We start from the raw sequence: 72089 nt of genomic DNA on the forward strand, positions 1-72089 counted from the left end.
TACGGATGATGGTGTTACCAGAAGTGACTTCAGCAGCTGTCACAGGAAATAATGCTACTGGGCATGATGTTATGGCCTAACTTCTTGCCCTTCTGGGGTTTGGTCTAACCCTTCCTGTGTCCTGTGCCCGCTGCCTTTATTGCCCACAGGAGCAAGATATCAGCTAAAATCACCACCGCCTGTGGAAAATAGGGCCTGTGGTCAGTGCCATTTGCCTGCACTCATACTCAAGGAAATAGGGTCTGAAATCTTATTGTTTTGTGAAAACAAACAATTCCCCCTTATTATTCCCCGCCCCCCATCCTGGCCCCTCCAGACACACCCCAGCTGGGCCATATTCCCCAAGGCTGAGTTGGAGAGCAGTGCTATGCACAGGTGCTCCAAAGCTGTCTTGTTTAAAATTTTAGGGGAGCAAGGGGAGGGAGTTCTGAAATGTAATGTTGACTTTCCATTGTGACTGTACGTACAATCATACCTCTGTGTACTTAAGCTGTAGCTGCTGCCATTGTAGTCTCAGTGCTAACTTTAACTAAATCCACCCAAAATATTTTAATTGAAAGGAAGCCTGACAAAGACCTTCCTAGACCTACAGCTAGATGCCAGTAGTATTTAATATGGGACACAGAATCCTAAACTAATGACTTGCATGTAGTGCCACCACTAGGAATGATAAACACTGTAGCTAAACTAGAGAAAAGCTAAACTGTAAAGAGAGAGAACATTTACCCACATGCCTAGTTAGACAGAGGCCTAGTCAAACCCCTTTTAGCTCCACAAGAGCATCTTTACTTAGGGAAGGAAATTGAAATATGGCCCACAACTCCTAAATCAAAGACTGAACAGCAGTATGACCCCCTAGAGATGACAGCTAAAAGCACGCCCCCCCTCCCAAAAAAATAAAGCTAAAATGTAAAAAGAGAGTTCTTTCAAAATACGTGCAAAATGACTTGTAAAGGGGGAAAAAATAAGATGACTGTAAATCTAAATGTTAACTAAAATGTGCCAATGACTTTTCTCATATGAATAATCGAAGACCTCGGTACTTATGATACCTTATCTGTGATATGGTATGTATTTTTAGTACATGTGTTATTAGGAAGCAAATACTAAACTTTTTTGTTGAAGATAAACTGAATTCTGGGGGGAAAAATCATGGATAAACCAGGTAACAAATGAAAAAGTATAGGAGATGACTGGAACTCAGCAAATGTTAGCCTGATATCCTATGAAAAGAAGGAGTTGATTTGCAGGGCACATTTTAAGCGGGGCGATGTCAGTGGATGATGCATGTTTATGGGCACTGAAAGGGAAAATTGATGACAGAAGAACACGAGGCAGAAGAAATGCCTGGATGGATAATGTGGTGTCCAGGGTGTATTGAAAGCACTATTCAGTCACAAAGAGATTAGCAGAGGATTATGCAGAGTGGGTGTGACATTCCCCAGGGTACAATTTGGACAGCTGAACAGCTGTGTTCCCGCAGCTATCCAATTGGGGTGCCTTTTACATAACTTCTCAGTGAAAACAATGACTCCTGGCCTGTTCACACACAGCCTCAAGCATGCAAAATCACTCCCAGCTGAATAATACGAGTGCTCTAGCCAGTCACTCCTGAATTATATTGCAGAGTGCCACCAGCAAATTCTCAGTCCCAGACTTGTCCCCTGAAATAGTGTGTCCTGTACTGTCCAGCACCCTCATGGACAGTACAAGTTCAGAGAAAGTCTATCATTTCATTAATAGAAAATGATATGCACAAACCCTGTTATCTCAAATGAAGTTTCCCAAACACTTCAATCCAAATGCATACTAGTTTGATAAAACAATAAAACAAGTTTATTAACTACAGAAAGATAGACCTTAAGTGATTACAAATAATGAGACATAAAAGTCAGAATAGGTTACAAAGAAATACCTAACGTATGAAGCTAAGTGAACTTAAAGCAAAAAGGTTTCTCTCACCATATGTTTATAGCAGTCTAGCTAGATCTTTCAGCTAGGACCACTCCCCCAGTTCAGTGATGCTTCTTTTGTCTTTCATACGTTGTTGAGGCCATGAGAAGAGATAAGGGGAGAGAGGTGATTTGTGTCCTCTGTTCCTCATTATTATATTTTTTCCTCCTCTTTAGAATCATCTCCAGCTGGGGTTCAAACGACAGCCAGTTTGGTAACACGGGAACCTCCAGATAAGATGCAAATTTCTCACTCACACCCTTCTTCCTGGCAAAGAATGGTTGCTTAACCAGATGGTAGTTTGTTTGATTTGGTTACAGGTTTCAAAGTGGTAGCTGTGTTAGTCTGTATCAGCAAAAAGAACGAGGAGTACTTGTGGCACCTTAGAGACTAACAAATTTATTTGGGCATAAGCTTTCGTGGGCTAAAATCCATTTAATCGGATGCATGCAGTGGAAAATACAGTAGTAAGATATATATACACAGAGAACATGAAAAAAATGGGTGTTGCCATATCAACTCTAACGAGACTAATCAATTAAGGTGGGCTATTATCAGCAGGAGAATAAAAAACATTTGTAGTGATAATCAGGATGGCCAATTTCAAATAGTTGACAAGAAGGTGTGAGTAAAAGCACAAAGTAAAAGCTATTTCCCCATGTTATTTTTCCCCTTCTGTTACTCACACCTTCTTGTCAACTGTTTGAAATGGGCCATCCTGATTATCACTACAAAAGTTTTTTTTTTCTCCTGCTGATAATATCCCACCTTAATTGATTAGTCTTGTTAGAATCGGTATGGCAACGCCTATTTTTTCATGTTCTTTGTGTATATTGTGATGGACTCAGGCCAGAAGGATATCAGAGAGTAGTCAAAGGCAGGTATGTCAGCCTCAGAATGAGCAGGTCCCTGTTCCCTGGATAGCCAAACAAAGGCTACTCCAGGCCAATCAAGACACCTGACACCAATTAACCAGTTACGGTCATTAGGCTAATGCCGGCACCTGAGCTCAATTAACTGGCAAAGGGTCAGTTAAGGCCGTTAGGTTAATGGAGACAGCTGGAACTAATTAAGGTCCCACTCATACTGCTTAAAAGCTCTCCTTTCCTGTTCTCTTAAAAAAAGCCCAGGTAAAAGGACCTGGAGGAGAGGAAGCATTGCTGAATCCTGAGGTAAGGGTGAAGCTTGGAAAAAGGGGACCACGGGGAAGTAGCCCAGGGAATCAGAGCAGCATCAGTGGTGAAGGGAAAATCGCCAACAGCTGCTACCACTAGGGTCCCTGGGCTGGAACCCAGAGTAGAAGGCGGGCCTGGGTTCCCCCCCTTTTCCCCATGCTCTATAGAAATGCCCTTGAGAGGGGAAGCAGACTTTGGTCCAGTCAGGAGACCAAACTGCGCCTACTGAGCTCTAAGGAGCAACAGAGACTGTGGTTATTCCACCTTCCCACCTCCCATACTGGCCTGTGATGATAGTAGCTCAATAAGCTATGACCTTTACCTCTGTACTGGGAAAGGGAGGTCATATTGAGGGTCTTAGCGAGCTTCTGAGGCCACTGTATCTGCCAGAAGCATAGGACCCACCAATTACAGGCTCAGAGCTTTGTCACAATATGTATCTTCCTACTGTATTTTCCACTGCATGTATCCGATGAAGTGGGTTTTAGCCCACAAAAGCTTATGCCCAAATAAATGTGTTAGTCTCTAATGTGCCACAAGTACTCCTCATTCTTCTTTTTTTTTTATTTGGTTGACATCTGACTGAAGTGTCAGTTTGCCTTTATCTCTGAGGAACTGGTTTGGGCTGCTTCCCCAGTTTTGGAATATGCCACAGCGATGTCATACAGTAGAATCTTATAACTTTACAAACAATGTTGCCACAGATATTTTACCAGGACAATAATGATTAGTGAATTATGAGTTTTCAAATGATATCTCACAAGGCATACTTTGTACAAAATTGATCATAGTTTTTTTTTAAGTGTTGAACCTAAGGATACAGTCTGTCACAGTGGGTACCATGGTTGCAAACCTCTGGTAATGGAGATGCCACATAAGAAGAAACAAAATGGTTGATAACCTTATATATTAAAAGAGAGAGAGCATTTTTGAAAAATAAGGGAATACAGTAGAACTGAGGCATAATAGGTTATGAATCCAGTAGGCATTCATTTTTTTTTTTGTAATAGTTGTGTCAATTTAAGAAGAAAATTCAGTACCATCCCATTTGGCCTACATTTCCCCAAGTAGCTCAATTGTTCATCTAATATAGGCAATAAGTAACTCCATTTCTCTTACTGCTTTTATTCTGGTTATGTAGAAGGGGTGTGTGTGCGTGTATTAGCTTTTTTTTTTTGGCAACTAAAGTGATAAAATACATTTATTGGGTTCAATCTAAACTGATGCCCCACTTTATTTAACTTCAGACACATTGGGATATGTTTCTAGCACTGCAACCTCAGGAACCTGAGGGATCTGGCCCCTGAAATAACTCTTGAATCATTTTTAGTTATTCTTTACTTTTAAACCAAAAAGAAAATGTTTGTATTATCAAAATAGATGTGCTTTTAAATAGTCATGATAAACCCAAGTAAAAATGAATGGTGGAATTGTCACCAATTGTGGCTGCAAGCTCTTTTTTTCTTTCTTTCTTGCCATTTCCCTATTCAGGGTCTTTCAAAACTCATGATTGTACATGAGGCTGTTGTGCAGATTGGTCTCTCTGGGTTCTGCTGATATCTGATCCAGATCTTGAGACTTTGGTCTCCCCCTTGATTGTCTCCTATCCAGTAATTGCAAAAAATATCCTACCGATTATAGCTCTTCAGTCTCCACTAGATATGCCCATATCCATTTATCCTCACCTCCATCAACTTGTCTTCAATTGGAGCAACCCACATTAGGCCCCTCACAACCTCCTTTCATTTCCTATTATGGAGTGTTCAGCCATTTGACCACCTCAACATATTCATTTTCATGGTGGAGAGCATATACTGATTTCCTTTCTTGTGGCTGGCCAAGTCTCTGTTCTGTACATCAGGATGGGTTGAATTATAGTTTTGTACACTCTACCTTTTAACTTTATTGGCATTTTTTATCATAGAGAACTGGAGTTAGCTCCTTCCACTTCCACCAAGCAGCTTAGCTATGATGCTGGGCATTTCTCAGGATCATACCACCATCAGTAGCCATTGATCTTAGGTATTTAAATTATTTCACTCTTCTAAGCTCTCTCCCTGTGATTTCCTTTATGGTAAGTCCTCCTCCCTCAGTAATCATAGCCTATGTCTTACCAACATTCATTGTAAGTCCCCCCTTCTCCAAACTATGTTGCTACTGTGAAAAGCTGGCTTACAGGATCTCACAGGTTTCTGCACATATCATTAAGTTGTCAGCAAACAGCATGTTCCAAGGTAGGCCCTTCATATAGTCTCACTTATCACAGTCATAACAACCTCAAACAAAAAGGAGCTCAACACTGACCTCTGATGTGGGCCAGCTTTTATTGGAAATTCTCTACTATAGGCTCATTTAGTTTTGTCTGCGGTAGTCAGTCCACCATACATGTCCTGGAGAAGATGGACATATCCTTCTGTCACATCTCTCCTTCACAAAATCCAGCAAAATAGTTCTCATGATTGTATGTCTTCTCCAGCTCCACAAAGACCAGACTCTGTTATTGTCTCTTTTCTCTGAATTTCTCCAAGAGGTTTTGTAGCGCAAACGTGGCATCAGTTGTGCTCATTCCCAGCATGAATCCACACTGACCTTTCCAAATTTTAGCCATTCCACACAGACAGTTTTTAAATAATCTTCTCCCATACTTTCATAGTATGTGATGCCACCTTAATGGGGTGATAATTATAGTGCATCATGATATGTCCTTTATGTTTAAAAATAGACACCACAAACCTTTTTGCTATTCATTTGGCATTTTTTCTTTGAACAAACTTGTTCCCAGTAACTTCACTTCATCCACTGTTGCTTCATCTGGCACAGGTGCTTTCTCCTTTTACATTTTCCTATGTGCCCCTGCAACATCTGCCTCCTGTATGCAATCTGTCATGCCCTGGTTCAATTTACATATTCTTAACGTTCCACCCTTGGATTCTCCTCATTCATCAGTCCTTGAAAATAATCACTCCAAATTGTGTTGATTAATTCACTTTTCATTTGCAAACTGAGGAAAAATTAGAAGTGCATATATCAGTTGTTTAAATGCTTCCAAACTCTTAAGAAATTCCTTGAAGAAACAATTGTTTCCTCTCTGAAATCTTTTACATGGCTATGTCAGTGACCATCACACTACATGTCTCCATTTTAACACAGATACCCACTTTAGACTATTTTAAAGTCTAATGGCAGTTTTGGCACTGACTCAGTGGAGCCAGGATTTCTCCCTGACAATAGAACTGGAGACCTTCAGAGGTAAAAGCATATAGCTTAGGGCTAGAACCAGGGATGGCCCTAGACTAGCTGCCAGCAACTGGCACCCTAGGTGAACCATGCAATCGGCGCTCCCACCCCCAAACCCCAAGGCAGATCTAGGCTGAGGTTTTTGGTAAACTAGGAAACATTTTGCCCCTTTTTTCCTTTTAATGTTTTTTAAGTTTTTTGTTGTTGTTGTTGTTTTAAACAGAAGCTTAATTATTTGGTGTGTCTGTCCATCCGTCTGTCCAACCAATATTTCTGAGATAAGATAAAATAGAGACACGACATTTTCAGAATAGATTTGTATATGACAGCTAGATGATATTTCAGTCCGATTTCAAATAAAAATGCATTAAACATGTTAATTATAATTTTTATTATTACAAATCCAAAATCATCCATTACGCTATCCTGCTTTAACTTCCATTACCACCACATCCAATACAGAAAGAAATAAGAAAACTTTAACCTGTATTTACAAAATACTCTGAATAAAAAACACTCTGTGCTCTTAAAACATGACTTTTCTTGCTTTAAGTTTTGAAAATTCAGTCACTAGTTCTTTAAGATCCAGTTTTCCAGCTTTTTCATGCTCTATTGACATTGTGGCAAGTCCAACAAGTCTCTCTTGCACCATTGTTGAACGCAGATATGTTTTTATCAATTTTAACTTTGAGAAGTTATGTTCCCCACTAGCTACGGAAACTGGCAAAGTTAAAAGAATGCGTAGAACTTAAAAATGTTTGGAAAACTGTCTGTGCATTTATTTTCACAAACAAACTTCAGCACTTCTTCAGGAGTGGAATGTTTCTTAAGTCATCTTGAAAGCCTGAAGCTCACTACACAAATCTGTAGCATCAATGTCTTTTGAATTTTCATGAGTCAATGCCGACTCTAGTTTTATACAAAATTCTCTTATCTGTTTTGCTGTTTTCTTTTGCAAGCTGTGGATATCATATAGAAACCCAAATACTGACTCTAGCTGCTGCATCCATTGAAATCTTTCGTCAACCAAGTGAATAGCAGTATCAAGGACTGTGAAATAGAAATTCACTTTGAACCTTTGTTTTGGGTTCTGAATGGGTGTTTCGTCCTTCATACAAAGACTGCTGTTTCTTTTGCTGAATGTGAACTGGCTCTGGTTCAAATTCTGTTGGAAAGTCTATTTCTTCAGCAAGCTCGAGAGAATCTACCAGTGTTCTTTTGAACCATTCATCACTTCTGAATTGCTCCAGAATATTTTTAGTTTATTGCAGTTTTTGAATAGCAGAATGTATGTTCAAGTTATTTTCCTGAAGCTGCTTACTAGTGAGGTTAATCTTGAAAAGGATATTATACCATAAAATGAGGGAAGTCACAAATTCGAACTTGGAAAGGCCATTTGCAAGAGCTTCTGCATCTGAACATGCCATATTGCCAGATGATCCAGTAAAGGTAGTATCATAAGAAATTTCAATTAGGGCATCATAAATGTTTCCAAGTTCATAGTGAAGAGGCTTCAAAGCATCAACAAGACTCTCCCATTTTGTCTGATTAAGTAGTTTCACAGGTAGAGAATTCACATGGCAAGTCAGAATCTCCCAATAGCATGTTGAGCCTGAGAAAAACATACAACACATTGCACCAGGTAAAAGAAACTGCTTGCCTCCAAACAGCATCTAGCAGCATCATTGACAACAAAATTCACAGAATGCGCACTGCAAGGAATGAAAAAGGCCCTAGGATTGATTTCCATCATTCTCCTTTGCACACCATTGTCTTTACCCTTCGTATTACTCCATTATCATAGCCTTGGCCATGTTAGTTTTCAACAGATAATGACATTGCTTCAAGCTCTTGTAGAATAGTTTCAGTCATAAATGCTCCAGTCGTCTCCTTCAGTAGTATGAAACCCCAAAAATGGTCCTTTATGACCACTTCAACAGTATCGTCATCTGCAGACTTTTCCATATCCACAAAACAAAAGATCATTGTCATTTGTTCAACATGACTCACAGCCGGTATACAGTCCAGTATTATTGAAAAGTATTTTGCAGAATGGGCAGCTTCTACAATTTTCTTTAATGGCATTTGCTAGGATTTGAATCAGATCATTCTGCATATTTTTTCCTAAGTAATGAACCTGTGTTTCATGATCAGTTATTTTACGTAGATACTTCTTCATGACTGGATCAAACAAAGCAAGGTATTCAACGAATTTTAAAGAGTTTCCATTACCTGGAGTGTATATTTTTTTTATTTCTACCGTGGCCGCGGAATGCTAAATTTTGCCCAATGAGAACTCTCATTAAAGCAATCAGATGCTCTAATATTTGTTGCCAATATTCTTCTTTTTCCTTGATCAGACGAACATTTTCTTCATCGATAGTTTTTCCTTTTTTCAATCATAATTCAAGTTCTTTCCAATTTTGAAACATTACAAATGTTCTGTACTTCTTTCATGTGAAGAGAGAATTGAAGATATGTTTTTTACAGTCCTTCAAACCATTTTCAGTAAATGATGTACAAATTGCTTGATTTCTAAACAACTTGAAAAAAAAGCAAAACACCGAGTCCTTCGACACTAAATATTGTAACAAGTTTTGATTAATTTTTCCCCATTAATGAGTTTCCTCTTGTAATGCTGAGCAGAGAAATTTCTTTTATTTCCGTCCTTAGGGAAGGGAAATTCATGAACTTGTTTGGGTCCATGTTCCACGAGGATTTGCCACACACTGTCATCACATCTGGGCCATGAAGCTGGGTCCCCATACTGTAACTTGTTTGTAACTTCCTCATCCTTTCTTCCTTCCTACTTCATTTACTTCAATTTCTGCATGTGTCTCTGAAGGAGAATACATTTTCTCCACTTCCATATCAGTCTGATGCTGTGAGCTGCCTTCATCTAGAAGTAAATTTCCATCATCTTGAGTTTCCAAACTGCTTTTTTGTGGATGTAAGCTACCCTCATCTCAAAGTAATATATCTTCATCTTGATGTTCCAAATTGCTTCCATGCGGTGTGAGCTAACCTCCTCTCCAAGTAAAATTCCTTCATCTGGATGCTGTGAATTGCTTCCATCTTTATTTGGATTAAAGAGAAGATATTTCAGGAAGGATCCCTGCTGTTTTGCTTGGTCCTTTTCCTTCTCAACCTTTCTTTTATGATACTCAGCTCCTGAGGGTTTTCTCTTTCCTCTTTCTGCCATGGGATATTTTAATATTGTTATGTACTGTGCTCCCTACTGCAAGCATTACAGCATTAAGGATGGGTGATACACCCAACACATAGTTGCAGCCATCCCAACACATCTTTGCTTAAAGGTTCATTGACCAGTAACATACACTCACTTACTTATTAAAACAGTTAGTTACAGCATTTACACAGAAACAAAGTGACCTTTTTCGACATTATAGCCCGATACCAGTTGTTTGGAAAGGGAGTGTGACATCATCACTTTCGTAGTCTATTAAGTGTTAATGCTGTTACTTTTCTTTTATGGACCTTATTTATTACATGTGAACCAGTTATAACAAAGAAAAGTTCATAATTATACAGTCCAATAATAATGCTTAAAGATACTCACATTTTGGATTTATAATGCTGAAAGATGTTATTCTTTATTCTTTGGCACCAAGAAACACAATTTTCCATAGTATTCACTCAATTCTTAAGCATCTACCTGCAACATGTGTTAAAATGACCATTTGACATGTGTCAACTGATGATATCTCTGCTCTACATGAATTTCTAGCTATACGACTTTGATGTATATTCGAGTTAGGTGTCGCTAGCATTGCAGCTCTTTCCACTGGCAGATGTGTTTCATTGTGGCTGAGTTATTGCTTATCAAAATTGCGGAGTGGGTCATCTTGACCCTACGTCACAAATTGAAAAAATTTGCTAAAATATTATTTATTTTTGCAGTAAATAAAGAATTTGACATTCATAAATTCTCAGAAATGTAGAGAAATGAATTATAATTCATATTTCCTCCAAACGCACACGGAAATTGAAATAATGACATCTTCGTTATTTTATTTGTATTTTTTTCATCTTTTTCACTTTTTTCATTTTTCATTTTTTTTTCATTTGATTTTTTTCTCGAATTTGGTGCCCCATTTAACTTGGCACCCTAGATAACCGCCTAGTTCGCCTATATGGATGGGCCGCCTCTGGCTATAACAGACTTGCATACTCTGTGGATCAAGCGCAAAGGAGGACACGTAACGTGCACTGAGCAGTGGCTTACATAAAGAGGTATCTATTTATATCTGTTTTTATTTTTGTCTTTTCAGTTTGTTCGCTGGCACCTTGTATTATGGGAAAGGGCAAATAAGATAATTCTATTGACCTTCTCTGTACACTTCATTATTTAATATACCACTATGATATCACCTCACTCATCTCTCTGAAGAGGCCTACTTTTTTTAATTTGTGATGTTTTCTACTCCTTCAGGCCTGGGTCACTTAGTATTGTAAAAAATCCTAATGGTTTCTCCTAATGTTTGTACATTTTTGGAGGGTATACTATTCCTCAGTTTAATTTTCAAGAACATCAACACATTTATTTTTAGTTAATGATAAAAAATGTTAAAAAATCAGTCTTGAGTTTAGCGGTGTAGTTCATTCCCTCAAGTATTCCAGCAGTAGAGTCCAAGTCTCATAAATTAATTTCTGTTATAATCAGCTACTAAAGAAAAAAGTTAATTCAAGGTTATTAATAAAATTCCTGGGAGAAACATGCAAAAATTATTCTTGTCTCTAATCAAAACATTTTAATTTAAAATGTTTCAGACTCTCTTCACATTACATTTAGAAATCCCACATAAAACCTGCCATACAAGATTATTAAGATGTTTGTCCTCTAATGTCCTTCATGATATGATTCTTAAATCCTGCCTTTTAGAATATTTAACCTAAATGACAACTAGAATACACGCTAGCATGCAACAACAAAATGCCCACCTTCCTGATGATTTTGATAGGATATGTTTAATTTTTTTTTCCTCCTTCATGTTCCGGACTGCTGCCCATTGAAGCTACTCTAAATTATACCAGGAATCCTTGCCCACCTTCAGAATCAGTGGGGCATAAAGACACTTTTGTCCCTATCTCTGGAGCTGCACATGCAAATGTGATGCAGTCTACAATCAGGGCTACAATCACCAGTAGCGGGAGACTGGGAGCTAGCGGAGTAGAGCGGGCTGGGGCCGGGCTGCTCTGCTTCCTGCTGCTGCCAGTGAGTGGGGGTGGGAAATCCGTTCCCCCAAGCCCCCTACCCCAAGTGACATGGCTGGGGCTGGGGTGAGGGAAGCAGAGCGGGCTGTTCCCGGCCCCCTGTTAATCCCCCGGGCCATTCTGGGCCTGTGGGGCCCCCAAAAGTGTCCTCTCACAGCTCCTGCCTCCCCAACCCTGGGGAGGAGGCCTGGGGCCCCACACAGCCCCTCCATGGGGGGGGGGCTGCGTAGGGCACCCAAATGGCTAGGGAAGGCCCTGGACAGGACCCTGGGCTGACAGCAGGCTGAGCGGGGCCAGCAGCCCGGACCCTGGCTGGCAGGGGCCGATGGACGGAACCCCAGACCGGCAGCGTTCTGAGCCACTCAGCCAGCTGCCAGTCTGGGGTTCGATCTGCCCACACCTGTAAATGTAAAATGTATTACTGGTACGTAAAACCTTAAATTACAGTAAATAAATGAAGACTTGGCACACCACTTCTCAAAGGTTGCTGACCCCTGGACTATGTAAATTATGTGACTTTATATAGTTACTCTCCTCCACCTTTCCTTTCCCTTCTGAGGGCCGTATCTTGGATTAAACTGTAGGATTTCAAGGCAGGGGCCATGTCTTCCTCTGGGTATATTCAGCAGTGGGGGGGAACAAGCATCTAATAATGATTTCAAACACAATTTCAGTACAAGATTTGATTTCAAATATTGATAAAAATGTCTACACAACTTTAACAAAAACAGGGATATGGGTTCATTTTTAGCCCTGTGAAATGGAAATAGTTTCAAAATTTCCAGCAAAATTGATTCCCCCCTCCCCCCATTTTTTGACAAGCTTTACTGGGCCAGACTGTGGCTAATCATGCATAGATACACAATTGCTGGTCAGTGTGTGGAGAAGAAAAAGCTTAGGGGCAAGCACTAACCTTTTCTTGCTCTGCTTATAGACACCAAATACATTGTGCAAGTCTAGCAATCAGCTTGGGCTGAGGGTAGAAGGGTTGGGTACATCGGAGGCATTCTAACTGTCCTTCCATACCAGTTAATAGAGTATTAATTCCACCTTCCCTGCACACTAAAAGTGGGTGGTAAATAAATGTGCATCCTTTTAAAAGGGGGGCAGAGTACCCACACCAGCATACATTCCTCAAGCAGTCCCAGGAGACCTCTGGGTGAGCCTAGCCAGTATACCTTCAGGAAATTCCATCTGTGTACACCCCCTCTGCAACCCTACACCACACAGTGTCTTAAAAACCTCAGTGTAGGCCACTGCATTTTATATAAGATGAATCTCCGGTAACAAATATTTAACAAAAAAATACATTATCTGATAAAAATGTATGAGGCCAATCCTATTCTGTGAGCGCTTTGTGCCAGTCCTAGCTTCCCTACCATGTCTATTATCTGGCAGAGGTTTTTTTTTTTGCTTTTTCATTATAAAAGAGAAAAAGCAAAAGGAATGACTTCTCTGCCATACTATTACGGCACTCATTACATTCTGGGATTGAGGTTAATATATATCCAGAGGAAAGTTCATGTAATCAAATCATTGTCAAATAGTACCTTTATAATGTGATCCCAGCATGGTTAGAATTTTTTTACAAATTGAACATAATTGAAGCATGGTTGAAATTGAAGAAATGATGTTTGTATTTTGCCTTGGTCATATTACACCCCTGTCACTTTTCATTAGTGGAAGAGAACTGAAAGCATTTTAATATTACAGCTCATGCAAGTTGCTTCCTACTCAAAGTTTGATGCTGTGGTAGAAGGACAGCTTTAACTTTACTGACCATTCTACAAGTTAGTCTTCTCCATACACAGCCTATTCTCTTATTTTGAATTTATCCATGCAGCCTAGGAAATTCAAGGTTTATATGTGGTTCATAGAGCCTACATATAACACCTTGCTTATTTTTCTACATGTGAAATGCTTGGCTTTATCGGTGGTGTGGGTGGTGGAGTTAACACCACTTTCATACATGGTCACTGGGTGAAACCTGCTTTTCATCTGATCCTGCTGCAGGTGCAAATTCAAACTCAAAATGAAAATGTGTTCTTATTCTAAAATTTATAAATGTAGTGCCTTCATTTAATATGTCAGATTCTCCACTTCCTCCTTGCAGAACTCACAAAGTCCTTCATAGATTTTAAACTATTTTTAGTTGGCTGTTTCATAAACAGGTGATAAAGAACAACAGTGTGCTTTTTTATTGGTTTGTTTCCCAGTCTGCCACTTAAAGAGCAATGACACATTACTGTTTGATATTGCCTGAGGACAATAATTTGCAAACAATATGCTTGATGAGGTGTTTTATTTACATGAAAATGAATAATATCATAAAGCAAAGCTTTTTTTTCTTCCTTCTTTGGAATTGAACCTAATTTCAAATTTACAGAACCTTGTCCTTTTCAAAATCTGTTCACTGGCTGCAGGATTTTCATTATGCTGTAAAACATTTTTAAAAGACTTGGCAGTGACTGATGTTGACAAAGAAATTTAATTGAAATCAGTTATTTTCATCACTGCTTTATTTCTGTCTAGTTAATGCCATAGTGTTTTAAGATTTCAGTGCATATGGAGAGAGAGAGAAATCCAATAAATTCACCAATAATAATAATAATTAATAATACTTGGCTCTTACTTAGTTCCTTTAATACAAGGATTTCAAAGAACTTTGCAAAGGTAAGCATAAGTATTCCCCTTTTTACATAAGTATAGATCAGTTAGGTGATTTACTCAAGCTCCTATCAAAATAAAAGCAGTGGCAGAGCTGGCCAAAGTGCCAGGTTTCCTAACATCCAGACTACTGCTCCAATCACTTCCTCTTTCGGGCTTGAAATTTCGATAAGGGTTATTGTATTCAAGGTGGAGTTCTGCTTGATAGTTTTGGTATTACATAGTATTGATGAGCAGCAATTAATTATAGAATCATAGAAATGTAGGGCTGGAAGGGACCTTCAGAGGTTATCTGGTCCAGTTCCTTCACTGGGGTAGGACCGAGTTTACCTCAACCATTCCCGATAATTGTTTGTCCAACCAGTTCTTAACATTTTCTAATGATGGGGATTCCACAACTATGCTTGGAAGCATAGGCATAGTTTTGTAGTCGGACGCAGTCCTGTCCATGGCTTAGCCTTCTCCAGACAGCAGCAGCTCCTGCTCCATGGGGAGGAGGGGCAGCCCATGCTCCCTCCCACCCCACCCCGCTCCTGCCCTTTCAAGCAGTCTGAACAGCTTCCTGTTGCACCGCTACCTTGCTCTTGCTAGTGTGGTATACACAGTTTCCTGTTAAGCCAACACAAAACCACGAGCAGTGAAAAATTCCCAGTGATGTTTGTTGCCTGCTTAAATCTATATTACCAATTGTATTTATACTTACGAATGTGTAACCAATTAATGCAAGGAATGAGTGAGACACTGTGAGTGTAAGAAACCAATCCCAAGGCTTGAACCAAAATATTACCATGTAAAGATAATCAAGGTGTATATGAGACTATATATAAACCTACGGCAGTAGCGGCCAGAGAGAGCTGTAACCCACGACAGCAAGAACTCAGGACCAGACCGGAACTAGTAGAGCCCTCCTGCAGATCAGAAGGAAATCCGGGACTCTCGTTGCCTAGCAGTTCGATCTCTGGGAAGCTGGAACCTGGCCAGTTTCAGTCATCTAAGATCGAAAGCAACATCGGCATCTGCAGCCTGCCAGCAGTATGAATGGGATATGTCTGTGAGTATAATTGTGCAAATAAGGGAAGCAAGCAATAAATCAACCCTCAATTCTGCTTTAGTTCGACCTTCATTTGTGGTTATTTCTTGGCTGGTTCCAAGAACGGGTAACAAGTTTGACTTCAATATCTGGCACTGTAATGTTATGGTCTTGACAGAATTCTGTAATTTCTTTCCACATTTCATTCCAGCCTTCCTCACTTCTGCATTTCTCAAAGTACACTTTCATTTTCTTTATGATAGAGGAAACTTTTGCAAGCGTGGTATTGATGCCTTGAAGTCCTTTGGTGCGACATGAACAACTTTCATGATATGTTGAAAGATAATTATGCATTCAAGGAATGAAACTCCAGTCATGTGATGATAAAGGCCGTTTCCTTGCACAGACCACTTTTCGTCTTGTTCGCTAAGAACTTTTAGATACCTCATGATGGCAATGTATTGTATTTTTACTGAAAACACACTTCTCCACTTACATACCCAATGCAAATCACTGGGATGCATGATCTCTTGATGCTTAAGACCCAAAGATGTCTGCACGTTGAGAAACATCTGATGATTGGGTGGCTCCGCAAAGGCTGAATACAGTTTCTCAAATACATTTAGACAGCCCAGCGCATTATGACTTTACAGGACACCATGATGAGAAGGTTGAGTTTGAGTGCCATGCAATGTACATAGATTGCAAATGGATGGTTTTCTTTCATTCGCTGTGGAACATCGCCAGCTACATGTCCTGACATCACAGAAGCATCAATATAAGATTGAGCAACTATCGGCACATTCTGCAATCCACTCATCTCCAAAACTGTCTTCATGGCCATATAAATGCCATTTGCATTTCGGGAAGATGAGCAATTGATGAAGCACAGGAACTTTTCTTTAATCTCTAAGTTTTCTGCATACCTGATAGCAACTTTCAGTTTATCTGTCTTAAATGACTTGGCTTCATCTGCAATTACACCAAAAAAAAAAAAAAGTCTTATTCACTGCCTGTGCAATTTCTTTGCAAACCAAATCTGCAATACTTCATTTTGAAATTCAGGGCTTGTGTAATTAAAATAACTTGCCTGCATTTTCTTGAAAGTTTTGTGAGACTTTGAAAAGAAATCACAAAATTCCTGGAAATTCCCTTTCAATTTTGATTCCTTTTACAGCATCATGCCCTTGAAAAGCTTTTCAAAAGTAACTGGACAATATCACAAACCTAAGTAAGGTAATCCCAGGTTCTCTAAATGGTACTTTTATTACTTGCCAAAAGCTTCACTTCTGCTGATCCAGTTTCTTTGCTATGTTTGAAGCATTGCCACTTTTCCATACATGAACCCAGGAAACGGCGTGGTTAAACAATTCTTCAGAGATTTTCTTCCAATCTTGCACACCTATTTAGATAAATGAATCATCCACATAGCCTGTTTCAACAGAGAAAGCAGAATATAGCATCTTGTTGAACAGAATATTCAATCCAAGGTAATTTGTTGTAATGGAAAACTGAAAAAAAGAACGGCTGTGTTTCTCAAACATCCTCCTTGGAAAATCAGGCAGATGTGGTTGATTAGGCCCATTGCTTTTTTCTTTGAGATCTGTAGGAACATTAACACTTCTCACATCATTTTCTGTGATATCTGTGCTGAGAGACCCCGTACTCACTGCATCCAAAGATTCAAGACCGTCTTGCTGTACTTATGATGATCAGGTGTCCAGAGCTGAGGTTGGTGGTGGCAGAGCCCAACCTGCAGGTGTTGCAAAATACTGCAGTGAATCAGCTGCTGACAGTTCAACAGTCACTTTCACAAACAGCTTCCGAATGTCTGTTTTAGCTTTTCACGGTTTTTAGATATGTCCATCAACAGAGGTGATGTGTGTGGGGAGGTCACATACCCTCCAACCCCCACAGATTTCTGACAGGTTTTCTATTTATTTCTTTTGCAGGGAGTGGGTTCAAAATACCTGAGTGCAAGGTAGCTTATTTCAAAACAGACACCAGTAATAGTGAGTTGCCCCCCTTTGCAAGTTTGGCTCATGGTGGCACTGACCCACAGTGACCTTCCAGCCAGGCCAATGGAGCCACACATGGGGAGCAAATTCTGTGCCTGTCTAAAGCTTGCAGGATTGGGCCTGCCATGGAGTTACTGCTGGCCTCTGGGACCGGGTACCTGCCACAGAGTATGTTTGGGTCTCCACAGGGAACTATGGGGGATTTAACCCGGCCATGAGGTGGCTAATGAGCAGGAGCCCCCAGCTGAGAAGGGGGCTTGGAAGCCATAGCTGGAAACCACTTAGCCTTCAGCAACTTGGGGCAGGGCTGGAGCTGCTCCACTCTCATGCCTAGGATTCCTGTTGACTCTGAGTCTGCTCCACTTGGTCCAATGGTGCTGCCAGGCCCCCTCCCTATGCAGCAGTCAAGTGACCTCGGAGGCTGGGTGAGCTGCGAGCTGTGCCCTGCGAGGAGAGAGAGAGGAGCATCAGATGGGTGCTGCAGGGAGGGGACAGTGCTTTCTGGGAGGGGAGACTGAGGGTAAGGTGGGGTCCTGCACACAGGGGACATAACTCGAGCTATTCAGGGGCGTGGCTGAACCTTTAAATTGTGCTCCCCCCACTGTCAACAGTTACGGATCGCCTCTGGCCCTCACATCAGGGTTGTGGGTGCGTAGAAAATGTTGTTTTTTAAAATCTGAATTGTAAAATACTGAACGAAAGTCAGCATATACCCTTTTGGGAGGCAATGACCCTCCCTCACACCCCTCCCCTTCCCAAATCTCTGCTCCTGCTTGGAAGCCTATTCCAGTGTTAGCTATCTTTATAGTTAGAAAGTTTTTTTTTATTTTCCTAATATTTTACCTAAATCTGCCTTGCTGCAGATTAAGCCCTTTTCTTCTTGTCCTTGTTCTACCTCCACGAAGAACATTGAATAACCAACCTCTTTATAACTGCTCTCAACATATTAGGTGACTGTCATCAGGCCCCAATCAGTTTTTTTTTCTCAAGACCATTTAGTTTTTTCCCATTTTTTAATAAGAGCATCCCACGAATACTTGTCCTTCCTGAGGTTAAACTGATCTGATGAGGAAAAACACGATTTCTCAAATCTGTTTCAGCCCCAAAACTTCCATTCTGTCATCCAAACATCATTCCATCTTGTACCATGAAATTCTGTGTGTATATATAAGTATGGCATTTAATAATCAGGTGACATTATGATGCAGTATTAGCATCGAAACTTTTATATTCAATACAATATGTAATCTTCATGCATTGATACCTTCTTGATACTCATCCACACCAACATTCAACTACCCTCTTTAACATAGCACTTTCCAGGCAACAAGAATGTCACCCAACAAGAATATCAGTGCACATAATAAAGAATAGCAGGTCTGTATCACTTATGTGTCTGGTTTTGTTTGGTAGTGTACATTATACAGCTTCTCAGATATTTTGAAAGCCATAATATAAATATGTATTTTGCAATAAAGTTAGAGATTCTTAAGTGCATAATCATCAGCTTTGCATTGTTTCTACATCTGGAGTGAATCCTGGCATCACTGAATGAGTTTTGTCACTGACTTCACTGGAGACAGGATTTCACTCCTGGAGCATAATCTATGAAGATACATTGTGATTCTCATTCCTTTCTTATGTACAGCAAGGATGCTCTATATTCAGTAACTGTGTGTAGACTGTTACAGATATGTGCACTGATCCAGCAAAGCACTTAAACATGTGTTTAACTTCAAGCATGCAAGTAAGCCCATTGATTGCAGTGGATCTGCTCACTTGCATAAAATTGAGTACATGCTGGATCAAGACCATAGATATACATTTTTCATTTATATTCCTACTTTTATCTGCGGGTCAATGAGTTCCTACCACATACTATTTATTGGCACAGTATTATCAAGTGTAATATTCTTCAAAGCAGAGCTGTTTCCCAAAGTAGATGATTTTCTCTTCTTTACCCTTCAGTACTCTCAGCAGCTTTTCTGGAAAAAAAAAAATCCCTTGTGTTCAGCTGAATAACAATCTGAATATGTTTAATTGTCTAGATACTAATTTTCTTAAATACATCTAGATCACAGATTTCTTTTGAATCTCAACCAACCAACTCAACCAACCAATTCAGAACTCAGCTGGAATGAAACAGTTTTTTAAAACAGAAACAAAAACAAAACAAAACATGCCAATTCACTTCAGCTGGCTCAGCCTCTTCACTAACAGATGAGAACAAAATAAATCCAGTTTAATTTCATTTCTGACAAACAGTTTTCTTTCTTGTTTTACCTGACATGTTAAAATCACATTTCTCGTGAACAGCATCATCCTCTCTGTGTGGTGGCTGTTTTAATCATTTCCCCCCAAATTCTCAGTTAAACGATACAGCTACCCACTGGAGTGTTTAAAGAATTTTGATTAAACCATTTGGTCGATTCTTCCATGAAAGTTTACAATAACCAGGATTTTCTTCTAGGGAGAATAAAAATTCTTGCTTTCTTTCAGAACAGAACTGGAGACTTGGCCTCATTATGCCATGTTTCTATAAAAACGTTGAGCCAATTTTTTTTTTAACTTGCTACATAAATTGCATTTTCAAATCATGTATTCAAACATACAGGAAAAAGAATCGCTGGTGGGCACTCTAACATGGGCACGCGTGTGTGTAATTGCCCATTTAGTATATCTAAATGTTTGTCTGTGTGAGTGCAAATGTAACCCAAATGTAAAGCTCAGAGTGTATGATTTGGCCTCTGTGCCTGTTGCAGCTCTCAATTTCAGAATCTGGCTCTTAAGTTCTAGCTGTTACGATTCATGCTTTGAGCACTAGAGGGCTCTGATTTTGTTCCTAGTAGACTGGCCAAGATGGTGGTCATCACACAAATATGCGAGCAATGGATGTGCTTGTGAATTTTGCAGATGGAAATTAGGAAGCCAGCTTTGAAAATAAACTTAATTCAATATATACAGTCACAAAACTCCTGAGATCCTCAAATCTCCTAACATTTTAAAACATTCCATTTCCATTTGATTTTTAATATATGTCCTCCCATACATATATTTGGGCAGTGTTTCAACTAACTTGTCCCCAAGATATGAATTGCTAATTTGGGTTTTAAAGTCCTCTCTAATGTTTCCACCTCTGTCTGAACCCAATAGTAAATTGGTTCAGGACCTCTGTTCAAAGTGTAGAAGAATATGTAGATTTGTGCTGATAGAGTTGGGGCTTTAATAGTCCCAGCTAGATTTTGTAATTAATGAAGGGAAGTATTGCCTTATAGAAGTGTTAGCTCAGCCTCATTGTGGACTGCTCCAATATGGGCAGTGCATGGCCCGGGTAGACAGACCGTGTGCTCAGAAGATCAATGGAGGATAAGTGACAGGGAAGTATTATCCACTCTGTTCTGCAGAGTGGCAGAGAAGTTGTTTCATGATTTAAGTACACCCAGAGGCAAAGGCACTTCTTTGCCCTGCAGGGAAGTGGCTGATAAATATGCAGAGTCACACATGATCCAACACCTCTCCCAGCTCACTCCACCGGCACAGTGTGCAGGAAGTCCCCGTGGATCACTGCTTCCCAAAGTACAGAGAGTGCTCTGCATGCAGTGGAATTAGTGTGGGCTCGTGAAATCCTGGAACCACACAAGTCCCACTGTATCATAGAATCATAGAATATCAGGGTTGGAAGGGACCTCAGGAGGTCATCTAGTCCAACCCCCTGCTCAAAGCAGGACCAATTCCCAGCTAAATCATCCCAGCCAGGGCTTTGTCAAGCCGGGCCTTAAAAACCTCCAAGGAAGGAGATTCCACCACCTCCCTAGGTAACGCATTCCAGTGCTTCACCACCCTCCTAGTGAAATAGTGTTTCCTAATATCCAACCTAGACCTCCCCCACTGCAACTTGAGACCATTGCTCCTTGTTCTGTCATCTGCCACCACTGAGAACAGCCGAGCTCCATCCTCTTTGGAACCCCCCTTCAGGTAGTTGAAAGCAGCGATCAAATCCCCCCTCATTCTTCTCTTCTGGAGACTAAACAATCCCAGTTCCTCAGCCTCTCCTCATAAGTCATGGGCTCCAGACCCCTAATCATTTTGTTGCCCTCTGCTGGACTCTTTCCAATTTTTCCACATCCTTCTTGTAGTGTGGGGCCCAAAACTGGACACAGTACTCCAGATGAGGCCTCACCAATGTTGAATAAAGGGGAACGATCACGTTCCTCGATCTGCTGGCAATGCCCCTACTTATACAGCCCAAAAAGCCGTTAGCCTTCTTGACAACAAGAGCACACTGTTGACTCATATCCAGCTTCTTGTCCACTGTGACCCATAAGTACTTTTCTGCAGAACTGCTACCTAGCCATTTGGTCCCTAGTCTGTAGGAGTGCATGGGATTCTTCCTTCCTAAATGGAGGACTCTGCACTTGTCCTTGTTGAACCTCATCAGGGTTTTGTTTGGCGCAATCCTCTAATTTGTCTAGGTCCCTCTGTATCTGATCCCTACCCTCCAGTGTATCTACCACGCCTCCCAGTTTAGTGTCATCTGCAAACTTGCTCAGAGTGCAGTCCACACCATCCTCCAGATCATTAATAAAGATATTAAACAAAACCGGCCCCAGGACCGACCCTTGGGGCACTCCGCTTGAAACCGGCTGCCAACTAGACATGGAGCCATTGATCACTACCCATTGAGTCCGACGATCTAGCCAGCTTTCTATCCACCTTACAGTCCATTCATCCAGCCCATACTTCTTTAACTTGGCAGCAAGAATACTGTGGGAGACCGCATCAAAAGCTTTGCTAAAGTCAAGGAATAACACATCCACTGCTTTCCCCTTATCCACAGAGCCAGTTATCTCATCATAGAAGGCAATTAGGTTAGTCAGGCATGACTTGCCCTTGGTGAATCCATGCTGACTATTCCTGATCACTTTCATCTCCTCTAAGTGTTTCATAATTGATTCCTTGAGGACCTGCTCCATGATTTTTCCAGGGACTGAGGTGAGGCTGACTGGCCTGTAGTTCCCCGGCTCCTCCTTCTTCCCTTTTTTAAAGATGGGCACTACATTAGCCTTTTTCCAGTCATCCGGGACCTCCCCCGATCGCCATGAGTTTTCAAAGATGATGGCCAATGGCTCTGCAATCACATCCGCCAACTCCTTTAGCAACCTCGGATGCAGCGCATCCGGCCCCATGGATTTGTGCTCATCCAGTTTTTCTAAATAGTCCCGAACCACTTCTTTCTCTCGGAAGGCTGGTCACCTCCTCTCCATACTGTGCTGCCCAGTCCAGCAGTCTGGGAGCTGACCTTGTTTGTGAAGACAGAGGCAAAAAAAGCATTGAGTACATTAGCTTTTTCCACATCCTCTGTTACTAGGTTGCCTCCCTCATTCAGTAAGGGGCCCACACTTTCCTTGACTTTCTTCTTGTTGCTAACTTCTGTGTCCATGGTCCTTTGCTCCCATGCAGGGCTGAATGAGAATCAATTGGCTCACTTATATAGTGAGATCAACATTAACAGACTAAAAATATACCACATATGGACACAATGTGGGGCAGTTAATGTTGGTTTGAGAACTTTGTTATTTTCATGTCTTGACTTTTTATTATTCTTATTAAATACCTAGCTCTTATATAGCACTTTTTTCATCAGTAGATCTCAAAGCACTTAATCCCAGAGTTCTTAATATAGGAATTCTTTTAAGTTAACCTTTGAAAGCATATGCATAGTAAACCTTAGAATATTTGTGCTTACAATTAGTGCCAAACAGCAAAGATGTGTAGGATTGTGGGGTTTTTTGTTTGTTTGTTTTGTATAAGATTAAGGAATGGATCCCACCTTTTAACGGGCTTCTCTGTACCATTGAATACTATCTCTTAAGAGTCCCTAAGGGTAAGATACTTTGTGAATTCCTTCATGGAAAATTAATTCTTTTCCTTCTAACATGCTATATTGCTAGCTTGCCACCTTAGCAGTTCCTTAAGAAGCCTCTCAAATACAGAATGTCTGATGATATGAACATACGAGGTTTCAAACTTATTATCTTTTCTCTCCATTATCATTTCAATTACTGATGATATTTCCCCTCAAATTTGTAACTCCCTTCCCATCCCAGAACATGTTTGTTCTGAACAGCTTCTACAATTTATTCTCTCTCACACTAAGCTCACCCATGTTGGCAGGTGTACTGTAGAATTTATTAAGTATTTTAAACAGCATTTGCTTAAGTAGTCTATTAGATAATCTGAGTATTAAAGACTTCATTGAGACCAGAATGTCACCTTCTCTTTGCTTTATAACTTTTCTCTCAAATTTTTACCCAGTGTCTTTCTATGTGTGGAAAGTGTAGGTCTTTCCCCCAGATATATTATTGGGGTAATTCTTATGCCTATTTGTATATATTGTAGTAATTCTATGGAATACATAGTATTCCCACCATCATTACTTCCAAGCAGGAAAAGCCTGGGAGGAAAAAATGCAACCCCCACAACATCAAAGGTGGACTGGGGAGGTTGTCTGGTCAAGCAGGCTCCTTTAAGGGTTCCCCCATCTTTCAGGTTGGGTGAGCAGGAAAGGAGCGGACCATTACATGAGCTGGATGGAAGAGTTCAGGTAATCCCTTTCCCACTGTGCTCCAGGGGAAAGGTACATATGCCATGTCCTGCCAGACAGAGGCTCCTCTTATGCCCAGAATTGGACTTAGGAGAAAGTATCCCCTAAGGAAGCTGGGAAAGGGTTTGGGGTTCTTAAAATCTGGTACAACAAGACAACCCCCCTTTCCCTAGCACCTTAACCCTTGTATAAAGGGAGGACTCTTTGGTACCAGAGACAGGCTAGGACTAGGTTTAGAGTGGTGGTATGCTGACAGCAGCCCTCTAGTAGGTGGAAACAAATGAGGAAGGAATAATAACCTGCACTGTATGATTTATTACTGGATAGTCCCCAGATGAGTGAAGCTAATAAAGTTGAAGACTAATCAAATGACATTCCTTACATCTTGTCTTTTTTTTCTGCATGTCTATTAGGCTTGTTAACATGACCTTGATGACAGTGGTTTCAGTGTTCTGTCAAATCTACAGGTGAAGCAAGTACTGCAGTCAATAACTACTCACGGAGAATGCCTTGCCTCCATGTCTTTTGTGTTTAAGCCAAGAGCCCTCAGATGAGCCTCATGGCTAACAAATCATAGAGAGGTCATCTCTGAGGTAACCAGGAAACAAGCTGATGGCCCCTGCTGATTTCAGGGCACTGGTATAGTGTCAGTTCATTTTTATCCGTATTAGTCTTGGCAGTCATCATAATATTGTTCATTTGGAAGATTGCTGAACATAGCTGGACAAATGGTTCAGTGTCTTCAGTTACAAATGGTTTGTTTCATTCTTAATATGGAATTCCCAACATCAAACTCTATGAATATAGCAGCCCTGCTGTTCTATTTGAATGTCAAATTCATTTATAGAAGTTTCTGAATCCACAACTGCTTTTCCCCTTGGGTATATATATTGTCATCGCCTGTCCATTATGTATCAGGTTTTTACTGGACACCATCTGAAAAAAATACCTATATAGATGTTCACCCTGTGATCTGGATTCAGCAGAGTGCAGCAGAAGTATTCCACTTGAGGGAGCAGGGACATGTGTATATTAGAAGAAAAAGTTTTCCGGTATATACAATATCCTGAAGATTCTTATGGACCATTGGTTGCCAGCTCCCCTACATGGCCCATTAATGTTCAAGGTACATGCTGCACATTTCACATTGGTAGATGAAATACTGAAATATCATTTCAAGCTGGCATTTACCCTGAGGTAATGCAAGTAATTGGAACAAGTACTCTGTACCCTGTGAAATGACTGATAGTAGTATCAGGGACTGAGTCACAGTTTCCTCCAAACACCCCCATCAGATCCTCTACAGTTGTTAGCAAATGTTTGATAGATGATTAATTGCCGGTTTATTCTTGCTTGAAATGCTCGGACTGCAAACCCACCTGCTGTAAGTTTTGTATAATATACCACCGACAAGTCCCTGCTTAGCTTCTTTTTACTTCAAAAACAAAACTTAACAAAGACTTAAAGAAACTAACATACTATTTTTTCTCATTGTTGTTGCATTCTTACTGACACCAGCAAAGGGAAGTTGTCAGCATGACATACCCTGAGCAAGACTATTATTAAGATTTGAGAGTGGTGAAGGCTGCCAAAATGAGTAGTACAGACCTATAAAAGGATAGATCAGTGGAGTAACTTTCAAAAATCTTCCAGAATTTGAAGAAAAATGAAAACAAAATTGAAGTATAAGTAGCGTTTGCATTTCAAAACAATGTTAATACTTTGTCCTGCATGTGAGTCCAGGAAAAGGGTAAATATGTGCATTTTTCCAATATGCAGATTTTCATGTATATATTCCATCAAATCCTTGATTCTTTAAATTATGAAGAATGAGATGAATGATCTGAGTCTTTTGTTCTGGGGTGGCGTTAGTCACAGTTGACTTTAGACACCAGCTTGGCTGTTTCAGAAAAGTTCACGTAATGTAATTTCAAACATGGTCTATCACTGCCCTTTAAAAAGGATGCTTCTGCAAACAGAGATTTGTCAATATGTTTTAATTAATAATGATGTTAGTCTGGAGTTTTCAGTGTTAAACAAACAAAAAAAAGTGTAAAGGTCCCCAGACAACCTTAACTCCAGCTGACTGAAGAATTTTAAGAGTACATACAAGGAACTTTGGGGTGAAAACTATTATAGGAATTTTGTATTTATCAAAAAACAACCCACCTACCATTCTATTTCTTCACACTGAATTGTGGTGGGTAGGTTGTTACTCCAAACATTTCTTACTGTTGGTGCAGCATAAGATGGCTTTTATCTACCTGTTTAACATAAGTAGATAGAAGTGAGAGAGTGCATTTCAGCCAGGTAACTTGCTCTAGTTAAGATCTTTTCTTCCTACTTAACAGTGCTTTTGAGATTGCACCCAGATTACCTTGGCTGGCTGAGAAGTTTTGCAAATGAAGTAATCATTAAATGGTCTGTAGCCATCAGTTAGGGAAGTGATACATGAGGTGTCTTGTATTTGGCTCTATGCCTAAAAGTAAGGTATTTGCTGCTGTCCCGCTGAAGAAAGCTGCAGTACTGCCAAAGTACCCATCATTGATTTTTATTTCTGAATGAAGCAATACATGTGTATAAAGGCACGCAATCACAAGTCCCGTTAAAATCAAGATGCATTTATTATTGCATGTATAACAAATTCCATATTTTGATAATCAGAAAATAGTTTTATTGTATGCCTCTTGTTGCTTATCTGTATGCATAAGTAGATGAGCCATAGAATGCACCTAAAACATTTGAATACCTCTCAATTTTCTTATCTATTTATAGAAGAGGTCTTTATTTGACTATCTGCCAAAAGTGTTCATGTTTAAGTACAGTATCAGAATAAAAGTTGCCACTGAAGTGTATGTCTATTAATGAGACAAAACCAGATTTAGACATGGTTCAAATAAAAGCAACTCTGTTGGCTTCAGTGGAATTACACCCAATTACACCAGGACTGAATATAAGAGAGAGTACGTACAAGAAACTACTGGATTAGAATAAAGGGTTGTGCTATTGATTACACTGCTCTACAGCCAAAATGCTTCTGAAATAAATGTAGTCAAACTTTACTAATTCTGGGTCACTGAGAATGCAAATGATGCTTAAAATTGTTGATTGGCTCTAGTTTTCAAGATATGCTATTGGGTCAGTATATACGACCCTTGACTTGGGAATGGCGGAGGATAAGTGAGTTATAAAGGGAACGGATCTCAATTTAAACCAGAAATGACTAAAATACATCTTCGACTGGATCTATGAATAAATCTATGACTGGGTTTGGACAGTACTTGCTTTTTAGGCAAAACAATGAATGATGCAATCTGAAGCTGGTATTGCATCATACATGATATGAATTGCATCATGTTATTCCTAGAAGTCATGGATGATGCAATCATAACAAAGCTTACATCACTCTGCTGAACAAATTGCCCTATATCAGCTCTAGAAAACCTACAGTGTCGTGCTCTCTTATTTGTCAGTGTTTGATTTTGCAAAGGGACACATGCTGTTTTACTGCATAATGCCAATGGTTTGCCATGAATTCCAGTTGGTCATGCAGTCCATATGAAGGAAACCTATGACAACATGAAATAACTTTTGAGGTGCATAAACTATGACCAACATAGGTGGCAGCTTTGTGGCAATTTGAAGGTTGTTGCTCTCTTGCTTGGTCTGCAGACTGGATACACAAAGTACTGCTGTTTTCTCTGTGAATGGGATAGTCGTGCAAGAGACTTCCACTACATCAAGAAAGATTGGCCACGCCAACAGTCATTGGAGCCTGGGAGGAAAAGTGTTCAGCATCCACCACTTGTTGAATCAAGGAAGATTTGGTTACCACCCTTACACATCAATCTGGGTCTGATGAAGAACTTTGTCAAGGCCATTGACAAAACACAAACAGCTTTCAAGTACCTCTGTGGAAAATTTCCAAGGTTAAGTGAAGCTAAGATAAAGGAACGTGTCTTTTTTGGTCCTCAGATTTGTGAACTTCCTCGAGATGATGCATTTTACCATGCACTGCGTGCAGGGCCGGCTCCAGGCACCAGGCAACCAAGCACATGCTTGGGGTGGCACCTGGTAAGGGGTGGCCAATCTTGGGGTGGTGGGGGGGCGGCGCGGCACGGCATTCTGCGTGGGGGGAGGCGCTCCGGCGGCGCTCGGCGGGGGAGCGGCGCGGGGCGCGGCACTCGGAGGGGGTTCCGGCGGGGTGCGGCGCTGGGGGGGAGGGGCTCCAGCGGCGCGGGGAGTGGCGCTCGGGGTTCCGGCGGCGCAGCGCTCAGCAGGGTGGGCTCGGCGGGGCGGTGCTTTTCTTTGCTGCTCGGGACAGCAAAAAAGTTAGAGCCGGCCCTGACTGCGTGCCAAGGAAAAGACGGAATGGAAAGCCTTCCAGTTAGTGGCAATAAATTTTCTCGGAAACAACAAGGCAGACAACTACAGGTTGTTGGTGGAAAACCTCCTCATGGCATACAAAAGCCTTGGTTGCAACATGTCACTAAAGATACATTTTTTCACTCTCATCTAGATTTTTTTTTCCACCGAACTGTGGAGCAGTGAGCGACGAGCACGGCGGACATTGCAACAATGGAGAAACGCTATCAGGGCAAATGGAGCCCATCAATGCTTGCAGACTATTGCTGGACAGTGACAAGAGATGCTCCATTTAATGAATACAAGAGACAAGCCAAGAAGAGTCGAGTAGACACTGAATAGGACTAAACTATGGACATAAGTTTTTTGCCTTTTGTTTCATAATAAATTTTATTTATATAACCCTTTTGCTGTTTTTAAAGTGTTACGTAAACAGGACAGGTGAAATATTATCATGTAACGCAACCATAAACACATGAAAAGACCTAGGTTTACAATTTATGATTAAAACTCTATCTACACAATATACATAGAGAAAATGTAAAAACTTAATTATCTTAGAAACAGTAGCCAATCAGTTGTTTTAATTGTCATATTTGAATTCAGCACATCAAAATACATAATAAATAGCACATTTTATCTCTGAAGCAGATGACTTCTCAAAAATTGTAGACCAGTGTTATTTGTGGATCAACTCAGCTGGGGTGGGGGGAAATGTGCTGGGCAGATGAGGGAGAGCAAGACTACTCAAAACAGGATGTTGTTTGCAAGCTAAGTTTTTTCCATGCCAAATTAATTAGCTCAACATTTTCACAAAGCTTGGTAATTTTTATACTGACTTCAGGTTGAGTTTTTGTATGTTTCCTCCACAGAAGAAATATTTTAATGAACGATTTATAAAACTCCTGAAAACAGGAATTTATAATGAAACTGCTAAAGCAACTGTAGCTATAGCAAGTGGTGTGATATTTTCTAACTTGGTCAATTCCAGAATCGTATGAAAATGCCAGTTTTGCAAACATGGCCATTAATTTGGACATACACTCAAGCAACTAGAGGCATCATTTGGTAAGATTGTCTCAGGGTGCCAAAATGGTTTTACATCCCCCTCCCCTCTCCTCCCTCCCTTGATTTCACTATCTCCAACTCCACTGATTGAGACAAATCATTTAGGCCTTGGCTACACTTACCAGGTAGTTCGACGGCTGGAAATCGAAGTTCTGGGTTCGACTTATCGCGTCTAGTCTGGACGCGATAAGTCGAACCCGGAAGTGCTCGCCGTCGACTGCGGTACTCCAGCTCGGCGAGAGGAGTACCGCGGAGTCGACGGGGGAGCCTGCCTGCCGCGTGTGGACCAAGGTAAGTTCGAACTAAGGTACTTCGACTTCAGCTACGTTATTCACGTAGCTGAAGTTGCGTACCTTAGTTCAAATTGGGGGGGGTAGTGTAGACCAAGCCTAAGATTAAGCTGAGCAATGAATGAGGAAGAGATTTAGGCTACATCTACACTACAGGGGGGAGTCGATTTAAGATACGCAAATTCAGCTACGTGAATAACGTAGCTGAATTCGACGTATCGCAGCCGACTTACCCCGGTGTGAGGACGGCGGCAAAAATCGACCTCTGCGGCTTCCCGTCGACGGCGCTTACTCCCACCTCCGCTGGTGGAGTAAGAGCGTCGATTCGGGGATCGATCCCCGAGAGGTCGATTTCTACCCGCCGATTCAGGCGGGTAGTGTAGACCCAGCCTTACTGAGATACTTACATAGACTTAAGGGAAGACTAGACCATTTTGATAGTCTAGTCTGATCTCCTGCATAATACAGAGACATTCCCTTTCTCTTAAGGTACCAGTACCTTCAAGGTGGCAGAACCACATTCCTTTGTCTAGGGTGGCATAATCTCACCCAGCCTGACAGACACACCTTGATAATGTAATGTCCAATATGTTTGTAATTTTGAATTTGTCACCAGTACATACACCATACAATAATATTAATGATCAGTATGTTATTAGCTTTCTATTCATATCTTCCATGACACCTTTTAGATACAGGTTATGACATTCGTAAGTTGGGGTACACTGAAATGGTCAGGCCAACTGAATTTCACTACCAAATACCTGTGAGGCGTCTGCACTCTTGCATTGGTATCCAATTCTGTTAGGGTCACAACAGGTTATAGAACTTCATCCATTGATTTCTCCATCAAGCCCATAACTTCTTGAGCTACAGCATATATTTTAGAAAACTATCTAGTCTTGACTTAAAAACTTCAATTGATGGACAATCCAATACATCCCTAGATAAATTGTTCCAAATGGCTAATGATCCTCAGGTTTAAAAACTATTTTTTATTTCTAATCTAGAAATCTTCTTCATCTTCCAACCATTGTATCTTGTTATGCCTTTTCCTGCTAAATTAAAGAACCATATCAAAAATTTGTTACCCACGGAGGTTGTTGTAGACCATGATCAAGTCAATTCTTTACCTTCTCTTGAATAAATTAAAAAGATTGAGATTCTGTAATCTCTCATTATACCTTGATTTTTTCAAGTAGCTCTTTTCAGAACCCTTTCTAATTTTTCTGTGTCCTTTTTGAAGTGTGGACACCACAACTGTATTCAGTACGCCAGGAATGGTCTCACTAATGCTTTATATGGAGGTATTATCTCCTCCCTACTCCTATCTGATATTCCTCTGTTTATACTTCAAAGGATCATATTTGCTCTGTTAGCTACAGCATCACACACATGTTCAAGTCATTATTTTCCATCATCCATAAGTGACCTATTTTTGTTCCTAGATGTACGACCTTGAATGTGACTATGGTAAAATATGTCTTGAACAAATGAACCTGTTGTTAAAAAAGGCCATACTGGGTCAGACCAAATGTTCATCCAGCACAGTATCCTGTCTTTTGACAGTGGCCAATGCCAGGTGCCCCTGTGCCAGATTTATGTTACCAATCTGCCCGGGGCATCAGGTGATCAGGCTGAGGCCACAGGATCTTTAGGGGAGGAGATGGAGGGGCACACCAAGTGTCTAAGATTTAAAGCTTTATTAATAAAATAATAAAATAAATAACAGCGGAGGGTGCTGGGGGTTCCCCACGTCACTTAGAAGAAGGAAGAAAGCATTAGTGCCCAAAGCCCTAACCCACTTTCATACTCACACCCGCACTACTTGAGGCTGGCCAAGCCTGGGTGTAACATAAAAAGAAGAGGGGGAAGGGTGGATGGGAGTTCTTGTCCCGTGCCTGGGTCATCCAGGATCTGCTGTTGATCTCCGACTTGCTTTGGCTCTCAGGAGGGTTTTTAAGTCCTGGGTTCTTTTGGGGGTGTTTCGTTCAGGGACCTCTGCTCCTGGTGCTCTTTGTACCAGTCCAAACTGGCTTTCTGTGGCCTTCTCAGCTTTCCCAAAACACACCAGCTCCAGGGACATGAAACCTTGTTTCCCCTCTCCCCCCATTGGCCTTCGCTGTCTCGCTTGTTTTTGCACTCTTTGCAGTCCTGCTCAGCTTAGTTCTCCTTTTCTCATGGCTGGCTGGGGTTGGGTAAGATGTGAATGCAGCTTCAGACTTCTTGCCATGACCTTGGACCGGGGCCAGCGTCTTATCTTCAGACTGAGCTAGCTGAAGTGTCGAGTTAACCCGTTCTCTGATCTCTTCCTCCCTCACCCTTTGGCCTCTCACAACCTGCAAAGGAATCTTCCACTCCACATTCACACCTTTAACCCTTCCCAAAATGCCTTGCGATGCTTGCAACAGCGTTAGCAACATACAATTCTGATCTGCTTCCCCAGGGGCATAAGGGAGGGGGCCATTGGGTTGTGACATTCCAGAGGGAATTAACAGAACAGGTAATCATCAAGTGATCCATCCCCTGTCACCCATTCCCAGCTTCTTCCAAAAAGAGGCTAGGGACACCATCCCTGCCCCTCCTGGCTAAAAGCCATTGATGGATCTATCTTCCATGAACTTATCTAGTTCTGTTTTGAACCCTATAACAGTCTTGGCCTTCACAACATCCTCTGACAAAGAGTTCCACAGACTGACTGCATTGTGTGAAAAAATACTTCCTTTTGTTTGTTTTAAACCTGCTGCCTATTAATTACACTTGGTAACCCCTAGTTCTTGTGTTATGAGAAGGAGTAAATAACACTTCTTATCTACTTTCTCCACACCAGTCACGATTTTATGTACCTCCATCATATCCCCCCTTAGTCGTCTCTTTTCCAAGCTGAAAAGTCTCAGTCTTATTAATCTCTTGTCATACAGAAGCCCGTTCCATACCGCTAATTATTTTTGTTGCCCTTTTCTGAACCTTTGCCAACTCCAATATATCATTTTTGAGATGGGGGTAACCAGGACTGCATGCAGTATTGAAGGTGTGGGCATGCCATGGATTTATATAGTGGCATTATGATATTTACTGCCCTTTTCTAATGGTTCTTAACATTCCGTTAGCTTTATTGACTGCCTCTGCACATTGAGTGGATCTTTTCAGAGAACTATCCACAATGACTCCAAGATCTTTCTTGAGTGATAACAGCTAATTTAGATCCCATCATTTTATATGTATAGTTGGGATTATGTTTTCCAATGTGCATTACTTTGTATTTAGCAACATTGAATGCCATCCACCATTTTGTTGCCCAGTCACCCACTTTTATGAGATCCCTTTGTAACTTTTCACAGTCAGCATTGGATCTAACTATCTTGAGTAACTTTTGAACTATCCGCAAACTTTCCCACCTCACTGTTTACCCCTTTTTCCAAATCATTTATGAATATGTTGAACAACAAAGGTCACATTACAACTCCCTGGGGACCCCTGCTATTTACCTTTCTCCATTCTGAAAAATGACCATTTATTCCTACCTTCTGTCTTTCTGTCTTTTAACTGGTTATTGATCCATGACAGGACCTTCCCTCTTATTACATAAACGCTTACTTTGCTTATGAGCCTTTGGTATTGGATCTTGTCAAAGGATTTCTGATAGACCAGGTTCATTTTATATATACTGGATTGTTCTTGTCCACATGCCCTGTCAAAGAATTCTAATAGATTGGTGAGGCATGATTTCCCTTCACAAAAGCTTTGTTGGCTCTTTCCCAAAATATCATATTCACCCATGTCTGATAATTCTGTGTTTTTATTGTAGTTTCAACCAATTTGCCTGGTAGTGAAGTTAGGCTTATCAGCCTGTAATTGCCAGGATCACCTCTGGAGCTTTTTTTAAAAAAAAATCGGTGCTACACTAGCTATCCTCCAGTCATCTGATACAGAGGCTGATTTAAGTGATAGGTTACATACCAGAGTTAACAGTTCATATTTGAGTTCCTTCATAACTCTTGGGTGAATGTCCTGGGGACTTATTACTGGAGACTTATTACTTATTATCAATTTGTTCCAACACCTTCTCTATCAACCTTCAGTCTGGTGTTGATAGAGGAGGACTACACTGATTTTTGCATAGTGCTATTTTTTTTATAAGAATGTCATGCAGGATTAAGGTCTTCAAAGTGGCCTCCATTTGTATCTGCATGTACTACTATTGTGCATATGATTTTCAAGCACAGAGACCTGCATACCTGCAAATTGTGGCTTTTGCATACGCAATTTATACAGCCTCTACATGCAATACAGATCTTAGACGCTAAATATACACACAAGTGTGAGTGTTGAAAACTGTGCTGACAGGTATCCTATGAGCACCCACGAAGAACAGAATGAGGAGCCTTTGAAAATTTGGCCCATAATTTAGACTCAGAATTTATGCTTCAACACACATTTGTCAAATATATATTTTTCCAACTCTTTTACATTCAGGTTTTAATACTTAAAGAGTACACATTCAGATATTTGCACAAGTAGAGGTCACTTTTTCAAAATTATACACTAGACTATGTATATAATTTTTTTTTCTATGTAATTTGGAAATACACACACACACACACATGCTTTCCATTACTCTGAAACAAAAGAAAAAATATTCTTGAATCTGTAATGTGCTGAAAAGTTAAGCTATCAAAACACAATTTAGCCCTAATTGTTCTGGCTTTCTGTCCCTGAAAACACACCACCGATCTGTTACAAAGGCTGACAAGAAATATATCCTCTCAGAGATGTGCTGGTTGGAAAAAAATGTCAAGCAAGCTTGACATGAAGAACTGGTCAAACAAAAAATATCCATCATGTGGAAGCTGGGAGGGCTGAAAATGGATCTGACATTTCTTATAATAACTGAAATACAGACAGAGAAAGTAACCTTTTTTCTCCATCTAATCACTTTTTTAAAAAATGAAGATGCAGAAATATACTGGCTTTATGAAGGTATCTCCACGTGAGTGAGCACTGGTGAGCTGTGTAGGAGATTGAACTTAGAACTCTGTTTAAACTGTTGTTCTCTTTTAAATGTTGGTTAAAATGGTAATATAGGGTTCCAGATGCAATATGTCTAATTTACAAGTGAAAATAAATAATGAAAACCTAACTCTGCAAACTCAACCTGAAATTTGAATTCAAGCTTGGGATATTTTAGCTAACCTAACACCAAAAGTAAAGAGTCTACAGAGGGGATTTAATAAATAATTTTGCTAATACATGAGCCAGAAGAGAATCCAGTTCACTCTCCCACTCATTCAGAAGTACTGAAAGGAGTTCAAAGTAGTGTATAAGACATTTTTGTTGCTAAAATAAGCAGGTATGACTAACTATGAATAGAAAGCAGATCAGCTGAGTAGAAGTCTCTTCTTGTAGACACCATTTAGTTTAATATTTTAATAAGAAGACAATTTATTTAAATAAGACAATAATGATTTAATAATAGTTAATATAATTCTCTGGAACACATTTCCAAAGTTAGGCAATGTGAGAGTTTGATCTGTACTTTTCCTGATTATGTATTGTCAGCACAATAGCTAAAAAGGTTTGGAGGGAAAGAGATTTCTTTTGGGGAGAAGGAGAAAAGCCAGCTGTGGTCAGCTTAATTTGCTTATTACCAATACTTGCACCATCTAAATTTTTGTTGTTTTGATTAAAGTGTACACTTAAGGTTTGAGTGCATATGTGATAAACAGTTATCCTTATTGTCTAACAAAAGGGCATTGGAACTGAACTAAATATATCCTGCATGAGGGGATCACTATGCAGCTTCAAGGTGTGAACTAGGGTTGCGTAATGAAGCTTGGGCTCTGACATAGAAGCTCTATTCCCAAGGATCAGGGATGCCGTCTAAGGGTCCTGTTTTGCTCTGGGTTCTTGCACATGGAGATTTGGCACCATGAAGAGAAATCTATGGATGAGGCTTGACCAGTTCAGGTAGCAGAACTGACTCCACAGAGGCCTGACTGTACCTGCAGGAGAGCTGATGTCTGCTGAGGATCACCGTGACCACCAGCAGCGAAGTGAAACAGACTTCCCATCCAGACCAGCAGGGAGCAGAGAGGACACCACAACTGGGTCAGCAGAGGCTAATTGAGCTCCCTTTGTGGGGCTCTGACCCACTTAGTGCTGGAACAAGCTGAGTCACAGTGCTAGGCAATGTAGCCACTTATCAGGGGCGACCAGGCTGAGCAGCTCTGAAGGGACCACAGCCAGACCAACAGAGGCATGACTCACCACTAGTAAACTTGCTGAAAAATGCATCTAGGAGAGCATCAAAATTATGGGTGAATTTAGGTCAAATTCAGCAAACAGTTTTGGCCAAAAGAATCTGAAAACAAAAAATTTCAAAACAGTTGATTCACATCAATATTTTGTTTAAAAAGTGTCAATTCAAATTGACAGTCTAAACATTTTTTGTTCTACCCAAACATTAATTTTTGTTTTTGTTGGCAAACCTCTCAAAAAAATAAGTTTAGGTTTGAAACTAACAGGTCTTTTTGTCTTTTTTTTTTTTCAGTGCAGTGACTGAACCAAAAAAAAATCAATTATTTACTCACCTTTATCTAAGAGTATATCCTTCTCCTCATCTTTTCAATGGAAAACAACTGCAACTCAGTGTGTGAGCAAGAAAGTATCATTAATGATACTTTCTGGTACTAAGCTACCCAGTTACTTGTATGTACTTGGTATCTAAGCTTTACAACATTTTGTTATGCTCCCATCCCTAATTATCAATGTGTTATGCAATTTACATACATAAACTGTGAAAACAATAAATGCTCCAAATAAAAACGGGGAGACAGATGGTGAAGTGATGCAGATAAACACTAGATGTTTGGGTATATTCGATGAAAAACAGAACACCAAGCAAACTTTCATTTTGGATGTATTCCAGTTGCCTAGAAGCCACAAACCTTAATTTCCACATTCAGGCATCAGCATGTTCACTACACTTTTATCATGGTCTGATTACTTAGCTGGAAGACATTACAACATTAACAACTTTTCTTCAGTTAATACACAAATTAGGTTGTACACGACATTTGTAGTAGCTGGCGAGGATATTTTTATATCATGCTGTGCCACTCTCCTGTATGTGCTTATGGCAATATCTTTTGTGGAAGACTTATCAATGATGTTTTCTAGCCTATCAGTTGAATTGCAACATTTCCATTATGGCATGAATCTACAAGGCTACAGAGATGGCTAGACAAATAGATTGAAAACTATTTTTTCAAAATGATTAATAATTATTAGTACCTCCGTTTTTGCATGTGTAAATTTGAGACCCTATAAAAGGACGCATTTTTCAATTAATAGGAGCTCAGCATTTTGTGAAAGTTATGCTACAGCTAATATTGTTCAATTTAGTGCATCCCAAAACTAAGGCACCCAAAAGCACATATTGCTTAAAAATAATGTAGGCCCAGTTGAATAATAAGCAATTAAACCATTTGTTTTTCAGGTTTGATATAATTAATACTGTAGCTCAAATTAAAAAGAAATTGTAACAGATCCAGCTCCCAATTGAACCAACCTGGAACTTTGAAATCCTAATTGTCTTTCAGGAACCTGTATTATTCTGTGGGATTCACTGTCAAAGGCAGGAAAACTTCTTCAGGAGAGGAAGAATTTTAAGTTTGAAGGGCTGCATACACATTTTGTGTACTGTAATCTAACCATGAATTTCGGTCAAATCTGCTAAGAAACCATACAACAAATGAAATGAAAACAGCTAGGGCTTTCTTTCAAACACAGTGGACCACATTTACTTCTCGTTTCACTTACTTACATCAGTGATAAATCTGGGCCATTGTTTCAAGATAGTTAAAAGGGGAAATACAACATAATCATGTGTGTTGGGGGCAGGAGTAAGGAATTTCAAACAAGACAAGAGAAATGATAGTGATAAGAACTAGATGCATTAAAATATCAAATGAACAATCATATTAATTAAGCAATACATTATACCATGGCTCTTCATCATTATCTTTTAATGATGGGAAGTCAGAATCTTAGCAAGGTGAATGTTATATGGAGAAGAATGATTAATCTCATGTACCATTTATCCACTTAATTCAGATAATCCAAATTCCAGAGTGGCAGGGGTGTTAATATAAATTTTGAGGGGAAGCAGAGTCCTCTCTGTTCTGAGATTTTATTTTCTCACTTTGGGAAACATGTCATTTTGGATGGGGATTTTAATTGTATCCTAGAGACTCATCTGTATCAATTACCCCCTTGCAGAAGGATATCCGAGTCTGATGAGTAGATTGGCAGCAAACCTTTCTTTGCTTGATGTGGAGATTATTATACCCTCAATAATCCCATTTCACTTTTTTTGCATACCATTCCCCAATGCACATTCCCCAACTGACTTTTTCTTATCTCAACTGTGCTGTCAGAAAGTATCAGTAATGTGTCATTTTACACAACTTACTGTTGTAATGGACCAAGCCCCTCATGAGTGGGAGAGAAAGGTCAGGAGACAGATTCTTCTCACTTTCAGCTTCTGAAGTATATTTACAACAATTTAAAGTCTTCAAAGGATATTAATCCCTTTAAGAATAGCAGTCCAGTTCTCTTTGAAAAACTGCAAAGGCATTATTGGAGGGTTGTTGTTAGGTTCTTCAGCCAAGTGAAGAGATTCAGATTTGAGTGTCTAGAATTAGAGTGACAAATCAAGGGATGACAAGCAAGAGTCACGAAGAATTGTAAAAATGACAATAAAGTGACCCATGAAACAACCAGGGAAGCATTAGATCCTCTGTGAGCAAAGTTAGGCTGTCTTTTATGAATTCAGGAAAACTACACTCGGAGAAATAAAGCAGAAAGACTTTGTCCCAGGCTTACGAATGATCGGTTGCTCCGTAACTATATCAGCAAAAATTAATGTGTATATATGGGTAATAAACTCTGTTCAATGCAATTTTAGAGCATTTTGTAAATATTATATCTATATATACACACACACCAATCAGGGGCTCAGAAAACATTTCATACTACTTTAAGGAAATGAACCTGCACTGACTACATTCTCGATTCCAAGACTGAATCAATTAGCCTATTCCTGCTATTTCCTTTCTTAAAGGAGACAAAGCTCCTGGCCCCAGTGTGGAGTTGGGCAGGGGATTTTACAAAATTTGGTGAATCCTGTAGTCTCTACAACATTGCATGATTTTAACAAATCCTGTTAACAATGGGGCTTTCTCACTGTCTAAAATCTGGTTCAGCTGATAAGCTTTATCAGGATTATCTTTTACTGCTATTAGTTAAATCTGAGCAAAGCACATTTCTTGTGAGCAGACACTCTAATGCATGGTAGGAACTTGCTTCATTTTTATTCCCTTTGTGTCTCTGGGAAGCCATTTGGTCTCTTTTGATGCAGAGATGGCCTTTGTTGTTTTTGTTTTGTTTGTTGTTAAGTACTCATTACTTTTGATTATGGGTTAGGGTTAGGGTCTATGGGAGTCTTTCTATTGACTTCCGTGAACTTTAGCTCAGATCCTGTAAACTAGAGCAGGTGTAAATTTTCTTTATTTTAGCTGTCGATGATTTTTTTCTTAATTCTACCTTTGATAGAGAAAAAAGAAAAAATTGAAAATATTCATCACATTATTTTCAGGTATTTCAGCCAAGCTAGTCAAAATTTTCAAAGGTAGAAAAAATAATTGAAATTGACTTTAAAAAAATCATCTTTGCAAAAAATAAACATTTTCAGAAAAACTTGTATGTAAACCACTTCTATTATAATCCTTTGTGCCAGCTGTGGTGGTGTGAGGATAAATAGCTACAAAATCCTACAGTAGTCTGCCCTCCCATTATTTTCATATTATTCTCTTAAGACTATTAGCATGGACCAAGTCCCTCCGTGATGGCAGAGAAGATTCTGGACATTGGTACTTTTCTCATTCAGCTTCTAACACATGCTTTTTTAAAAAAAATACTGGAACAGGTCAGAGACAACGATATATTTTACATAGGCCATAGAAAAACATACACATGAGAATGATTGCCAGTCAGTGTAAATATTTACTGGATTAAAACTGGAAGAATTTGGCAGTGAAAATCATTTTATGGGCAGCTTTTCAAGAGTACATGGCTTTTTGGAATTGTGTTAGATTAAGTGGTTACATACAAACTATCAACTGGGACACAGGATAGCAATTTGTTATCTGAAAGGAAAATACAAGTGAAATCAACCAGAGACACAGTTCTAATAAAATATTATTAGCTTTGCGTTCTGGATTCTAGTACCACCCACATCCCTACCCCTCCCTCCAGTGCTCTAGATTGTACTGCACCGAAGCAGTTCGTGCAGCAAAATTTGTTTTTTTGGGGGGTGAGAATTCATCATATGAAATTTCTGTCTTGGTTGGCGTTTGACATAGGATATTGCTGAGTTAATGGTCCTATTTTTCTCCTTAAATTCAAGTGCTTTTTATCTAATTTGCAACACATTCCAAAATGCAAACTTTGCTATGCTGATTTAAAACATCCAGATTTCCAGGACACTTCATAATTATTCATTAAAGTTCAGCACTTCAAAAGAAGTTGAAACTGATACCAAAGAGTACGAGAATCCTCAATATAACTCATTAAAAGCGCTCTTAAAGCCTGTGCCTAGCGTGTGTTTCAAAAGTTTCACTTTATGCCAACAGTATGCCAAGTGCAAATGTGGCCAATTAAACAGAAAAGTACTAATTAGGAAAATAATATTTTGTTTAATGAAATACAATTTAATATTTAAATATTTATCTATAGATTGGCTTCCCACATCTACTATTGGAAAATGTTTTACAAATATGCAAGTCTGCAACAAAACCATTTGCATTTCGTTTCTGATTTTTTTTATAGAATGAGCAATTTTTAAAAAAATGCTGCTAATTAGTACTCAATAACAAAAATGCTCCTCTTTTAAACTGGTACATCTTTAATTGTTTGTTTAAAAAAAAATTAAATATCCTGAATTAATACAGCATATCTATAATTGCGAATTAGTTAGGATCAAAGACACAACGGGTCACCTAATTCAAAGAAGCTCAGGGACTTTAAAAGGGAAGGAGAACAACCGTTATACAATATTAACCGAAAAAACCTTTAGATAAAAAGTAAACAATCTTGTTGTCCAAAGGGTCTTATTGAGAATCCTTTGCAAACTCAGGAGCTCATTTGGAAGTTAGAAAGTAATTTCACATTTCCATGTGTTTTTACCTTCCTTTTATTCAATTTATTTTTACCCTGTGCAGTGAAATTGCTTCAACCCCTCAGTCAATCTCTTTGCTCACAACTTAATGTTGTGAGACCAATTCTAAACAAAACTATACAGAGATTTGTCTTAGCCCAGAAATGGTGTGCCTGATTCTGCTCTCCCTGCAGTAGTTTTGCACAGATGTAATATCATTGACTTCAGTGGACTCACTGCACTTACCCGTGTGCAGTCAGAGTCTGACAATGCAGCTCAACAAAGTCATCTCCTCTCCATGCTGCAAAGGCAGTTATAGGGCCTGAGCTGAAGTAAATTGCGTGTCTTTGTATTTAGTTCAATGGGTTTTGGATCGGGTCCACAGAATTCAATCAAAGGAACTTTTTAACAATGATGCATATGAAAGTTATATAAAACAAATGCTTTCCAATATGATTTCTATTCACTATGAAACTTAAAGCAACAGCAAAAACATTTGTACATAATTTGATCAGGACTCATTGGGTGAAATCCTGGCCTGTTTAAAATCAATGGCAAATTTCCCATTGATTTCAATGGGGCCAGTAATTTCACCGATTATATTTAGTTTCAGTTTCAAGACAGTTAATATTTGTGATGATGAATAATTTTTAAATTGATGTCTGTTTACTATCTCCATAGAGATCTACCAGTTCTAGTCAATTCTCAAAAGCAGGGTCATGCAAAGAACAATGTCTTTAGATTAGTAATTACATTTAGAGCACAGTATAAGCCATTTTTTAAAACCATTTTTTACAAATTTAGTCGGTCTGTCTAGATGCACAGCAGGGTTATTTTGAACTAATTATTCCCGACTGAATTTTTTAAAGCAAAAAGTTGGAAACAAAAAAAAAGGACATGGTAAATAATAAGATGCGTAGCTCTTTAGTTTATACAGTAATCAGTATTTTATTTGCTAGGTATTGCATGTGTCTGAGGCATAGATCTGCTTACTTGGTTTGCCCTGCTAGGCTTTATATGTTGAAGAATTTCAAATTATGATAATCTTCCTGGAGAAGTGAGGGAACAATACTACTTCTAATATAAGATGATAACTTGCATGCTGTAGGCAGTTTGGGGGATTGTAATGAAACTGATATGCATATAAACTGCTTTAGGATAACTACTGGAGGTGCAATTGCCAGTCGGGGTGGGGGTGGGGGAGTGGGATTGGATTCCAAGTTACAGAATTTAGAGGCTTTGGAATACTGAGAAACAGTAAAATTTTATTTGTAGAAACATTCCAGCTGTGCAATAATTGTATGCTTATTTGTGATAAACCCAAATCTCTGCTTTGTAACATGCAGTTATACCCACGAATAGCCAAAAGTTTTCAAAAAAGGAGGAACACCAAGACGGAGGTCTTTTTTGAGAGAAGGGTTGAAAATTATATATGTATATTTTAGAACGTGGTGAAATTGCTATAACTTTTAAAATAAAAATGGTTACTTTCAAGGTTGATAAATTCACAAAAGTGTTTAAAAAATAGAACTTGTCACTAAAAATATGATGAAAACATATTAGGATTACTGAAAACACATTGGCTTGAAATTTGCACTCCTTTTTTTCACATTTTGAGCTGTTTTGGTTGAGTCTTGTCACCTGCGGTACATGGTACTAATCCTGTTTTTCTGACTAGTGAAGTTTATTTCTTGTGGAAACTGAACATTCTTTTCTGGTTGCTGTTTGGATGCTTGCTCCAGTCTCCCTTCCCTCTTCATTATAGCAACCTCTACGTCCAGCTCCACTCTCTTCCCCTTCCTTCCTTTTCCTCATGCTTTTGTCAGTTCATCCCTTCCTGCTGCCTTGCCTCAATCCAACTCTACACCCATATTTAAATTCTGAAAAATATTTGTTTTAAATTATTCAAAACTACTGAGTAGACACTGCTAGTCTTTACAGTTTTAGTTGTTTTGGCTCAAGCCCCCACCCAGTAATCTGGAAACCTATAACCACTCCGGGGGGCCTTTGCTAGGCAAATCTGTACCCACTCACGAGCACTGAGGTTTGAACGAACAAACTTTATTGGGGCGGAGTGTAGAGGAGACAAGGGAGAGGCCAGGTTGAACTGCGGTAAATATTTACAATTTACCACCTTTCTCCACAATTTAACTCAGGGTGAATAGGTCACACTTCCAAACAACTGGACCCTGAATGGCTGATGCAGTTTGTTCTGCCTCCCACTCCGTTCATGGGTCCCCAACTTCCTCAGTTAGTGGTTCCAAGAACCCAGAAAAATCAGTATCCCTGTTTTGTAAGCAGCTCTGCGGCTCTACTTGGTCTCCAGGTATATTAATTTCAGCAGCTAGAACAGTAGAGTCCGGAGTTATAACTAGGCATGTTATCACCCGGGCTGAGCAAGCATATTTGCGCCCCCCGTGGAGTTTTTTTGGCATTTCTCCACCCCATTTTTCCACCCCTGTGGCTTTGCACCTTGGGTGGCTGCCCTGCTCACCCCACCATGGTTATGGCTCTGCCAAAGTCACTAGGCTGACATAGACTGTTCCTATGTATTCCTCTGCTCCTCACTGTAGTGTACACGACTGATCTCACTCTGCTGCCCAGTGTGCTGGAATGAATGTGCTGTGGGTGAATCAAATTGCTGCTTTTGTGCTGACTTCTGCTTGGCACTGGTTAGGCAACTGGAACCTCTAGTGAGTTCTGCTCATGTAAGTCAATTACAGCTCTTAGCTCAGCTCGTTCAGATACAAGAGAATCAATGGACTTAGGAACCCATCCGAATATCTACCGCCCAGAGAGATACTCCAAAGAACAAACCAGAAACATGTACTCTGTCTTTTCTAATGCTCTCCAGGGCCTCTTTACCTCAGCAACATCAGTTTCATCAGGGTGACCCTATACCCACACATCGTCCAGGCTTTGCTCAAGTGGGTTCCCAACAGAGTAATCTCAAAAATATGGGCCCCAAATACAAACCTTAGTTAAATTATATCCTAGTGTCCCCAAACTACCTACAGTTGATATGTAAATGAGTTACTGCCTCACTCAGTTGACTCCCTTTTCTCTCCACTGATGACAGCAGAGAACACAGTTGATATTTAAATGAGGTACATTCAACTGCCCTAGCTCTCCAGCAGATGCCATCAGAGAGCTCACTCAGCTACCCCCTTCCCTTATAGGTAGGGCCCTACCAAATTCACAGCCATGAAAAACATGTCAAGGACCATGAAATCTGGTCTTTTGTGTGCTTTTACCCTATACTATACAGATTTCATGGGGGAGATCAGCGTTTCTCAAATTGGGGGTCCTGACCCAAAAGGGAGATCCGGGGGGTGCATCGCAAGGTTATTTTAGGGGGGTTGTGGTATTGTCACCCTTACTTCTGCACTGCTGCCTTCAGAGGTGGGCGGCTGGAGAGTGGCAGCTGCTGACTGAGAGCCCAGCTCTGCAGGCAGCAGTGCAGAATTAAGTGTGACAATACCATACCATGGCATCCTTACTTCTGTGCTGCTGCTGGCGGCAAGTCTGCCTTCAGACTTGGCTCCCAGCCAGCAGCTGCCTCTCTCCAGCTGCCCAGCTCTGAAGGCAGTGTCACCACCTGCAGTAGCTCAGAGTAAGGGTAGCAGTACTGCAACCCCCTGGACAATAACCTTGCGACCCCCCACCTACCCCCCCCCCACCCACACACGACTCCTTTTTGGATCAGGGCCCCTACACTGAAATTTCAGATTTAAATAGGCTGAAATCATGAAATGTATGATTTGTAAAAATCCTATTATCGTAAAATTGACCAAAGCCTACGCATAGGCTTTAGGCCATTTATTTAGGTTTATACTCTTGTTCTCCCTCCCCTCTTTTGTTTTGTTTGTTTGTTTGTTGCACTCACTTGTTTCCATCATGTCTTAAATTGGCTCATAAGATGCTCAGGGCATAGACCAGGTCTACATCTTGCATGTTTGTACAATGGGGACTTGAGGTACTACCACAATATAAATAATAAAAAGGTAATAATCATGGTGCATGTTCTGGAACTAAAGAATTCACAAGTTGGATGAAGGTGTTTACGAATCACATTTATCTTTCCAAAGTCATAGTTGTATGTTACTATTTTCAATGTATTTGTTGGCTGCAATGAGGATCAGGGCCCCATTGTGCTAGGCATACTATAGAGACCCAGAAAAAAGAGAACACCTGAACAGAAGAGCTTACCATGCTTAATAGAAAAGACAGACAATAGGAAACCAAAATTACATATCTGCAACTTGTCAAAAGTTCCAAACTTTATTTCCCTATTTTATTTTTTTACTTCCTCAACCTAGCCTCACTCCCTCATGTTCCACACCCAACCCAAATTCACTCTGCTCAGCCTGCCCACTGCATTAAAAGCTTTCGAGGTCAGTCAAGGGAAGGGGAATTTTTCTTTTAAAAAAGTCCAGTTGACCAAACGTGTCTAAAACCATAGGTTGAAATCTTGACCCATCCAGATCAATGGCAAAACTGCCATTGATTTCAATGGGGACAAGATTTCATGTACGGGGTTTTTTGTTTCAGGTTTTTCCTCCCCAGTACCTTTACCATAGACAGTCAGAGATACACCTATACTTAATTTTTTTGCAATGCCGTGTGTGTGTGTGTGTGTGTGGTGGTTTTTTTTTTTAAAGAGTAAAAATATTTGACCTAGAATTACTTTCTATTAGTCTTAATTACTTCTCCTTATTTAAGGAACTCAGCTTTCCTAAACAACCTGGATTTTCTAGATAGCAGGAATATGAAATATTTTTGAGATCATATTACCTTAGTGATCCTGCAATTAGTAGGTGTTTGCATTTTACTGTGCATGTACTGTTATGTCTTTATTTAATATTTATGTAATCTTGAGTGAAGAAAAAGGGAATGTGTTAAATAAAAAGTATTACCAGATAATTATCCAGCATGTCATGTCTTGTCGTTTTTCTTTTCTCATGCTGTCCAAGAATATGCAGACTAAGCTACAAATGAAGTAAAGAATTTTCTTTTGATGTTCTTGAAGGTGCAGCAGCAAGAGAAATGTGTATACAAGTTTCTTGTATATCTGTGGAGTCTTGTGGATATGGAGAATCCTTTGTGTTTACAGAGAAAGTTCTTGAAATATCACAGTAAATTATTTATAACCCAGGCAGAGAACTGACTGACTTTTTTTGCAGTTGTGGGGAAATAGAACAGGGGGGGCTTCCTTTTAATAGCCAGAGCTTTGAATCTGAAGGCCCCGAAATAAACCTTCTAGCAGAGATCTGTTATACTGACAGCCTTTATACAGAGTAGTACAAGCCTTAGCATCAGCAAGACTGAACAACACGGTTCTCTGCCAAATTTGGTCAAGGGTAATGACCAGAGGAGGAGGGGAAAAAAGAAAAACCCAGAATGATGCTAAAAGCTACAGCAAGAAACTGCTTTAGCAACATAATAACTGCAAGTTTATGAAACCGCTCGAAAAATAGAATATCCGCTTACATTAAGAAATTGCTTTTGCAAAAGAGTTAATCATTCTTGCAGTTGCAAACTATCTGCAAACATTTTCCAATTCCAGCTATCTGCAAATTAACCAATCATAGACCTTCTTTTAGCGTCCTATAACCCCCCCACCCCTTAACCCCTAACCGAACCCCCCCGGAAAATAACATGTGCCTTGCCGAGAAATGTACCCAAACTGATGCCAAGTACCACCCCTGGGGAAAACCACCAAGCGCCCCTCTACCCAAATAAACACCCACTTCTCGGAAAATAAGTACCGGGATGGGGAGGACTGACCCCAACCCCAGTTTCTTAACTCATGACGTATTGTCTGTACTTTGCTTGCGGTTTAATGAAATAAAAACCCGCCTGCGAGAGGCCCTCGGTGTGTCAGTTTTCGAACTGCACCCCAAACGCATTTGGTACGTATTGCAATAAAGGCCTCAGGCTCTGAGTCTGTGAACTAAAATCAGTGCGTGGGTGATTCTTTCCACGACACAGTGGTGTGAAGAATAGTGCCTGGTAGACAAATGCTGTGAAAGCTACAAAGAGAGGAAATAGTACTCATAGAAGGTACTTAGCTGTGAACCTCTCTACCACTGGATAACTGGCTACATTAGATTTTTTCACCTTCACAGCACAAAGAAGGACATGTCTCTGTCAGCAGACCATCCACAGATAAAGAAGACTCACCCAGCATCTTCTCATTTTCCTCCCCAATGCAGCACCTAATATTCCTCCTACAGGAATAAGATATATCCTAAAGAGAGACAGAGAATGCATGTCGAGTTGGATAGCAGTTATTTTTTACTAATCCTTGTAAATGGTGCCTAGATATAGTGTGGATGAGTGCTTTAGAAATGGTGATGGTGGCTTTTGGTTTGGTTTTGAGATGAAAGGGATGGTGTGATGGGATGTATAGCCCACACAGGTGGCAGACAAGTAATATTGCACCTGCAGGGATGTTAGGCATAACTAGTGATCCAACCCAGCCAGGGAGGGGCTGGGTCTTCATAAAGGAAGGAGTTAAGGACTGCCAAAGAAAGGGCAAGGGAGGAGACCCTGGTGATAGGTAGCTGGGAGCTTTCTCTCTGTTGAGCTGAGAGAAGCCTGGGAGGCTGAGTCTTGGCCCAAAAGCTTGACTGGAGAGACAGGGGAAAATCAGGGACAGATGTGTCAACTCCTGGGTAGAGGGAGAATATGGCAGCAGGAGTGAAACCCAGGAACTTGGGCTTGTGTTAGGCTGGTTTGAATCAGAGGCTAGCCTGCAAAGAAGGCAGCTATCAGATGCGCCCAGCTGGGCTGAAGATTCAGTTGTTTTCATATTTTTGTTGGACTTTAAATGACGGTGTTTAAGGCCTTATAAAGGTTTAGACTCTGTTTCCTGGTTTGGTTGGAGGGCCAGGTCATGCCAACAGCCAAAACAAGGCAAAGAAACTATGGCACAACTGTTGCAATGTCACATACAGCCAGTAGGGAGGGCAGGGTACAGGGCAACTTTGTCACACTAGGCCATAATACCTAAAAGGCTCGTCTGTGGACTGGGTTACCACACTGTGGAGACTGTAAAAGAGCTGGGTGGATAGTGGAAATGAATAATTGTTGGAATTTGTGAACGTTTGACTTCGCCCATGTTTGTTCCTTTTTTGTGATCATTTCCCACAAACATTGAACAAGCAGGTTGTACTGTTACAAATACTCATTAAAAGCACATTGGCAAGTCATGTGTGCCCTAGTGTTGATGGAAAACAAATCTGTGCATTAACTCATTATCTAATCACAACTAAGTAACACTGTTTTGAATAGCAAATATCATCTGGTCACAAAGAACCGTTTGAAGTCAATCTACAGAATTAAAAGCAAAACTTCTGAAAAGGGTCATTAAATAATTTTGAAACATGAATATAGTTCAGGTAATTGCAGTTTGCTCTCAGAGGCTAAATTAATCTAATAAATGATTTCATATGAACTGTGCACTCAGCTCCAGTCCAGACACTTCATGATTTACTGTACTGCATTTAAATGCCTTTGTTTAGGAAAATTCAGCAAGCTCCCAAGAGCCAAGCTCTGAGAAATGTCAACTTTAATTTTCAGATCATCATAGTATTTTCGAGAAAGCAATCTAGAGTTCCTCTTACTTAGCAGTGATGCTACACGACTCCATTTTGTTTCTCTCTTCTCAGTAGAGGTAAGAAGATGCTTAAAATAATCAGGAGCTCAGCCTCCAGGCAGACCAATTTTGTCATGATCTCTGGGATAATAAGTCTGTAGAACCTATTTGGCACTTGACTCATGGTCCTTTCTTCATACCTTTCTCTTGTTGGTTTTCCCATCAGAAGGAGCTTGTGATTGTACTGGGCTTCCCATTTTGGGGTGAAGATTTGACACCAAAAGGGCAACTGCAAACCATTGTAGGCAGACCCACATGGTCCCTGCCCATACTAGGGGGGAATATCCCTTGCTGAAAGTCTGAAATGCTGAGGAAATCCTTCTCCATATCTATAGGTAACAAAGGAAGAGGAGGCAGTGTCTAACACCTCGTTGGAGTCCAAGGGTATCAGCATCAAGCCAGAGATGATGCAACTATGTGGGAATAGCTGGTCAAGGGAATAAGTTCTAGTCATAGGTTGTGTCCATCGAATGTGGAGGTCCAACATATTAAGACTATCATCCATTGGAAACAATTCTATGAGGGGAATGAGCAACCTTTGGCTTTCAGAGTGAATTAGCTATCTACACAAACAGAGACAGATGATTTATTGCAAGTATCTGTCCAGGCAGTGCGGGAGGATTACAGTGGTGTACAGCATGGGCCTAGTTCACATTTACAATAAAGCAAGCAGTGTAAAGGGGCCTTGAAGGGAGGGTATACATTTAACTACAGCAAAATTAAAATGAATTTCTAATAGGATAATCCTCCTTCCCACAACTTGAAAGGAATGGATAAATTCATTAACCACTATCCTTACAAATTACAGGATCAAAAAGATAAACATGAAGATATATGGCAACACTATATAGATTCCTTCAGCAAAAACATGAGCCTTAAAAGACAGGTAAATACTGTTAATACAGCTTATTAGTCCATTTGAAATGTCTTTTTATTATACATAAAGACCTACAATAGCAAACTTTAGCAAAAGTTGCCCGAATCTGTCGTGAATATGATTAGTGTAGGCGAGACAAAATCATTTTCAAGACTGTTGCAGGAAGTATTCAAAACTCATGAGTCAGGCCCCAAAAGAAAATGAGATTGTTTTGCAGATCATAAGATTTAAAAGAAACTTGGGATTCTTTTTAGTCTTCTGGTTTTCATACCCTTAGGCTACACTCAGTTCATGATTTTAGGCTTTTTTTTTTTATACGAACCATGAGTGGTAGAAACTTATTTAAAAAAAAAAATGGTGATATTCTCACGTATCAAACTGGCTCCAGGAGATGGGGGGACTTTAAGTTTTATCTGGTATATTGGCACTTTGTCTTTTCTCAAAACTGATTTGGGGGAGCCATTGCTGAAAACTATTTTCAATTTCCTAGCGTAAACAGGTTGTTTTTCCTATCACAGTAGTACCCAAAGTGGGCTAAGCTCTGTACAAACAAAAAGAAAGGCACACTTCCTGCCCTGGAAAACTTAGATGACATTTTACCCTTTTGATAATGTTGTTTCTCTGTCACAGTATAGAGGGTATATCTTTGTGGCTATAATGAATAGAGCCAGTTCCTCAGAGAGCATAAATGGGTATGACTTCATTGAATTCAAAGATCTATGGTGATTTACACCACCTAAGGATATGGCCCATTATTTCTGGAGCCTTTTATTCACCTGCACATGATGGCTTCTTTTTTCTATCTGCAAAGATAACATTATGGAAGAATTCAGATGCTATGAAAATCTGACACCAGATCAGTGAAAGGGCAGAGGGTGATTATTCACACCAGCCACACATCAGCTGTCCTGAGTAGTCAAACACATCACTGGCTAATCAATCGATGCCAGAGAACAGGTTTATGAAGCTTTGTATCACTGATAAAGTAGTACTTAAGATAGCAGATGCTCTGAATTGGTCAGGTTTAGATTTACTCCATTTGGTTGATAGTAGTAATATAAGGGGATTAGAGGGGCTGATCCAAGCCCAATTAGGGAATTCTTCCCTTGAATTCATTGAACTTTAGAACAGGCTTAGAGAAAACACCTGAAAGCCACTATCCGAGATTTCAGGGGCTGGCGACATCAGCCATCCCTTCCCTCCCTGAGGAGAGCCTGCTGGGAGCTGTCTGAGGCCTGGTCTACACTACGACTTTAATTCGGATTTATCAGCTTTAATTCGAATTAACCCTGTAACCGTCCACACAACGACGCCATTTAATTCGATGTAAAGGGCCCTTTAAATCGATTTCTGTACTCCACCCCAACGAGCGGAGTAGCGCCAAAATCGATTTTAGCAATTCGAATTAGGGTTAGTGTGGCCGCAATTCGACGGTATTGGCCTCCGGGAGCTATCCCACAGTGCATCATTGTGACCGCTCTGGACAGCAATCCGAACTCGGATGCACTGGCCAGGTAGACAGGAAAAGCCCCGTGAACATTTGAACTTCATTTCCTGTTTGCCCAGCGTGGAGAGCACAGGTGACCACAGATACCTCATCAGCACAGGTAACCATGCAGGCTGATAATCGAAAAAGAGCACCAGCATGGACCGTGAGGGAGGTACTGGATCTGATCGCTGTATGGGGAGAGGATTCAGTGCTTGCAGAACTTCGTTCTAAAAGACGAAATGCAAAAACTTTTGAAAAAATTTCCAAGGGCATGATGGAGAGAGGCCACAACAGGGACTCTGAGCAGTGCCGCGTGAAGGTCAAGGAGCTCAGACAAGCCTATCAAAAAACAAAGGAGGCAAACGGTCGCTCCGGGTCAGAGCCGCGGACATGCCGCTACTACGCCGAGCTGCATGCAATTCTAGGGGGGGCTGCCACCATTACCCCACCTTTGTTCGTGGATTCTGGGTCGGGGATAGTCTCGACGCCTGAGGATTCTGCCGATGGGGTAGAGGAGGAGGAGGAGGAGGAGGATGAGCTTGCAGAGAGCACACAGCACTCCATTCTCCCCAACAGCCAGGATCTTTTTATCACCCTGACTGAAGTACCCTCCCAAGCCAGTACCCAAGACTCTGACCCCATGGAAGGGACCTCAGGTGAGTTTACCTTTTAAAATATAAAACTTGTTTTAAAAGCAAACGGTTTTTAATGATTACTTTGCCTGACTTTGCATTCGCGGTCAGTTCAGCTACTGGAAAAGTCTGTAGCTACTGGAAAAGTCTGTTAACGTGTATGGGGATGGAGCGGAAATCCTCCAGGGACATCTCCATGAAGCTCTCCTGGAGGTACTCCGAAAGCCTTGCCAGAAGGTTTCTGGGCAGTGCATCCTTATTCCCTCCTCCATGGTAGGACACTTGACCACGCCATGCTTGCAGCAAGTAATCTGGTATCATTGCCTGACAAAGCCTGGCAGCGTATGGTCCCGGTGTTTGCTGGCATTCAAGCAACATCCGTTCTTTATCTTGTTGTGTAATCCTCAGGAGAGTGATATCACTCCTGGTAACCTGGTTGAAATACGGGAACTTAATTAAGGGGACAGAGGTGGCCGTTCCTACTGGGCTGTTTGCCTGTGGCGGAAAATAAATCCTTCCCTGCAGTTAGCCAAGCGCAGATGGGAAATTGGCCCTGAGTTTTTCGCGTTTGGCTAGCAGGGATCTTCCCTGTTACCAGCCACGCGGTGGGGGGAGGGTACTGTGATCATCCCAGAGAATTCATGGCGAGGGGGGGGGGTCGGCGGCGGGGGGGGGTAGTTTGGTGCCTGCAGGGATCTTCCCTGATACCAGCCACGCGGTGGGGGGAGGGGTACCGTGATCATCCCAGAGAATTCATGGCGAGAGGGGGGGAGGGGTTAGTTTGTTTTCTGGTGCTGCTGAATGTTAACAGAAAAACCGCAGCACTCTACTTGCCTGAAGGGGCCCAGACAAGCCCCACCACACTGCCCCCCCCCAACTGGCTGAGATTGGCCAGGCTTCTGCAGCACTCTACAAGCTATGCTTGGTATGTGGGAAAGCACGGCGCAGAAGCTTACCATGGCCGCATGCAAGCCGAATTCTGTTGCCCAGACCTGTGATCTCTAGCAGCAAAGCCACAGGCACTCAGCATTTAGAGGCAAAATGCAACCTTGCACAGAAATCACATGTGCTATGTTGGTCACCGTGAAAGAGTATAAGCATTGTTCTGCAAAATGTAGCTTTTAAAACAATTCTCTCTTTTTTCCCCTCCCTACAGCAGCTGCAAATTCCTCAAGCCTCCCTCCTCCATCCCGAAGGTTATCACAGATAAGGCGTCGTAAGAAGAAGACGCGGGAGGACATGTTTTCTGAAATTATGCAATCCAGCAGGAGTGACAGAGCTCATCTGAATGAGTGGAAGGAAACAGTTTCAAAGTATAGGAAAGAAGTCAGTGAACGTGAGGAGAGGAGGGACCAACGTGAGGAGAGGAGGGACCAACGTGAGGAGAGGAGAGACGATCGAGATGAGAGATGGCGGCAGGAAGACCAGAGGATGAAGGATGCAACGCTGGGGCTGCTCCGGCGTCTGGTGGAGGTTCAGGAACGGCTGCTGGAAAACAGACTGCCGCTTCAGCCCCTGTTCCACCCTCCCCCCTCCCCATGTTCCGTATCCTCCTCACCCAGACATGTAAGAACGCGGGGGGGGGAGGCTCCGTACACCTTCCCATTCCACCCCAGTAGACAGCCCAAGCAAAAGGCTGTCATTTTTTTAACCTTTTCTTTGTGGCTTTTTCCTTCCCAGCAATCCTCCTCCCAAATACCACCCGGGTTCCCTCCCTCTTTTTCTAATCTATTAATAAAGAATAAATGATTTTTAAATGATAGTGACTTTATTTGGTTTGAAAGAAAGCTGGGGGAAGGGGCAGGGTGGGTTCCTTACAGAAAATCAGTCAGTAAAGGGGGAGGGTTTTCATGAAGGAGAAACAAACAGATATTTCACACGGTAGCCTGGCCAGCCATGAAACTGGTTTTCAAAGCTTCTCTGATGCACAGCGCTTCATGGTGTGATCTTCTAATCGCCCTGGTGTCTGGCTGCGCGTAATCAGCAGCCAGGCAATTTGCCTCAGCCTCCCACCCCGCCATAAAGGTCTCCCCCTTACTTTCACAGAGATTGTGGAGCACACAGCAAGCAGAAATAACAATGGGGAGATTTCTTTGGCTGAGGTCAGAGCGAGTCAATAATGAACGCCAGCGACCTTTTAAACGGCCAAATGCACATTCTACCACCATTCTGCACTTGCTTAGCCTGTAGTTAAACAGCTCCTGACTCCTGTCCAGGCTGCCTGTGTATGGCTTCATAAGCCATGGCATTAAGGGGTAGGCTGGGTCCCCAAGAATAACTATGGGCATTTCAACATCCCCAACGGTTATTTTCTGGTCCGGAAAGTAAGTCCCTTGCTGCAGCCCTTTAAACAGAGTAGTGTTCCTGAAGACGCGAGCGTCATGAACCCTTCCCGCCCAGCCCGCGTTGATGTTGGTGAAACGTCCCTTGTGATCCACAAGTGCTTGCAGCACCATTGAAAAGTACCCCTTGCGGTTTATGTACTCGGTGGCTTGGTGCTCCGGTGCCAAGATAGGGATATGGGTTCCGTCTATTGCCCCACCACAGTTAGGGAATCCCATTGCAGCAAAACCATCCACTATAGCCTGCACATTTCCCAGAGTCACTAACTTTCGTAGCAGCACCTGAGTGATTGCTTTGGCTACTTGCATCACAGCAGCCCCCACAGTAGATTTGCCCACTCCAAATTGATTCCCGACTGACCGGTAGCTGTCTGGCGTTGCAAGCTTCCACAGGGCTATCGCCACGCGCTTCTCAACTGTGAGGGCTGCTCTCATCTTGGTATTCTGGCGTTTCAGGGCAGGGGACAGCAAGTCACAAAGTTCCATGAAAGTGCCCTTACGCATGCGAAAGTTCCGCAGCCACTGGGAATCGTCCCAGACCTGCAACACTATGCGGTCCCACCAGTCTGTGCTTGTTTCCCTTGCCCAGAATCGGCGTTCCATGGATAGAATCTGCCCCATTAACAACATGATCTCCAAAGCACCGGGGCCTGTGGTTTCACTGAATTCTGTGTCTGTGTCCGTGTCCATGTCCTCATCATGCTTGTCGCTGCGCTGCCGCCGCCGCTGCCTCCTCTCCTCGTTTTTCTGGTCCTGGCTGAGCATAAACTCCACGAGAACGCGCGAGGTGTTTGCAATATTCATGAGTGCTGTCTTGACCTCAGCGGGCTCCATGCTTGCCGTGGTATGGAGTCTGCAGTGTTCACCCACCCAGGAAAAAAGGCGCGAAAATGGTTGTCTGCCGTCCGTTGCTTTCATGCAGGGAGGGAGGGAGGGAGGAAGTGAGGCTGTACCCAGAACCACCTGCGACGATGTTTTTTGTCCCATCAGGCACTGGGATCTTAACCCACAATCCCAATGGGCGCGGGAGACTGCGGGAACTATGGGATAGCTATGGAATTGCTACCCACAGTGTAACGGTGCAGAAATCGACGCTAGCCCTGGTACTTGGACGCACACCACCGAATTACTGTGCTAGTGTGGCCGCACTCATTTCGACTTTATACAACCTGTTTCTCAAATCCGAATTATCTAAATTCGGATTAATCCCGTAGTGTAGACATACCCTGAGGCCTAGTCTTCACTTACCGGCTGGTCCGGAGGCACGCCATCGATGTTCTGGGATCGATTTATCGCGTCTGGTTAAGACGCGATAAATCGATCCCGGAAGTGCTCACAATCGACGCCGGTACTCCAGCTCGCCGAGAGGAGTACGCGGCGTCGACGGGGGGAGACTTCCAGCCGCGTCTGGACCGCGGTAAGTCCGGAGTAAGGTACTTCGAATTCAGCTACGTTATTAACGTAGCTGAATTTGCGTACCTTAGTCCGAAGTCCGGACTAAGTGTAGACCAGCCCTGAGTCTCCACAGGCAGTTAAGAGAAGAGCTGGTTGCAACCCTTTTTAAACACAACAGAGCAATTTCTACTTTCTCCCTGCCTCAAAATTAATCTGAAGCTCTTTTTCTGGCCTGACTGTGGTGAAGAGAGGACAACTGATATGGGCTGTGAAATGTGGACAGAGAAGAGCGTGAGGGGCTGTTTTGGTGAAATTTAATATAAAAGGGAGGGTTGGGGAGGGAAATATAATATGCACTATATTTTTGCTATGTTCCATGTATACTGCTTGGCTATTATCTTTTAGTCTGTTGTGACAAAGTTCCTCCTCTATCTTGGTGGGTCCTGCACTTACTGGCGGATTTTTTTGCCGCAGAGATTCACCATGTGGGTTGGGGAACAGCCCAGAGGCCTTCCCCTCTGGTAGAACCCACAGTCCAGGTCAATTGGGAGGTTTGGGGGGAACCTGGGCCCGCCCTCTACTCCGGGTTCCAGCCCAGGGCCCTCTGGACTGCAACTATCTATATTGCCTCCTGTAAAAGTTGCATGACAGCTACTTCCCCATGGCCTCCTCCAAACACCTTCCTTATTCTCACCACACAGGACCTTCCTCCTGGTGTCTGATAATGCTTGTGCTCCTCAGTCCTCCAGCAGCACACCCTCTCACTCTCAGCTCCTTGCACCTCTTGCTCCCAGCTCCTCACACTCGCACCACAAACTGAAGTGAGCTCCTTTTTAAAACCCAGGTGCCCCAATTAGCCTGCTTTAATTGATTCTAGCAGCTTCTTCTTAATTGGCTCCAGGTGTCCTAATTAGCCTGCCTGCCTTAACTGGTTCTAGCAGGTTCCTGATTACTCTAGTGCAGCTCCTGCTCTGGTCACTCAGGGAACAGAAAACTACTCCTCCAGTGACCAGTATATTTGCCCTCTACCAGACTCCTGTACCCCACTGGTCTGGGTCTGTCACATATCCCTCCCCCCTGCTCAACGCCAAGGGGTTAGGCAGCTTGGGACACCAGACAGTGCACACATGACAAGCCATCGGCGTCCCTGCTCTGTGTTGCACACGGAACTGGTAAGGTTGGAGGGATAAGAACCATCTGGTCACCCTTGTGTTCTTCTTGTTCCATTGCATCCATTGAAGAGCGGCATGGTCGGTCACGAGGACAAATCTGCGCCCGAGCAGGTAGTAGCGCAATGTTTCCATGGCCCATTTTACAGCGAGGCATTCTCTCTCCACCACTGCATATTTTTGTTCCCTTGGAAGGAGTTTCCGACAGAGGTATAGAATTGGGTGTTCCTCCTCCCCGACCATCTGTGATAGAATGGCCCCCAACCCTACTTCCGATGCATCCGTCTGCAGGATTAACTCCTTGGTGAAATCAGGGGCTATCAGTACGGGGTTACTGCAGAGGGCAGTCCGTAGGTCTGTGATGCTTCCTCTGCTGCGTCAGACCATCTTACCAGATCAGGTCCATGGGCTTTCACTAGGTCTGTCCCACTGCACCTAGGAACGCCCGGACTTGTTTCTTGCAACTTGGTCGGGGCCAATTTTGGATGGCCTCTAACTTGTTCACTTGGGGTTTTACCATACCTTTTCCCACAATGTAGCCAAGATATTTGGACTCTATAAACCCTACAGCACACTTGGCAGGGTTTGCTGTAAGGCCAGCTCACCTGAAGGTATTGAGGACTGCCTCCACCTTCTCCAGGTGGGTTTCCCAGTCTGGAGTATGAATGACCACATCGTCCAAGTAGGCAGCAGCATAACTGTTATGTGGGCTTAATAGCTTGTCCATGAGGCGCTGGAAGGTAGCTGGGGCCCCATGTAGTCCAAAAGGGAGGACAGTATATTGAAAGAAGACCCTCTGGTGTAGAGAACGCAGTCTTTTCCTTAAGTATCAGGGGGTAGCCGTGTTAGTCTGTATCTACAGAAACAACAAAGAGTCTGGTGGCACCTTAAAGACTAACAGATTTATTTGGGCATAAGCTTTCGTGAGTAAAAACCTCACTTCTTCGGATGCATAGAGTGAAAGCTACAGATGCAGGCATTATATACAGACACATGGAGAGCAGGGAGTTACTTCACAAGTGGCGAACCAGTGTTGACAAGGCCAATTCAATCAGGGTGGATGTAGTCCACTCCCAATAATAGATGAGGAGGTGTCAATTCCAGGAGAGGAAAAGCTGCTTCTGTAGTGAGCCAGCCACTCCCAATCCCTATTCAAGCCCAGATTAATGGTGTTGAATTTGCAAATGAATTTTAGTTCTGCTGTTTCTCTTTGAAGTCTGTTTCTGAAGTTTTTTTGTTCAATGACAGTGACTTTTAAATCTGTGATAGAATGACCAGGGAGATTGAAGTGTTCACTTACTGGCTTGTGTATGTTACCATTCCTGATGTCCGATTTGTGTCCATTTATTCTTTTGCGGAGGGACTGTCCGGTTTGGCCAATGTACATGGCAGAGGGGCATTGCTGGCACATGATGGCATATATGACATTAGTGGATGTGCAGGTGAATGAGCCCCTGATGGTGTGGCTGATGTGGTTGGGTCCTCTGATGCTGTTGCCAGAGTAGATATGGGGACAGAGTAGGCAACGAGGTTTGCTACAGGGATAGGTTCCTGGGTTGGTATTTCTGTGGTGTGGTGTGTAGTTGCTGGTGAGTATTTGCTTCAGGTTGGGGGGTTGTCTGTAAGCAAGGACTGGCCTGCCTCCCAAGGTCTGTGAGAGTGAGGGATCATTTTCCAGGATAGGTTGTAGGTCGTGGATAATGCGCTGGAGAGGTTTTAGCTGGGGGCTGTATGTGATGGCCAGTGGTGTTCTGTTATTGTCCTTGTTGGGCCTGTCCTGTAGTAGGTGATTTCTGGGTACCCGTCTTGCTCTGTCAATCTGTTTCCTCACTTCCCCAGGTGGGTATTGTAGTTTTACGAATGCTTGATAAAGATCTTGTAGGTGTTTGTCTCTGTCTGAGGGGTTGGAGCAAATTCGGTTGTATCTTAGGGCTTGGCTGTAGACAATGGATCGTATAAGTCTTTTCCTTTGCATCTTCTGCAAGGGGAATCTGCCAGTACCCCTTTGTCAAGTCTAGGGTAGTCAAGTACCGGGCATTACCCAGAGGGTCCACTAGCTCATCTATGCGAGGTATGGGGTACGCGTCGAACTGGGATACTTCATTTAGTTGCCGGAAGTCGTTGCAAAATCTTGTGGTGCCATCAGGTTTGGGCACCAGCACGATTGGGCTGGACCACTGACTGTGGGATTCTTCGATGATCCCCAACTCCAGCATTTTTTTTACTTCTGCTTTTATTTCCTCCCTTTTTGCTGCTGGCACCCGATAGGGCCTCATTGTTACTCTGGCCCCAGGGTTAGTGACGATGTGGTGATATGTCTCGGTTGTTCGACCCGGTTTTGTCGAGAACACATCTTGGTTACAGAAGATCATTTCAGACACCCAATTCTTCTGATCTGGTGTTAAATTGGGAGACACTCTCACCTGTTTGGAAGGCTTGTTTTCCTGGGTTAGGTCTTTTTGGACCGTTGTGCATGTATCTTGTGCATGCCAGGGTTTCAGAAGGTTAACGTGATAAATCTGTTCTTGTTTTCTGCGTCCTGGCTGCAGCACCTTGTAGGTTACTTCCCCCACGGGTTCAACCACCTCACAGGGTCCCTGCCATTGGGCCAGAAGCTTGCTTTCTGCCGTGGGTACCAACACCATAACCCGATCCCCTGGTTGGAACTGTCGCACTTTTGCCTGGCGATTGTAATGGGTACGCTGGGCCTCCTGTGCCTTCTCCAAATGTTCCCGTACAATAGGGGTAACCCGGGCTATCCGGTCTCGCATCTGTATTACATGCTCTATTATATTTCTCCCCTCATTGGGTTCCTCTTCCCAGATCTCTTTGGCGATATCTAGTATGCCATGGGGGTGACGCCCGTATAATAACTCGAAGGGGGAAAACCCAGTTGAGGCCTGAGGTACCTCCCGGATAGCAAACATAAGGTAGGGTAGTAGGGTGTCCCAATCTTACCACCTTCCTTATCATAGCCTTGAGGGTTTGGTTAAACCTTTCTACCAACCCATCAGTCTGCGGATGGTAGACCGAAGTTCTCAGGGTATGTATATGGAGCAGCGTACAGAGGTCCTTCATTAGCTTCGACATACATTGGGTTCCTTGGTCAGTTAATATCTCCTTCAGTAGCCCCATTCGGGCAAAGATCCCCACCAGCTCTTTGGCTATAGTTTTAGAGGCTGTGTTCCACAGGGGGAATGGCTTCTGGGTAGCGAGTAGCATAGTCCAAAACAACAAGTATATATTGGTGGCCCCGAGCCGTCTTCTCCAGGGGTCCCACTAGGTCCATGGCTATTCGCTCGAAGGGGACCTCTGTGATGGGAAGGGGTACTAAAGGTGCCCTCAAGTGGGGACGGGGACTGTGCAGCTGACACTCCGGGCAGGAGGCACAGTACTGCCGCACTTCTTCATGTACTCCGGGCCAGAAGAACTGTCGTAGGACTCATGCCAGGTCTTCTCTACCCCCAAATGCCCCCCAAAAAGAAGACTATGAGCAAGACTTAATACACCGTTCTGGTGTTTTTGAGGTACTAGGATCTGCTGTACCTTCTGTCCCTGTACTGGTGCAACCCGGTATAAGAGATCCTTCTTCATTATGAAGTAGGGTCCTGGTCCCTGGGTTTTCCCTTTCACGGGGACCCCATCTATTTCAGTCACCTCCTTCCTAATGTTGTCATACCTTGCGTCTTCTGCCTGGTCCCGTCCAAAATTTCCTCTCCCGGGGCTAATCTGCCCAAGATCTAGGGGCCCAGTCTCTGTTGCCTCTACTGGTTCAGAAGCATTAGGGTGGGGGTCAGACTCAGGTGCTTCTCCCTCCTGCATGGCCTCGTTTTCAGCTGCGCAGGTCCGCCTACCTACAAGAGCGACCCTCTGGCTTTGGGTCAGTATTCGGGTTCCCAAGGCCTTAGCTGCCCTTCTTTCCCTTTTTGTCTTTCTACCCTGTCTGGGAGTGGAGAACAAATCTGGGGATATTTCAGAGAAGATTGGGGGTTGACTGTCTGCTGTGGATGCCTCACCAATTTTAGAGTCCCCATCTTTCTCCAATCCCCCTACTGGCAGTAAGTTTCCAAACCCTGGGAAGTCCCTCCCTCTGAGCACTGGATATGGGAGTTTAGGAACTACACCTGCTGCTACCTCAGTAGTGTTCCCTTGGGTCTCGAATTTTACTGGGATGGTGGAGTAGTAACTAACTGTCCCATGGACACATGTTATCCCTGTATGTTTAGCCTGTAGCAGCTGACTACGCTTCATGAGCTTCCCTGAGATAAGCGTGATAGCACTCCCCGAATCAACCAGTGCCGTGGTCCCTACCCCATTTAGTTTCACTGGTCTGGTATACATATGTGGGGTTAGTGAGACCCCCACAAGGTGGATTAGGGAACATGGATCTGCCCAGTTCCCCAGGTTACACTGCATAGGCTCCTCAGCATTGGGACACTGTGCAGCTATGTGTCCCCATTCCCCGCAGGCATAACATCTGTATGGAGCCCTAGGCATTCCCCGGTCTCTTGGTTTGGGCAGTCTAACATCATGATCCTCTTCTCCCTCAGTGCTCCAACTCTTTGTGGTCTCTGATGGGCCTTCAGCCTCTCTCTTTTTCCACCTGGACCCTCCTGGTGGCCCAGTCACCCGAACTTTAGGGCTTGGTACTGCTAGTTTAACCCAGGGTGCCTCTTCCTTAACTGGTCGGGTCAGCTCCCTCACTGTCCTTCGCCTCTCTACCAGGGCAACAACCTCGTCATAGGTGGAGGGTTTGTCCTGGCTTACCCAGGCATGAAGGTCTGGTGGTAGTCTCCTCATGTATCGGTCGATGACCAGAACCACTAGTATCTCTTCTGGACTCCGGGACTCTGTTTGCAACCACTTTTGTGTGAGATGGATGAGGTCATACAATTGGGACCGCGGGGTTTTGTCTTCCTGGTACCTCCAACCATGATAATGTTGGGCCCGCACTGCTGTCGTTACCCCAGATCTGGCCAGGATCTCTGCTTTCAGCTGGGGGTAGTCTGCTGCAGCCTCTTCAGGCAGATCATGGTAGGCCTTCTGGACCTCCCCACACAGGAATGGGGCAAGAATGCCAGACCACTGATCTCGAGGCCAGGCCTCCCGTAGGGCTGTCCTCTCAAAGGCCAGAAGGTATGCCTCTACATCATCCTGCCGTGTCATTTTCTGCAGCCAATGGCTGGCCCGTATGAGCCCCGTCCCACCATGGCCGCTATTCAGCTCTGTAAGGGACTTTACCTGGTTTACCAGTTCCCGCAACATAGCTCGATCTTGAGCAGCCTGGTCCATCAGCAGGCGATTAGTCTCTTGCTGCAGCCGCACTGCTTCCTGTCGGGCAGCTGTCTGGACACAGGTAGCCTCCTGCTGGGCCGCCGTAGCTTGTATCAGTGCCCTCACTACGTCATCCATTGTGGTGAAAAAAAAAATAAACCCTCTCCCTTTTTTGTTTTTGTTGCTGTTTTTAAACTACCCTCCTTCTTCCACCGCACTGTGCAGCCCAAGATCCCACATCTGACACCAGTGTGACAAAGTTCCTCCTCTATCTTGGTGGGTCCTGCACTTATTGACAGATTTTCTTGCCGCAGAGATTCACCATGTGCGTTGGGGAACAGTCCAGAGGCCTTCCCCTCTGGAAGAACCCACAGTCCAGGTCAATTGGGAGGTTTGGGGGGAACCTGGGCCCGCCCTCTACTCTGGGTTCCAGCCCAGGGCCCTGTGGACTGCAGCTGTGTATAGTGCCTCCTGTAACAGCTGCATGACAGCTACAACTCCCTGGGCTACTTCCCCATGGCCTCCTCTAAACACCTTCCTTATTCTCACCACAGGACTTCCTCCTGGTGTCTGATAATGCTTGTGCTCCTCAGTCCTCCAGCAGCACACCCTCTCACTCTCAGCTCCTTGCGCCTCTTGCTCCCAGCTCCTCACACTCGCACCACAAACTGAAGTGAGCTCCTTTTTAAAACCCAGGTGCCCCGATTAGCCTGCTTTAATTGATTCTAGCAGCTTCTTCTTAATTGGCTCCAGGTGTCCTAATTAGCCTGCCTGCCTTAACTGGTTCTAGCAGGTTCCTGATTACTCTAGTGCAGCTCCTGCTCTGGTCACTCAGGGAACAGAAAACTACTCCTCCAGTGACCAGTATATTTGCCCTCTACCAGACTCCTGTACCCCACTGCTCACAGGGTCTGTCACATTGTATATTTCTGGGTTTTATCCTGTCTATTTGAGGTAGAGCTACACTGCACACAAAACAAAACAAAACACAACCACATCAGCAAGTCTCAGAGCCTGGGTCAACTGGCTTCAGCTCAGGGCCGGCTCCAGCTTTATGCTGCCCCAAGCAGTGAAGTGAAAAAAAAAAAGAAAAAAAAAGATAAAGCTGCGATCGGTGACAGCTCAACCACACTGCTTCATTCTTCGGCAGCAATTCAGCGAGAGGGATTGAGGGACCCGACTCCGCATTGCCACCAAAGACCCTGATGTGCCACCCCTTTCCATTGGCCGCCCCAAGCACCTGCTTCCTTCGCTGGTGCCTGGAGCTGGCCGTGCTCAAGCTCACATAGCTCACGCTGTGATGCTAAAAACAGCAATTTACACATTGCTGCTGGGGCTGGAGCCTTGGCTCTGAAACCAAGAGCAGGGGGAGGGCCTCAAAGCCAGGTTCCAGCCTGAGCAAAAACATCTACACTGCTGTTTTTAGCAATGTAGTGTGAGTCCTGCAAACCTGATTCACTTAACCTGGGCTCTGAGACTTGCTGCCATGGGTGGGTGTGTATAATGTTTTTGTTTGTTTGTTTTGCTGTGTAGAAGTATTCTTAGGGTACGTCCAGACTACCCGCCATATCGGCAGGTAGCGATCGATTTACTGGGAATCGATATATCGTGTCTTGTTAAGACGCGGTGTATCGATCCCCGAACGTACTCCCCGTCGACTCCGGAACTCCACCGGAGCGAGCGGTGGTAGCGGAGTCGACAGGGGAGCTGTGGCCGTCGATCCTGCGTCGTGAGGACAGGACGTAAGTTGGAATAAGATATGTCGACTTCAGCTACGGTATTCCCATACCTGCAGTTGTGTATCTTACATCGACACCCCCACACAGTGTAGACCAGGCCTTAGATTCTAAGCTCTTTGGGGCAGTGACTATTTTTACTTCTGTTTCTACAGCACCCAGAACAATGACGATCCAAATCTCGATGCTACTGTAATGCAAATAAATGATAAAGGAGGATGCATGGAGGGTCCAGTGTGCAGGAATACGCAGCTGGAGGACTCCAAATTAAATTTAACATAACAAATTATTCAGGAATACAGGTACTGGGATTTTTCCCCATGTGGTCAATGAGTGCAAAATAGAGTCTAGAAAAGACATTAAGAAATTCTAAAACAAACAAACAATCATAGCTGTTCATGCAACTAGACATTTTGATTAATGTTATATAAGCCTAGAACTAGGAGAATTAAAAATCAGATATGTGCTCAGAATTGCTGCACTTTTGCAACTGCCTGTAGAATGCAGTGGTATTTTGAATTATTACTGTTAGAAAACTTTGGAAGGCAAAAAAACCCTTATGATTCCCAACAAGTGTGGGAAATAATGTGAAATAAAGTGGATGTGGGAAAAGAAAATTTGAACATGGATATTATCTAACAGGTTATTTTTTTTTCTGATACGTTACCACTTATAAAACAGTCCATGACAGGATGAGTACATTTGTGCAAGGAACCATTGTATAGATCACTTGAGCACATTATGTTACACATGACCTATATGTAAACCTGAACTTGGCCAGAAGTTTAGCAGGCAAAATAAAGCAATCCCTAATAAAGACTTTATTATTCAATCAATCATTTAATGTACATAGCATCCTGTGTGTGGAGTGTCTAAACACATTTACAACAGTACACTTTGCCATGAAAATAAAAAGCTACACATAGCTGCAATGAGCAAAAGCAGAGACCGGGATGTAAGATAACATTAATTATCTCTCCCACCCCCACAACATTAGTTTTATATGGAAATGCCATTCTGTGATGAATGAAGGTCAAGGAACCATAATATTGCAAACAAAATACTAGAATAGAATGTGAATATTGTTAATGCCAATGTTGCATGTTGGAAGTTAATGACAAAATTGTCGAATAGCAAACTCAACTGGAATTATTTAATCAAAGATTACACTGCTCTACAGCCAAATTGCTTCTGAAATAAATGTAGTCAAACTTTACTAATTCTGGGTCACTGAGAATGAAAATGATGCTTAAAATTGTTGATTGGCTCTAGTTTTCAAGATATGCTTTTGGGTCAGTATATACGACCCTTGACTTGGGAATGGCAGAGGATAAGTGAGTTATAAAGGGAAGGGATCTCAATTTAAACCAGAAATGACTAAAATATATCTTTGACTGGATCTATGAATAAATCTATGACTGGGTTTGGACAGTACTTGCTTTTTGGACAAAACAATGAATGATATAATCTGAAGCTGGTATTGCGTCATACATGATATGAATTGCATCATGTTGTTCTTAGAAGTCATGGATGATGCAATCATAACGAAGCTTACATCACTCTGCTGAACAAATTGCCATATATCAGCTCTAGAAAACATACAGTGTCGTGCTCTCTTATTTGTCAGTGTTTGATTTTGCAAAGGGACACATTTCTGTTTAGCCAAAGTGAGCAGAGATGCCTCGTACTTGTGTGAACAGTGCATATAACTTCTGCTATGTTTGTGGTGAAGTGAAGTGACTTTTGCATCACAAAAGCGCAGTATAACCACTATGGTTAAGAAAGCCTATCACCTTTATTTTGGCTGCAAAATTGGAGATCAGGACAAGAGGTGGGCCCCACACATATGCTGCAACACTTGTGCAACAAATCTTCGCCAGTGGTTGAAGAGGAAAAGGAAATCTATGCCTTCTGCAGTGCCAATGATTTGGAGAGAGCCAACAGATCATACCAGCAATTGTTACTTCTGCATGGTGCCTCCAGTTGGGAAAGGTGTGTCAAAGAAGAAAAAGTGGACTGTGCATTATCCAAACATTCCATCAGCTATACACCCAGTACCCCACGGAGAAGGACTGCCGGTTTCTGATGCACCAGAAGCATTCTCACTTGAGTCAGACGAGGAAGAGGAAGAGGATGAAACTTCTGGTCCTGAACCATCAATGTCACAGGACCCACATTTTCTCCCACCCTCCTTCTCTGAACCACACCTCATAACACAAGGTAAACTACCCAAGAGTAAGGTAGAGCTATTGGGCTCCAGACTACAGCAGTGGAATCTCCTGGCAGGCAATGTTAGGGTTTCCATGTTCCGTGACCATCAAAAGGATCTTGTCCCATTCTTCTTCATGGAGGGTGATCTTGTAGCCTGCAACAACATCGATGGTGTGATGGCAGCCCTCAACATCGTTCACGATCCAGATGAGTGGAGATTGTTCATTGATTCATCGAAGACGAGCCTTAAAGCTGTTTTACTGCATAATGGCAATGTTTTGCCATCAATTCCAGTTGGTCATGTAGTCCATATGAAGGAAACCTGTGACAACATGAAACAACTTTTGAGGTGCATAAACTATGACCAACATAGGTGGCAGCTTTGTGGCAATTTGAAGGTTGTTGCTCTCTTGCTTGGTCTGCAGACTGGATACACAAAGTCCTGCTGTTTTCTCTGCGAATGGGATAGTCATGCAAGAGATTCCCATTACATCAAGAAAGATTGGCCACTCCGACAGTCATTGGAGCCTGGGAGGAAAAGTGTTCAGCATCCACCACTTGTTGAATCAAGGAAGATTGTTACCACCTTTACACATCAAGTTGGGTCTGATGAAGAACTTTGTCAAGGCCATTGACAAAACACAAGCAGCTTTCAAGTACCTCCGTGGAAAATTTCCAAGGTTAAGTGAAGCTAAGATAAAGGAAGGTGTCTTTGTTGGTCCTCAGATTCATGAACTTCTTCGAGATGATGCATTTGACCATGCACTGCGTGGCAAGGAAAAAACGGCATGGAAAGCCTTTCAGTTAGTGGCAATAAACTTTCTCGGAAACAACAAGGCAGACAACTACAGGTTGTTGGTGGAAAATCTCCTCAAGGCATACAAAAGCCTTGGTTGCAACATGTCACTAAAGATACATTTTTTGCACTCTCATCTAGATTTTTTTTTCCACCGAACTGCAGAGCAGTGAGCGACGAGCATGGCGAGCGATTTCACCAGGACATTGCAACAATGGAGAAACGCTATCAGGGCAAATGGAGCCCATCAATGCTTGCAGACTATTGCTGGACAGTGAGAAGAGATGCTCCATTTAATGAATACAAGAGAGAAGCCAAGAAGCGCCGAGTAGACACTGAATAGGACTAAACTATGTACATAATATTTTTTTGCTTTTTGTTTCATAATAAATCTTATTTATATAACCCTTTTGCTGATTTTTAAAGTGTTACATAAACAGGACAGGTGAAATATTATCATGTAAAGCAACCATAAACTCATGAAAAGGCCTAGGTTTACAATTTATGATTAAAACTCTACTATCTACACAATATACATAGACATGAAAAGTAAACACTTAAATATCTTAGAAACAGTAGCCAATCAGTTGTTTTAATTGTCATATTTGAATTCAGCACATCAAAATACATAATAAATAGCACATTTTATCTCTGAAGCAGACGACTTCTCAAAAATTGTAGACCAGTGTTATCAATCAGATTAATACAATATTATACAAAATATAGAAAGAATAGATACATTACCACCCTTGACGTAAGGTCAAGAGCTGATTCTATGTCTCTTCTTCACTGTAACTGGTGGGATACAGTTTCATCCCTCAACTAAGTTCCAAAACTTCTGTCATTCTATAGGGTTTTTAGACAAAAAGACCCCTCATTAACAAAAATACCTGCCAAGAGCAATATGTTCTGATGACATTTCTCATGTTCTGATGGGATTTTCTTTAATATTGTCAGATTCTTAGTTTACCAGATTGATGTGTGAAGGCATAATTAATTACATCGGAGAGGACCAACATTCTTCAAGGTAATATCACTCAGTGGGTCTTCCCCTACCCCATAATAATTCTTCCCTGTTGATTCTCCCATAGGAAACATCTGCTGTCTCACTCATTATTCATCAGTCTTCCAGGTTTATATATGCTTACATAACCATTATATATATAGTTTCAAAGAATATCTGGAATTCTATAAACATGGAGGGGCCAAGGATTATTAGATATAGCCTAATGCATAAAATTCCCCAATTGGGTTACTTACAGGTTAAGACCGAGTGTTCTGAGCCTTAGAATTCAAACATACTCTTTGTTAATATCATAAAGATTCTATAAAATAGTTAATATATAAATGAATCAAATATACAGAATTAAAAGGTTTAATCGTTACTAATACCAACATAAATTATACAACGCAGTGTTTCCTAACTGGTCTACTGGGTTGTAGTCTCCCAAGAAATCTTCAGGATAGTTAATGTGGAAATATAGCTTCTCCTGACACATCCTGGCTCCAAATTGGGATTTCCACAGCCTGTCCAAAACATATCTACCCTGACACCTATAGATTTCCAAAGAAAAGGGGTGACTGGTAGGGAAAATGTACCCTCAAATATACACACATGTCCAAGACTTGCCTCTCTACATGGAAAATATATCAAGAACAATAAATTAAAGTGACTGCATCGGCACTTAGTCAGGAATATTAGTCTGAACAACTGAGCAAGTATAAGGGATCCCTACCCTAATGACAACACCATCAACAATATGATTCCTGCCACAATGAAGGGCATGCAGCTTATATGGACCATTCTTAGAATTTTAGGAGAACTAACTAGTGAGGGAGGTTAGAATTGGAAGAAATAGGGAAGCAGTGATACGCTATTGGAAAGCAGCCTACAATCTCAAATTCTATAACCTGATTGGGTGATTTTTTTTTTATTGCTCTCTGCTGTTTATTCTTGTGTATAGCTGTGTATAGCTGTCAACATTTGAAAATGTTTTCAATTAGCTTTTCTACACAAGTCACGGGGCTTTGTGACTAATTGGTTGGAGTGGGTAGATTATGAGTTTGTATTTTCCTTCAGTTACTTGACTGTAGAATCCAGAATTTGTGACCGTATTAAACACACTCAAAATACCTATCCTTTTATCCCTCCCTGCAAGTGCACAGAGACATAGGACATCTGCCAGGAAAAATTAATACATTAAAGTAGAAAAAATATATTAAAGAGGAGTTATTGGCCTAATGCAGAAATTACCGGGTAAGGTTCTATGGCCTGTGTTATGTAGGAAATCAAACTAGACGATCATAATGGTCCCTTCTGACCTTAATCTATGAATCTTATGAAATTAAATAATTAAAAACCTGTGTAACTGTTTTCTCTGCTTTTATTTGTTTCTTTCTTTTTCCATCCGGCACAAATATTGGAGTGGTAAATAATGAAGTGGACAGGCCACTGAGACAGCAATCTGGATCTCTTGGTAAACTAGGTGTAATCAACCAATATGCATTTTAATATGGCAAAAATTAAACGTATCCATCTAAGCACAAATAATGTAGGCCTTACAAGAGTGGGGAGGGGGCTCTATCCTGGGAAGCAGTGACTCTGAAAAAGACTTGGGGGGTCATGGCAGATAATCAGCTGAACATTAGCTCCCAGGGCAGTGCTATGGCTAAAAAGGCTAATCAGTCCTTGGACGCATAAAAAGGGGAGTTTCAAGTAGGAGTAGAGAGGTTGTTTTACATCAGTATTTGGCACCAGTCTGACCACGGCTGGAATACTGTGTCCAGTTCTGGTGCCCACAATTAAAGAAGGACGTTGATAAACTGGAGATGTTCAGAGAAGAGCCATGAAAATGATTAAAGGATTGGCAAATAGTGATAGATGCAAAGAACTCAATCTATTTAGCTGAACAAAGAGAAGGTTAAATGGGAAACTAGGTCACAGTCTCTAACTACTAAATGGGTAATGTTTGAAAATGGGCTCCTCGGTCTAGCAGACAAAAGTATAATGAGATCCTATGGCTGGAAGTTGAAGCTAGAAAAATTCAGACTGATAATAAAACATATATTTAATAGTGAGGGTAAATAACCATTGGAACAGTTTTCCAAGGGTTAAGGTAGATCTCTCTATCACTGGCAATTTTGAAATAAAGATTGGAGGTTTTTTAAAAAGATACGCTCTAGTTCAAAAGGAATTACTTTGGAGAAATTTTGTGGCCTTGTTTATACAAGAGAGCAGACACATGATCTCAATAGTCCCTTCTGGCCTTGGGATCTATGAATCACTGTATCCACATACATGCTATTTTACTTCTGTATCTCATGTATCATGTTCTTCTCCTTTTATCTGTCTCTCATCTCCCTTTTATTTGAAATGCAACATGTCCTTTCATGTTGCTACTTGCCACTTTCCTATTTGGACGGTGTTGTCCATCCCATTACTCTCCATTCATGTTGTTGTCTATTCTCCCTTGTTCCATTTCTTCTCATTTTTGACCTCCTTGCATTACCTTTCCATAATCCTACTCCACCCCACCCCTTCTGGTTTTGCTGACCTTCATGAGATCTTTACACAGACCTCCTGAAGGCTGATTATCCTGTCAGTTAGGTCAGTGCAACCCCCAATCACTTCAGTGCACCCTGACCTGGAGGATGATCAGGCCCCAGGTTGGCGAGCAAAGCCTTATTTGCAGAGGGGAATGAGATGATGGCAATACATAAGCAAAGAGAGAGAGGAAAAGCAGAAACTGAAAGATCCACTGTGGATACATCACCTGAATTCTTACCTGTTAGGAATTTTAGCTAACATTGTGAAACTTAAAGTTTATCTGAAAGTTTCCAAAGAATTCTGTTATTTAATATCTGAGTCTTGTTACTTTATTTTATCAGATTTATGAACTATGATTGTATGGTATGCCTTGAAATTTCTAGAGTCAGTGTAAGATTTGATCTTTTTTATTCTCCTTGTCTTTTGATTACCCCACACCCCACCCCCACAAGGCATAGCTAATACAGATCCCTTTTAATGAGGCTTTTGGTCCCCAAACAGACCCAAATTGTGTGGCATGCCTCAAATGAGCCTTCATTTTCCAGCAAGAAGTTTTTAATCAACACTTCAATTAGTGCAATGAATTCACAATCCCCCAACAGGCTTAGACTGAATCTCCACCTTGGATTAACAGAGCAAAGAAAAAAAATGTGTGAAGTGCACAGTAACATAGTAAAACATAGTTTCTAATGCAATAAGTAATGATGGAATGCTGGAGAAAAAAGAAAACTTATGAAAAGCCACCCTAAATTACCACTACCAAAACCCAGGATATGTATTCTAAATATGATAGATGCCCTGATGCAAAAAATGTCTTCCGTAGGGAAGCATAGCTCTCCATATATCAAAGTAAGGAGTTTCATTCCTAAATTTAATATGCTAGAGAGCATTCAAACACATTGCTTTTGCTTGGCTTAGACTGATGCAAATAATGTTCATTACTGTAATTTACATTTACTGTAAGAGTTGAAGTGATTGAATGATGAGAAAATAAAAGAATAACAAAGCTGCATTTTTATATACCAAGAGAACATATCTCCCTAGTGCATGTGCAATCTCTTTCTCGCTTGCTCACTCTCATTTTGCCCTTGGGAAGCAACTTCTAGAGAAAAAACAATTAGATTCCTCTTTTCTTGTTTTCCCTCCTACTATTTCCTGAATCTTAACACTGTTATAATGAGATTGTACTTCCCTTTAGACTTCCCTGTCTTCAGATGATTAGCCTTATTTTTCACTTACTGAATAGCCTCAAAGTGCCCAATCCTGTACAGATGAATGCACATGCTGAACTTTTCACACTTTTATAGTTTAATTGACTTGAAAGTGACCACTCAGTAGTGTGCAAAGGTAAGCCTGGGTGGAAGTTTTGGCAGAATCAGGTTCCAAGAGATGACATTTCATTTCAATTTGCTGAATTTTAACAAGTGCTGTATTTGGTTGTATTAAGTGTCTGTAAAAGTTTTGAGAATATTTGTGGAAACAGTTGCATTTATGTCAGATGAAAACCCACAGCTTTGATTGCATGCTACAATATTAATAGGCTTTATAGTCTTTTGTAGGAAGATTAGGGTTTTTAACTGATTTTAAATGGTTTGTCTTCTGAATCATGCTTTCTGTATTTTGTTCTGGCATAGAATGTTGCTGCACTCTTGCTTGTTTTTAAATCATCATGATAATGGTTTCTGAGTTACGGCTAAAATTTAAAGCAGGCACTCTATCTTGTGGCAAGACAAATCCAAATAATACATTTTTCAATGACATTTCTGTTACACTTAAATTAAAAATTCTTTTAGAAAACCCGTGGTCCCTGAATGACAAACCCCGTTTTAAGCTTCTTGAATTGTTATTTCTGAAGATAAGCAACCAATGGTTTGGTTGTCAGAGGTGCTGAGAACCTGGAGCTACCATTCAAGTCAATTGAAGTTGCAAGTGATTAATACCTGTGAAAATCAGACCATATTTTCAAACATGATCATCTTAACAATGTCTGAATCCTCTCATTGAAGATTATATTAGCATTTAGGCATAAAAATGCCCATTTTATGGACTTGATTTTTTTCCTATGCAAGAGTCACACTTGGTGTGGGAGAGAGGCTCAGGT

The sequence above is a fragment of the Malaclemys terrapin genome, chromosome 2, assembly GCF_027887155.1.
Source record: "Malaclemys terrapin pileata isolate rMalTer1 chromosome 2, rMalTer1.hap1, whole genome shotgun sequence".
NCBI classification, from domain to species: domain Eukaryota; kingdom Metazoa; phylum Chordata; order Testudines; family Emydidae; genus Malaclemys; species Malaclemys terrapin.